Source organism: Coregonus clupeaformis, chromosome 34 (genome assembly GCF_020615455.1).
Source record: "Coregonus clupeaformis isolate EN_2021a chromosome 34, ASM2061545v1, whole genome shotgun sequence".
NCBI lineage: Eukaryota > Metazoa > Chordata > Actinopteri > Salmoniformes > Salmonidae > Coregonus > Coregonus clupeaformis.
This window is the reverse complement of record NC_059225.1, coordinates 30181911-30253714: the sequence shown is the minus strand read 5'-3', so window position 1 is coordinate 30253714 and position 71804 is coordinate 30181911. Positions and strand designations below refer to the sequence as shown.

Here is a 71804-nt window from a genome sequence, read left to right as displayed (position 1 = left end):
TGGGGGGGAGGGTAGCCTAGCAATTAAGTGCGTTGGGCCAATAACCTAAAGGTCACTGATTCGAATCCCCGAGCAAACTAGGTGAAACATCTGCCGATGTGCCCTTGAGCAAGGCACTGAACCTTAATTGCTCATGTAAATTGCTCTGGATAAGAGCATCTGCTAAAGGGTGTGGTCAGAGGCTACTGTCACAGTAATTCATCTCAGTCTCCTAAAAATGTGCATTCATTGAACAGGAAGTATGCATACTATTATTGAGGTGATGTACAAAATAGAACACATTGTCCAAAATACGAGCCATATGGCTCTGTGGCTCATTTACATCAAGCATAGAATAACATCATCTAATTACCAACTGCTTTACTCCTGAATGGGAATTTCCATTCTAGTGATTCTCTATGCTTATTATTACACTTTAACAGGAGAGGGAATGTCTAAATTGCATCCTTTTACAGTGAGGGAAAAAGTATTTGATCCCCTGCTGATTTTATACGTTTGCCCACTGACAAAGAAATGATCAGTCTATAATTTTAATGGTAGGTTTATTTGAACAGTGAGAGACAGAATAACAACAAAAAAATCCAGAAAAACGTCAAAAATGTTATAAATTGATTTGCATTTTAATGAGGGAAATAAGTATTTGACCCCCTCTCAATCAGAAAGATTTCTGGCTCCCAGGTGTATTTTATACAGGTAACGAGCTGAGATTAGGAGCACCCTCTTAGTTGTCTTTTTCATCATAATTTGTCATCTCTACCAAGCCCACACTATTGGTCACGGGTACTTAATTGGCTCTGGGTGATGCATTAATTCCAGAAGGAAAGCAAATGTCTGACACAGATTTAGCGTGAAAGTCACACGCCATCTGAAGTGAGAGATGGAGGGTAAACAAGAATTTGAAAACACACAGCTCATTAGTCACGGCCCTTAATTATTCAACCGTGCATGTAGGAGTCAAACAGGACACTGGCTAAGGCTTAACTCTGTCCCAATGATCCACTCTCCTGGAAAGAGAGAAAGAGAGAGTGACAGACAGCTATAATTTCACCCTACATTGCTATCAAAAGTCTGATGGCACTATGGTGTGATAAGAGTGTCTGTAAACTATATGTAATGTAAAAAAGTATATGTAAAAATGAACAAATGCTGAGTATTACTCTAATTAGCTCCACCCTGAAACAAGGCCAATGACAATACCCAGTGTGTTTCACATATACATTTAAATATTGGTCATTTAGCAGACACTCTTATTCAAAGTGACACTGCATTCAACTAAAGTAGAGAAACAACAACATATCACAGTCATAGCAAGTAAGACGTTTCTGTAACCGTTACTGAGAATGTTTTTGCTATTTTAAAATACAAAATACGCGTATTTTAATGAAATACAATACTTTGAAAAATTATTGCATATTTTATTTTGATACATTGGTCTATAGGGTATTTTGTAATTTGTAATTTATGCCCACTGCTGGCTGTAGCCATGGAAATAATGCAAACTTATTAGGGGCCAGATGGATTTGGCAGGAATACTGGAAATGTTTCAGAAGTACCTATGGAATTAATTCATATAAAATCAAATGCCGCTAGCCATCATTATTAATAGTCATATAGTCATAATACACTGAAAAAAATAAAAGTATAAAATGGTTCTTCCTCAGCTCTTAAAGGTCATGAACAGTCAAAATCATGTTTTTCACAAAACTGGAGCAGGTTTTCATCAAGGATCTGTCTGTACTTTGCTCCGTTCATCTTTGCCTCGATCCTGACTAGTCTGAAAAACATCCCAACAGCATGATGCTGCCACAACCATGCTTCACCGTAGGGATGGTGTCAGGTTTCCTCCAGACGTGACGCTTGGCATTCAGGCATCTTGGTTTCATCAGACCAGAGAATCTTGTTTCTCATGGTCTGAGAGTCTTTAGGTGCCTTTTGACAAACTCCAAGCGGGCTGTCATGTGTATTTTACTGAGGAGTGGCTTCCGCCTGGCCACTCTACCATAAAGGCCTGATTGGTGGAGTGCTGCAGAGATGGTTGTCCTTCTGGAAGTTTCTCCCATTTCCACAGAGGAACTCTAGAGCTCTGTCAGAGTGACCATTGAGTTCTTGGTCACCTCCCTGACCAAGGCCCTTCTCCCCCGATTGCTCAGTTTGGCCAGGCGGCCAGCTCTAGGAAGAGTCTTGGTGGTTCCAAACTTCTTCCATTTAGAAATGATGGAGGCCACTGTGGTCTTGGGGACTTTCAATGCTGCAGACATTTTTTGGTACCCTTCCACAGATCTCTGCCTCGACACAATCCTGTCTCGGAGCGCTACGGACAATTCCTTCGACCTCGTGGCTTGATTTTTGCTCTGACATGCACTGTCAACTGTGGGACTGTTATGATGATTTGTGATACAAGATTCATTCATGTATGTAGAAATCATAAGCTGTATGTGGAAAGAGGACAAGGACACGCCATGTGGTATTGGTGTCACGGGTTAGGGACAGAAGGTCAGTGTGCCAAGATAGTTTGGGGGCCACTTGGGCTAATCTTAGGAGGGGTGCGTGATGGAATGGCCTGGCTAGGGTGACACTATACCTTGTAGGGTGATGCTATTGTGGTAGATGAGTGACACTCAATGATGGTTAGTAACTGTGTGGGGCAGAAGTAGATTGGGAGAGCATTATATAAACTGAGAGATTTTGTATGGAAGTCATTCATATGGCAGGAGGCTATGGCCACACCTCCTGTCATTGAATCCAATATTGTAACCATTAAATAATGACTGAATCAAATCTCCATCTGTGTAACATACTCTCTTGCATCCTGAACTTCTCAATACCAGAAACTCATCATAACAGGGACCTTATATAGACAGGTGTGTGCCTTTCCAAATCATGTCCAATCAATTGAATTTACCACAGGTGAACTCCAATCAAGTTGTAGAAACATCTCAAGGATGATCAATGGAAACAGGATGCACCTGAGCTCAATTTCGAGTCTCATAGTAAAGGGTCTGAATACTTATGTAAATTAGGTATTTCTGTTTGTTTATTTTTAATAAATTAGCAAACATTTCTAAAAAACAATTTTCACTTTGTCATTATGGGGTATTGTGTGTATTGCTGAGGATTATTTAATCCATTTTAGAATAAGGCAATAACGTAACAAAATGTCGAAAATGTCAAGTGGTCTGAATACTTTCCGAAGGCACTGTATATGTTTCCCCTTTCATATGTGTCTTGTGTTAGCTAGTTACTGGCTAGCTAGGTCTTCAAAACTCTGAAGCAGTTGTCATGTCAACACATCCCGTGTCTCGTGTAGCTCAGTTGGTAGAGCATGGCGTTTGCAACGCCAGAGTTGTGGGTTCGTTTCCCACGGGGGACCAGTATGAAAAAAAGATTATGCACTCACTAACTGTAAGTCGCTCTGGATAAGAGTGTCTGCTAAATGATTAAAATGTAAATGTAATCCATCAGTGCGGCTGTGAATCACATCACAAGTGACATGCCAAACTGGACATAATTGAAACGTTGTTTGAGTTGCTTTGTGTATCACCAAATTAGCTTGGGCTGATTTTACTGCAACACTGCTCAATGCGTCCTAGTTTCTTGACATAGGCCTTTTAAAGAGCTGTCATTTAAGTCAAACGTTTTGTGTTTCTATCCAAACCAAATATTATGGGTGCTATTTTAGTCACTCAAAAGGCTATTTTACATGGGAATCAGCATGACTGTTCGGGACCTTTAAGGTTCCTTGGAGAACAATTACCCGATAAAGAACCTTTGAGAACATGGCGTCTACGGTTCTTCAGTATTCTAAAAGGTTCTTGATATGGACACCTGCAGATTTGTCCCTTTTCATAGCACACAGCAAATTGGCCAGTGTTACCTAGTGTTGATTTTTCAGTGCAACATTTCTAATGTTGATTCAAGAGATAAATTAACACTGTAAATAGTTAAATTAACACTCAGTGGTGTAAAATAACCCCAGTGTTGATGTTAATAATCAGAGTTGAATCAAAACCATGCCCATTATTATCATCTTTCCCAGCATGCTCTAATGCAGGTTTATTTTTTTATTTAATTTTTTATATCTACATGTTTGCATGATTAATTAATCTAATGCTACTCAAATATAAATAACATACATTTTTCTAAACTATTCCAATCTGTTACTTGGACTTATTGCAACCATTACTGAAATGGATGTTCCATTTTAGATGTTTAAGGCAGTTTCATGTCTTAGTTTTCCAAACCCTGGCACTAGCAGACATTCTGAATGCAGTGAATAAATATTTCAAATGTTGGATATCCCTGCTCTGGCTGGATTCCAATAGGAATTACACATCACTTTGCAATCCAGTGTAATGTGACGTGCAGCCCATTGTATTGGGGTAAAGCTAGGCCATCGAAAGAAGGCTTATGAAATGTGAATTGTATTGTCTTGGAGAATTTAATTTTAATGATGACATACTCACTTAGGATCTAACTTGGTGAAGGCCATAGGACTGAAAATGAATTAATGCAACAACCATGTTTTTGTCACTAGCAAACACCCTGGGAAATATGCAAATAAGGCTTAAAACCCTACAGCAGAGCTATTCAATTCCGGTCCTGCAGGGCTGAAACATTTATGTTTTTTTATTTGTGTATGATATTTCAAAGAACCATCCCATTTACAGTTCCTCAGATACCCTAAAATTGTCCCCTAAGGCATCACTCTCAAGAACCTTATTTGGTTCCAACTTGCACCTTTATTTTTAAGAGTGTAGTTGTGTAGTTGACTGAACACTGTAAGGCATTATTGTAGCCATTGCGGAAACTATTCTTCATAGATTCTGTCTGCCATGTTCAGACTGCTGTTTCACAACAGAGTAGTGTTTAATCTAGCATTTCATGGTGCAGGTTTTAAGGATTGTGATATTATTTAAATAACTATACATGCTGTCCATTATAGGACAGCCTCTGTCTCAACAAGTCCTGCTGAAATTGAGGCTTTCTTAATATGGACACTATACAAATATACAAATAAGATTTGACGGTCTCTGTCAATAAAACCTACAGTCTTAGATTGTGCAGATATGTTGGTTAACGATTTCCATGACTTCAGTGGAATTTGCCTTCGATAACTTATAGCCATAGTTAATAGTGCTTGAATCACAGATCAGTCCAAGTGACGGATAGTCGTGTATAGTGATAGAGTTGTTGTGAGCAGTATCCATCATCATAAGGATGATGAAAGATGGCGTGTATGCAATAGGGCTGTATTCAAACCTTATTGTCAAAGTATCGCGGAAGATCCGCCGCATTAAAGGTTTTTTCTGCTGCGCCGCAGTCTGTAGCATTCTCAGAACTCCCCTAAAGATTCATTAAATGTAATACATCTCTGCACATAGCAAAAGATACAGGTGAAATCAGTTATTGGCACAGGCATGGTAGCATAGCAGGAAGCCCAGAATCCCGTGACCCATGATGTTGTGACTTCAAATCTCTGCTGAGGGACATCTTGAATAATCATTAATTCCTGTGTAAATAAACATACACAATGTAATAATGTGTGTCAAATATGTAAGTTCCGGGGACAGCCTAACGACTAATTCTTGTTTACAGGGCATCATCTGTGAAATCTCATGAGAAAAATATCCACGTGAAACTTTATGTGAAATATCATCACATATGAAGTGTTCCAAAACCACATGATTTCACATGTGAAATCATGTGATTTTCCCATAAGGTAGATTTACAGTTTTTTTCAATTGTTTACACGCGATTTTGAAAACAGAGTTCTTTTTGTCAAAATATAATCACAATTATCCAAACACCACAATCAATTAGCAAAATTCCTAGATTGTTTGCAAAATGACACACTTCAGTCAAAACATACACACTTCAGTCAAAACATATACACATATTTGTGAAAATGCTATTTGTTTTCATTTAACCAACACAGTCATCAATGATCATACACTATTGCAGCCAGTTTCACACTGCTGTGATAAATAAAAAACACATTTGTAAAAAAAAAAAAAATATATAGATTTTTGGCCAGACATTCTTACTGTATGTTAGAGATAATTTAGGTGACAAAAAATAGTGAGAAACTCACAACATTATTCATGATTTGTTTTGAGATATAAGGAGAATGTAGACAAATACTGTAGGCCTACTATAACCTTACCAAGCACTGCACAACACTTGATGCTGCAGACTGAATATTTCAAGTATTTATTTCAATACTTACAGTATTTCTTACCATAATCAGTTACAGTAATCAACCAACAATGATATCAATTACTGTAAACAAATAAAATCCGTAGACAAAAAAAAATTACTGCATGAATTACAGTACATACACTTTGACTCTGAAGAAAAGTAAAGTAAAAGTAAACAGAAATGAAAGAAAACTACTGTAAAAGCAACAAGAATACTGTAACTATCCGTCTCTCCGTCTGGCTGGATCAGGCCATAACATTTCATCCACATCACAGGCTATGTCTTCATTGGCAAGGCACCGTTGGAAGAATCGCCTTGTGTGACGAATCCACCCCTGCACTGAAGCTGCTTCAATAAGATCACATGCCTGTTCCATGGCCTGAATGAGGGGCAAACGGTCATAAGGCCGCAGGTCATATACCTTCCACCGCCACGCTGAAAAAAAGTATTCTATAGGATTCAGGAAGGGGGAGTATGGGGGAAGGTATAAAACTTCAAAATCAGGGTGATCATGAAACCAGTTCTGGACTAGAGCAGCCCGATGAAATGAGACATTGTCCCAAACGACAATGTACCGCATCTGGTCCACTTGGTGTAATGCTGTGACAATCTCATGCAATCGGTCAAGAAATGCAAGTATCAGATTTGCATTATAGGGTCCCAGATTTGCATGGTGGTGGAGGACCCCATTTTGTGTGATAGCAGCGCAAAGGGTGATGTTACCCCCTCGCTGCCCTGGCACATTGGTGATTGCCCTGTGCCCAATTACATTTCTCCCTCTTCTTCTTGTTTTTGCAAGGTTAAATCCAGCCTCATCCACATATATAAATTCATGTTGAATTTCAGCAGCATCCATTTGCAAGACTCTCTGAAACACATTAAAGAAAATAGGATGCTATTCAATATCTATAGCACAGTATTTTTTTTGTGACAGAACATTATGAGCAGTGCATGGTACCACACCATAGTCAGATGAACAATGCATACCTCCACATACTCATTGCGCAGATGTTTCACTCTCTCTGAATTTCTGTCAAATGGTACCCGATACAGTTGCTTCATGTATATTTGATTTTTCTTTAGGATTCGACCTAATGTTGACAGAGAGACTCGTTGGATGTTATTGAAAATATTGTCATCATTGATGATATTGGCTTGGATTTCTCGTAGCCTGATACAATTATTGGCCAAAACCATGTTCACAATGGCGGCCTCTTGTGCACGACTAAACATAGGGCCCCTTCCACCTTGGTGTCCTCGACCCTCAATCCTATGTAAAAACAAAATAAGATAAAAATAAATATATATATGCAGCCTACTGTCAAATGTCACAGTAAACAATATTGATTATACAAGCTTCAGTTTCAATGTATACTGTGTGGTTAGCTTACCTGTTTTCTCGATGAAATGTCCGAATTACTGACGCAACAGTATTTCTGCTGAGATTTGGTTGAACTCTTTGTCCAGCTTCCATCAGTGTCAGTCCATGGTTGATAACATGGTCAATAAGTGTTGCACGGATTTCTCGAGTCAAATTTGGTCCTCGTCTTCTTTGTTCAGGTTCTATCAACTCTTCAAGTCCTTCTCTACCTCTTCCTCTACCTAGGTGTCTTCCTCTACCTCCTTCTCTTCCTCTACCTTCTTCTCCTCTACCTATGCCTCTTCCTCTACCTCCTTCTCCTCTTCCTCTACCGCCTTCATCTCCTCTTTGAGCTCCCCCTCTCATTCTCACTCTTCTTCTTCTTCTAACTCCTTCCATTTTTGTTGAAGACAGGTGAACTCACCTGCTGCCTTTTATAGCACACCTGAGTGCTGCGTTTTCAAATTAGCACATGTGTGCTTCCACACCTGGTAGATGTGTTTATCCAATTCGTTCATTAGTGTGGTAATTGGCAATCCGGTGCTTTGTAATTACAAGGAAGTAACCTCACGATCCTTATCTGTGTCTAAGGTGTGAAAATGTGTGTAGAGTTTTACAAATCACTGTGTGTAATGTTTTGCAAAAAGGGTGAGGCGGACATTGTGTGTAATGTTGTGCAAATCTGTGGAGGTGTTTTGCTCATTGGAGTACAATTTTGCTAATTGTGTGGAAATTTTAATTTTAGTGTGTAAACAATCGTAAAAAACGGTAAAAGACAAATAGCCTCCAGTCTGCTTGGAAAAGTCCTCAAGATTGTTAAGAGCAAACAAGGGCCCAGTTGACACTTCAGTGTACTTTGACCTATGGAATTTTAAAGGACCATTCTAGGGCCAGGTGTTAATGGAAAATGGTAATGTCCTTGAAGAATCCATATTGTTCTGATTAGCATGGCTTCCCATCCTCTCCCTCCTGGTATCATAGGCCAGTAGCTTTAATGAGTGTGTGTGTGTATGTGTGTGTGTGTGTGTGTGTGTGTGTGTGTGTGTGTATGTGTGTGTGTGTGTGTGTGTGTGTGTGTGTGTGTGTGTGTGTGTGTGTGTGTGTGTGTGTGTGTGTGTGTGTGTGTGTGTGTGTGTGTGTGTGTGTGTGTGTGTGTATGTGTTTGTGTGTATGTGTGTGTGTGTGTGTGTGTGTGTGTGTGTGTGTGTGTGTGTGTGTGTGTGTGTGTGTGTGTGTATGTGTGTGTGTGTGTGTGTGTGTGTGTGTGTGTGTGTGTGTGTGTGTGTGTGTGTGTGTGTGTGTGTGTGTGTGTGTGTGTGTGTGTGTGTGTGTGTGTGTGTGTGTGTGTGTGTGTGTGTGTGTGTGTGTGTGTGTGTGTGTGTGTGTGTGTGTGTGTGTGTGTGTGTGTGTGTGTGTGTGTGTGTGTGTGTGTGTGTGTGTGTATGTGTGTGTGTGTGTGTGTGTGTGTGTGTGTGTGTGTGTGTGTGTGTGTGTGTGTGTGTGTGTGTGTGTGTGTGTGTGTGTGTGTGTGTGTGTGTGTGTGTGTGTGTGTGTGTGTGTGTGTGTGTGTGTGTGTGTGTGTGTGTGTGTGTGTGTGTGTGTGTGTGTGTGTGTGTGTGTGTGTGTGTGTGTGTATGTGTGTATGTGTGTATGTGTGTGTGTGTATGTGTGTAGGTGTGTGTGTGTGTGTGTGTGTGTGTGTGTGTGTGTGTGTGTGTGTGTGTGTGTGTGTGTTTGTGTGTGTATGTGTGTATGTGTGTATGTGTGTAGGTGTGTGTGTGTGTGTGTGTGTGTGTGTGTGTGTGTGTGTGTGTGTGTGTGTGTGTGTGTGTGTGTGTGTGTGTGTGTGTGTGTGTGTGTGTGTGTGCGCCTGCCTGGCTAGTATCATGCATTCCTGCGTGCGTGTGTGAGAGCTCATAAGTGCTTAATTAATTATACAGAGCGTTTGAAGCGCCCTACACCACGGGGCAACATCTGGCGCAGGAGGCTCTCTGGGTCGAGGGCTCTGTCGGGAGGTGGAACACCAACCAAGCGGTGCCACGGTGCCCGCCTCCTCACCCTTCATCTTTCATCCCCAGAGCAGAAATAAAAGGATAAAATGGCTAACAAGACACTAGTCTTTATTACCCTTCAGTTCACTGAAAAAAATGATGGTTCTTAAATGGTTCTTCCTCAGCTCTTAAGGTTCCTTAGAGAACTCTTTCCCAATAAAGAACCTTTGAGTTAAGTGTGGGTTTCTTGACGTGGCATCTACGGTTCTTCAGAATTCTAAAAGTTTCTTGAAATGTATGGAAGCCTGCAGATGTGTCCCTTTCATAGCACACAGCATATTGGCCAGTGTTAACTAGTGTTGATTTTTCAGTGTAGCATTTCTAGTATTGATTCAAGAGTTCATTTAACACTGTAAACAGTTCAATTAAGACTCAGTGGTGTAAAACAACTCCAGTGTTGGTGTTAAAAACCAGAGTTGAATGAAAACCACGCCCGTCATTATTATATACTGAACCAAAAAATATAAACACAACATGTAAAGTGTTGGTCCCATGTTTCATGAGCTAAAATAAAATATCCCAGAAATGTTCCATACACACAGAAAGCTTCTCTCTCAAATTGCTAAGCAGCTAATTTCGAAGCAGTGTGCTGATGCGTGTATCATTTTATCAGAAGTATGTCATCAATGATGTCCGAAGCTTTGTTTGATCACGTGCTTTTTCAAACCGAGTTGTTGGTTCAGGTTGCTTTCTTCATATTCCAATCTGCTTTCAAACACCAACCTCTACTGGACACCATACTTACAAATATAATTAGGAATTTGTACAAAGGGTTTCACCTGATTGGTAGCTTAGCAGGTAGAGTAGGGAACTATGGAACATACAGGGATGTGAGGGTATGAGGTAAAATTGTGTTAAACAGCATACTTTTTATTTTTATGTGAAACCAGACTTTCTGCACTGTTGTTCAAATAATTATTTTTATTTATAATAGCATAAGCTTCTGTCTTAGGCATCCTAAATAATACCATAGATTCTTTTTTTGAAAAATAGTAAACATGATCTAAGATGCAAACCTGGTATTCCAACTGATTGTAGGCTACTAAAGCCAACGACTTACCACTGCGCCACAGTTTTGATGAAAAACATATTTCTGATAATGACGCGCTGCTATTTATTACTGACCAGCAGATGTCACTAATGTGCATTGTGAACAGGTAATGAAGCTCAGAGTAATTAACTGATTTTCAGTACAATTTGGTGAAAGCGTTCAGAAAGCCTCAGTTTCCCATCAGAAGGTCTGATGTGGCCTGTAAATTATTTGTTTCAGGACACTGTATTAGGGTAAAACTAGACCCTCAAAAGAAGGCCTCATGAAATATGTATTGTCTTAAAGAATTGAATTTTAATGACAACCTATTCACTTGGTGAAGGCCACAGGACTGAACATGAATGAACACAACAACAATGTATGTCACTAGGAAACACAGTCCAGTACTGGTTACTCAAAAATTCCCTCGAAAGGCACTCTGGGAAATATGCAAATAAGGCTTAAAACCCTACAGCAGGGCTATTCAATTCTGGTTCTGCAGGGCCAAAACATTTCTTCAAAGAACCATCCAATTTATGGTTCTTCAGAGACCCTAAAATGGTTCCCCTATGGCATCGCTCTCAAGAACTTTATTTGTCTCCAACTTGCACCTTTTATTTTAAAGAGTGTACACAATGTATTAACTCTACGGTGCCCATATTAGGAGCGCCCCAGCAGTGGAGAGTCACTTTTACTCTGCTGGTCCTTCAGTCAGTTCATTAGAAAACATTATGCCTGAGATGCAAAAATAAACGTTGCCCAGTTATTGCCAGTGTTGCCATTGGATAAAAGCGTCTGCTAAATGGCATATTATTATTATTATTATATTATATTATGTAAACAGGAATTGAGCTTCAGGCGATGCTGTCTGGCGGAAAAAATGAACTGATTGCAGAAGGAAGAATGCAGAAATTCCTTTGGTAATACTAAATGCACGGTATGCATACTGGCGTAATATAATGCAATGGTGACACTGTGTGGTATAAGGCTGTATGTCACATGCTGTTACAGCATGGCTATAAAAAATAGAGCAGATCTGACACCTTGTGGCCCCATGGAATACATCATCCTGTTAGATTGTTAAGATATCTGAGTGAGATACAGGCTTTTCTTTGATTCAGGGACATAACATTGAGGTGATCTATGCCACTAGACAACATAAGGGAGTTTGTTTTGTTCCACAATGTTCCTAAGCCGTGGCCTATTCAATGTTGGGTAAGGGTTGACATTACAACAATGACACGACTTGTTCCCAACACAATGACGCGGATTGTCCTTCGATTATGACTTAATGTGGGCTTATGAATGGAGATAGAGGAGGAGTCTCTGCTACGTCCACCCATATCTTTCTCCGTCCATGGGCAGATCTATTTATGATCTGTGGAGATAGCGCCAATAGCAGCAAGACCATCCTGAATATTGTGAACCCTAATGCGTGCTGCGTCCACCTACTCTCCTGTGTGGGAGCAACTGGGAACAATCTGTTGATGACTTTTTCCACAGAATATCCTAGAAGGTCTGTCCTAGAAGGGATTAACAGTGTTTCAGAACCACCATCGTAAGGTAAGCTATTCTATTTCACATACTGTTCATCAGTCTTATTACAGAATAATTTATGAACAATTCACTTCATTGTATTAGGCACAATACATGCATTGTTGTACTGTAACAATGTTAAATAGGGCCATCTGAGAAACATTGTGGACCTAAAACTACCTAATGTGTTGCAACGGGGTAGAACACAGAAATCTAATGTTTTTGACATAGTGAAAAGAGGGTGTAACTGATTATAATGACGTGTGACTTCGGACTGAAATTACTACTGAAATGACTGTACTGAAATTAGTTTTGTACTTCTATCCTTAGATCTTGAACATGGGAGAGTGCATTTCAGTCCGTGTTTTTCTGATGTTTCTGGCCCTAATAAGCTATCTTATTGCGCTGACATTCAACATATTGGCTCTATTTGGGCCCTGGACAGGTGAATTATTACAGCCCACTTTAAGTCAATGACATCTGTTTGAAATATCTAAAAACAAATTGCATCCGAAGGAATGTTTTGTAACCTGTGTGTTTGAACATGCAGGTGCTTTCATGCAAACCACACAGTATGTGCTGAGCAAGTCCACAACGCACCTAACCCCGGATAGATGGGTACTCTTTCTATGGGATGTCCTTAACATCTGGTTGATCGGCATGTTCATCTATCTGATACACAATCTCCGTAGAAGGTACGATACTTTCCAATAAAGTTAAACTCTCGATGACACTACAACAATCATGTAAACATTGGTCCTTCAGATAATTTGGTTATTTCTCAACCCAAACCCTGGCTGGAATTAAATCAGCTTTGCACTGGACATTAGCCTGGTCCCAGATCTGTTCCTGCTATCTTGCCAAATCCATGCCAAACATGACAATTCCATAAGGAGGCATCCAGGCTAATTGGCCTCTATTTATTCACCTAGGTGAGACAAAAAAAAAAAAAGGTGCAGAAAGTGTGATTTTTACTGTCCTGGCTAGGGGTGCAGAATTCCAGTAACTTTCCCAAAATTCCCAGGCCTAGTTCTGGCCCAGATGTTGATGATGATGATGATGTTGTTGTTGATTTTCATGATGGTGATGATGATGATGATGATGATGATGATGATGATGATGATGATGATGATGTTCCTGTTCCTGTTCCTTAGGGAAGCCTATACATGGATGTACACCACTCCTGCTGTCCTGCCCTATGGATTCTACTTGTCCTGGATCGTAAATAGCGTTTTGAATATGGCATGGTTATTTCTGTACGACAAAGAGTAAGTGATCATATTATGTGTATTTACTGTACAATTATATACAACTCTTTAAATGTTTTGAGTTGTTTTGAGTTTCTACATTGAATTCATGGCAAGGAAATCATTTGTACAGCTGTATTTCTCAAGACAAATTACGTTTTCTAGTTTCTGTGTTTGTCATAGAAAGATGGTGCCAACACTCCTGATCACAGCATTACAGGCCATCTCAAACTGCGTGATTATCATGTTCTCCTGCTACGGACTGGTCGTCTATGGAGCGTGGCTCCACAAATATCACAACAATGATCTCTGGCTCATTCGAATACTGGTACAACAACTGTTTTTTCTATGATTCTCCAAGAACATTGCATTGCGTAACACAAACCTTCCACAAGTGTGACTTTTTGGTACAGAAATGTGCTACCTGTTTATGGTGTCCATATTGTGAAGCCTCAGTTTCAGCAGGACTGAAGCTGTCCTAATACGGACACCGTATTTGTTAACTCTTTTACAGGTGCAAAACGGAGTGGCTTTGTATGCAACATGGTGGGCTGTGGCTACCTTTTTACACTTGACTGTTGTTTTAGACCATCAAACCCCAATACCCAAGACAGATGCTGCCATAATGGTCCTAGTTCTGCTCCAATTGGGACTCATAGGATGGTGAGAGTTTGATCCTACATTTTATCTAACCTCTCAATTCAGTGGTGTTGAATCAATAAACCATACATTTGAGCTTTACCATTAGATTTTCCATTGAACAGTGGATTTACTTAATATACATAAACTATGAGAAGATAATGATACAAAGTGGCAAAGTAGCTTTTAAAATAGTGTGACAGCTCGTGCACACAAAGCAAGTACCTGCATTGTGTGCAGCTGTCACTACATTTTAAAAGCTAATTTGCCCCTTAGGGCCACCATACAATCACCAGAAACCTTTCCTTCTCTTACCTTTTTTGAAGCATGGGACTTGATGCATTATTGATTTCTATTTTCTTCCTCCTTATAACTCTCTCAGGTTTGTCATAGAGAACTGGTACTTGGATAAGCACGTGCGTTACATCCTCACAGTGTATCCTGTGGTGATCCTGGTGTTGGCAGCGAGTGTGGCCAATCCAGCCACGCCCGGTACCCACATAGACATCATGTCTGGTAGGCCCTATGTCTTGACTGACTCCTAAACTGACACCTAGAGGAAGATAACATGTGTAAGGTGTCCATATTTGGACAGCCTGTCCTAATATGGACACCGTACGTATGCATTATTAGTAGATTACCATCGGTAATCTTGTAAAAGTGTTTCATCCTTAACTGCAAATGATACGATTAGATAATGTTATATTTACTGTATGTAAGTATGTAAATATAATGAGAACTGAGTATACTTAAATGCTATTGGCAATGTTTACACTATCTTCACTACTAGACTAGTGTCAATGTTATTCTTGTATCACTGTCTGTAGTCACTGAACTGACTTTCCCATGGCTCTTATGGCTAACATACCTGATGCCTCATCTCTTTTTCAGCTGTCATCTTGGCCATAACCAGTGTCATATTCATTGTACGCATTGTCATGGTGTTATGGAAGCACAAGAACAAACCGTTTTACGGCGAAGAGGAGCTCATGTCTCCAGTGGACATCGCCAGAACACAGAAGCTCATCTTTATGTAGGAAGAAGAGAGCTGCTGCGGATATTCATGTCCCCCTTGTTTGGATGTTGTTTTCCTAAACATTTAATGGCTGAGACGTGATCAAACTCTCCCTGTGTTGGATTCCTAAGGCTTTGCTTCAGCAAGACATGTAGGTGAAGATTTAGGCTAATAGTGCCTTTGTACTGTACAGATTGAGCTCATAACCATTGGCCATGCTAATGTCTTTCGAGATCATATCAATTACTGTGTGTGATATAAAACTATGAACCGGAATTCTCTCATGACCGCAATGCTAATTCAATGACATTAATGTGAATTTTAGATTTTTCTGTATTAATCTTGAACTACCACCATATTGTTTTATACCATGATATGATCTACCTTTGTGTTTTGACGTTTTCCTTTAGATGCATTTATGTATGAATGGAGCAATAGAAATAAAGTGTATTATTATACATATTAATGTACTTATCTGTAAATGTTATTGTGATTTAACGATAGTAAATACGACAGTGTACAACTGTGCAATTGTAGGAGCACCCATTCGTTAGACACCTTGGGGAAAAATAACCAAACACACACACAAATTATGTACACACACACACACACACACTAACCCTATTATGCGACAGTAAACCATGATACACTGACTGAAACAGTGCCATTAGCCAAAGTCCAATGCAACCGATCCCAGACAGTGTGTGTATAAAAGTGTGTGAGGCGAGCTGTCTACAGTTGATAGCTCGACAGGGAGCATGTACCGCTCCCATGTGTCTCTGAATACCCAGGGCCAGGGCAGTATGGAGGGACGTCTTCACCATGTGGTCCTGCACGGTGTGTGTATCACTCTGGCCATGGTTAGCCAGGTGTTCTCCGAGACCTTCCATGTTCTAGCATCAGGGACCAACTCTGGTGGTGAGTGAAATCTACCAGAATGCTGGTCCAGCTCTGTACTACAGTGCACTACTGTGAAGGCAACAGGGACTGTGGGTTAGCAGACAATCTGGATAAACAAGTACAGTGGCTAGTGGATGTATCCTGAATGCAATGATATGATTATAATGCCACCATTTGCAGAGTCAAGTTTATAGAGTTAAAGGCTTGATGTGGTCATTGCGTGCCAGGAACATGGGACCAAATACTAAACTTTTGACTACTTTTTTAATACACATTTTTAGGGGTGACAATCATTTTGACCTCTACCTTTTTGAGGGGGAAAATTATTACTTATTAAACAAAATCTATTTCTCTGAGCTATTGTATTAGTATAAAATAATATAATTTCCCAATTATTTTAGCATACAATATAGCTCAGTATTTGAATTATTTCTTTTATACAGTCATTATTGCTCATCTTTATCAAGGGTGTCAATAATTTCGGACCCTACTGTATAAATGATAACTTTGTCACTTTGTCATATTTAATGACTATTTTACCTAATATGACCTGTAAGTGATATCTCCTGCAGGGATGTTTCAAATGCATATACAGTATGTCACCAAAAGGATCCCTTTGAGAAGATAAGTTGTTATAACAACTTGTTTCACATCAATGTATCCACAGTGGATTGACTTTATGTAACGATAGACCTTTGGTCTGCCACGCATTCCAAATGTCACATTTTTACAGCCCAGCAATGAAGAGAAGCCAGTGATTGTATGTTTAACTCACCAACTACATTACATAAGCAGATGAGTTGATAAAAGCACTTTCCAGAAACTTATGAAAGGAAACTTTGATGACTGGAGGTAACGCTACCACTGAGTTTTCAAACCCAGAGACACAACATCGTGATACTACCGGGAATGTGTTGCGAAGGAGACTCGACAGACCAGACTGGGGTTTGGGGTTTGGCAAGTCAATGGGAGAAGTGAAAAATTCATCCTTAGTTGTTAATTTTCTCCAATTCTAAAGGCAAAACCTGTATTTAGCCAATGTCTTAAGTAGCTGAACCTGTCATTACTACAACGTTGTGAAAGTGAAAAACGTTTCATTTTTGTCAAAAACAACTTTGTATCGAAGGAGTGCCTCTCATTTGACGGCCTGCACATGCGCAGTTCTACGCAACACAACCGTTAGACCTGGTGACGTGTTTCTGTGCATGAGCTATTCTAGCTAACACCACCATGACATCACCTATAACTGTGATCAGGGATTTCTATTGGAGAAGCAGTTTCTGCACATCTTCATACTGTACTGTCTTTGATGTTACTGCTCATACTGATGTATTCTTCATCTCGCTGGTTTACGGTGTCCATATTAGGACACCATACTCGTGAATGCTGTGGATCTGTACCTATGCTAGGTGGCAACCACTAAAGTATTTCCATTGCCAATAGGATAGGCTGGCTTGTTATTCACAATACAGCTTCATCTTCACATAGCCTATACTGGTATTACATTGCAACACTATACTTACTGTTAGACACAGTAAATGTATGGTGTCCATATTAGGACAGCCTCATTATGGATTATAGAGCTCGCTAGTTTGTAGTCCTAAAAAACAGAAATGAGTTACCTCTGGTTCGTTTAGCCATTCCTATGGGGGAAATTAATGAAGAAACTATGGGGTTTTGGGATAAACGCCGGAAATAAGATCTGAGGTTAACACAGGCTTAGGAGATCTTATATGTTTTGTTCTATGAGATAATATCAGTGTCACGAATGTCTGTGGAATGCGGTAGGCCAGAGTCAAGCGCAGGACACAGAATGAAATGAAGATCCACTTTACTGAATAGTAAAGAAATACAAGCAAAACCTCCACACACAGGGAGGAGCAAACCCGCTCACAAATGACACTCGCACAAGCAACAAACACGCACACCACACAGTGGACGTGAACAGGTTAAATAGGGAAGACCAAATAACATAATAGGGAACAGGTGTGCAACAACAGACAACAACCAGGTGAACATAGAAACATAGAACATAGATCGGCAGCAGCTAGTATTCCGGTGACGACGAACGCCGAAGCCTGCCCGAACCAGAAGGAAGGGCAGTCTCGGCAGAATCCATGACAATCAGTCAGTTAACATGACCTTTATGAATTCTGAAGCCTTTATATGCTTGTTTTTTTTTAAAAAAAATTCAAAATTCACACAAAAAAAAAGACGTTAGCTGATGAAGATTATCTCAAAGAACAAAACACATAGGATCTCCTAAGCCTGTGTTTACCATAGACCTTATTTTCGGCATTTATCCCAAAACTCAACAACAAAAAAAACATTGGAGGCCATGGAGGAGTCAATGCCTACAAAAAGACGCCATTACTATTGCTCTCTATAGAGTCCCTTTACCAAACATGCAATGGCTTTATTCCCTAGGTCTGTTTAGGACCACAATGGATAATGTCTCGGAGTCCTTTCCTCTGGAGGTGACCATGGACTGCTGGGCAGACAACACCTGGATCATGCTCCGGATATGGAGCAGTGCTTGGCTCATACACTCTCTCTTTACTGTGTTCCAGAGGTATCACACACACACACACTCTCTCGCTCTCTCTTGCTCTCGCTCTTGCTTTCTTTCTCTCTCGCTCTCTCTCTTTCTCTCTTTCTCTCTCTCTCACTCTCTCTCTCTCTCTCCTGTCCTCTCTCTCTCTCCTCTCTCTTTCTCTCTCTCTCTCTCTCTCTCTCTCTCTCTCTCTCTCTCTCTCTCTCTCTCACCCCCCACTCTTCCAAAGGTTACCTGAATGCCTAAGTGATGAAAATTAAATGATGAGGAAGTACAGCATGTGTGATTTATATCATTCAGTTGTGATTGATGTTCTCTGCATGAAAGGAATGTGTTTGGACCAGTCTCCTGCAACCCTGAGATTCACCCTCCGTCATTCTATCTGATCTGGACTGTGATCAACGTAGCAAAGATCACTTGGCTGTTTCTCTGGGACAGGCAGTAAGTGGTTTGGCACTTTTTACATTTAAATGGGAAGTTTTAAAAACGTACTGTTAGATGGTTCCTCATCCTGAAAGTAGTCTATGGGCCAGGATAAACTCTAATCCATGGCTTAATTTATTTAAACAGCCACTACAAACTTCAGCTAACTTTGGTAGTTGCTGTTTAAAGACAACCTAACCGTGGATTACAGTTTCTCCTGGCCGATAGACTACTTTCAGGGTGAGGAACCATCTAACGTTCAATTTTAAAGGCCCAGTGCAGCCAAAACGTGATTTTCCTGTGTTTTATATATATTTCCACACTATGAGGTTTGAATGATACTGTGAAATTGTTTAAATGATGATAATACCCTTTTAGTTTAAGAGCTGTTTGAAAAGACCACCTGAAACTTCTGACTGTTTAGGTGGGATGGAGTTGTGGAATGCCTGGTGACATCACCAAGCGGTAAATTAGAAAACAGACCAATAAGAAAGAGAGATCCAAACGTCTCTGCCAATAACAGCTATTTTTCAGTTTCCCCTCCTCACTCAGACCACTCCCAGACAGTCTTATCAACATTTTTGCTTGAGAAATTGCTCTCTTTTTTGACCATTTTAATTGAAAACAATCAAAGTAAGGTACTTAATTGTTGCCCAGAAATTATTAGATATTGAGAGGAAAACGGCTGCATTGGAACTTTCAAATACTAAACTTCCCCATTAAGATACACATTTTTGGATTTTACAATATGACAAAAGAAATACAGTGAGCCTATTTGCAGAACCAAGTAAGACAATGCTAAAATATGGAACATCCTTTGTGTTTTTACAGTGACCTTCTACCATCCCTGTTTTTTAAATGGGTTATGCCAGTTCACAGCTTCCAAATGCTGTATGTGTCCTACCGAAACCTGCACAATCACAGAGCCTGGCTGGCCATCAATAACCCTAAAGAACCCTGGTGGACCCGCTATCTGGTGAATTCAAGATCTTATCTACATATTGATGTCAAGATGTAGCACAGTTGCTTGTTTTTATCATGCTGCTGTTAGTCAATGAGCTTCAGGGCAAAATGACCTTATGTAACCAAGTTGAATTGGTTAAACTTATTCTTTAGCATGATGTCAATTCAACGTCGATTCCATGTTGGTTTAACGTAATTTCATTGAAATTTCATTGAAATGATGTGGAAACAACGATGATTCAAACAGTGTGTGCCCAGTGGGATGTGGAGTGTATTCAGAAAGTATTCAAACCCCTTGACTTTTTTCACCTTTTGTTACGTTACAACCTTATTCTAAAATGGATTTCAAAAACTATATCGTCATCAATCTGCAAACAATAGCACATAATGACAAAGCAAAAACATGTTTTTGAAATGTTTGCACATTTATTAAAAACAAAAACTGAAATATGACATTTACATAAGTATTCAGACACTTTACTCAGTACTTTGTTGAAGCACCTTTGGCAGGGATTAAAGCCTTGAGTCTTCTTGGGTATGACGTTACAAGCTTGGCACACCTGTTTTTGGGGAGTTTCTCCCATTCTTCTCTACAGATCCTCTCAAGCTCAGTTAGGTTGGATGGGGAGTGTCGCTGAAAAGCTATTTTCAGGTCTCTCCAGAGATGTTCGATTGGGTTCAAGTCTGGGCTCTGGCTGGGCCACTCAAGGACATTCAAAGATGTCCCAAAGCCTGTTGGAAGGTGAATCTTCGCCCCAGTCTGATGTCCTGAGCTCTCTGGAGCAGGTTTTCATCAAGGATCTCTCTGTACTTTGCTCCGTTCATCTTTCCCTTAATCCTAACTAGTCTCCCAGTCCCTGACGCTGAAAAATATTGCCACAGCATGATGCTGCCTCCACCATGCTTCACCGCAGGGATGGTGCCAGGTTTCCTCCAGACGTGACGCTTGGCATTCAGGCCAAAGAGTTCAATCTTGGTTTCATCAGACCAGAGTATCTTGTTTCTGATGGTCAGGGTCCTTTAGGTGCCTTTTGGCAAACTCCAAGCGGGCTGTCATGTGCCTTTTACTGAGGAATGGCTTCCGTCTGGCCACTCTACCATAAAGGCTCATTGGTGGAGTCCTGCAGAGATGGGTTTTTTTCTTCTGGAAGGTTCTCCCATCTCCAACAGAGGAACTCTGGAGCTCTGTCAGAGTGACCATTGGGTTCTTGGTCATCTCCCTGACCAAGGCCCTTCTCCCTGATTGCTCAGTTTGGCTGGGCAGACAGCTCTAGGAAGAGTCTTGGTGGTTCCAAACTTCTTCCATTTAAGAATGATGTAGGCCACTGTGTTCTTGGGGACCTTCAATCCTGCAATAATTTTTTGGTAACCTTCCCCAGATCTGTGCCTCGACACAATCCCGTCTCAGAGGTCTGCGGACAATTCCTTCAACCTCATGGCTTGGTTTTTGCTCTGACATGCACTGTCAACTGTGGGACCTTATATAAACAGGTGTGTGCCTTTCCAAATCATGTCGAATCAATTCAATTTACCACTGGTGGACTCCAATCAAGTTGTAGAAATATCTCAAGGATGATCAATGGAAACAGGATGCACCTGAGCTCAATTTCGAATCTCATAGCAAAGGGTCTGAATACTTATGCAAATAAGGTATTTCTGTTTTTTATTTGTAATACATTTGCTAAAATCCCAAAAAATCTGTTTCCTCTTTTGTCATTATGGGGTATTGTGTGTAGATTGATGAGGGAGAAATTTTATTTAATCAATTTTAGAATAATGCTGTAACCTAACTAAATCTGGAAAAGGGGAAGGGGTCTGAATACTTTCCGAATGCACTGTATGTTTGTAGCTGCCAATCTGGTTTAAAGAGGTAAGGTCCTCTGGTAAATAACTACACTGAACAAAAATATAAACGCAACATGGAACAACTTCAAACATTTTACTTAGTTACAGTTCATATAAGGAAATCAATCAATTGAATTACATTAATTACGCCCTAATCTATGGATTTCACATGACTGGGAATAAGATATGCATCTGTTGGTCACAGATACCTTACAAAAAAAGGTAGAGGCGTGGATCAGAAAACCAGTCAGTATCTGGTGCGACCACCATTTGCCTCATACAGCGCGACATCTCCTTCGCATAGAGTTGATCAGGCTGGTGATTGTGGTCTGTGGAATGTTGTCCTACTCCTCTTCAATGGCTGTGCGAAGTTGATAGATATTGGTGGGAAGTGGAAGACGCTGTCGTACACATTGATCCAGAGCATCCCAAACCATAACCCCACCTCCACCATGGGGCACTCTGTTCACAACGTTGACCAAATCAAACCACTCGCCCACACGACGCCATACACATTGTCTGCCATCAGCCTGGTACAGTTGAAACCGGGATTCATCGGTAAAGAGCGTACTTCTCCAATGTGTCAGTGGCTATCGAAAGTAAGCATTTGCCCACTGAAGTCGGTTACCATGCCGAACTACAGTCAGGTCATGATCCTGGTGAGGACGACGAGCATGCAGATAAGCTTCCCTGAGACCGTCTGATAGAATTTAACATTCAATTCTCTGGCAACAGCTCTGGTGGACATTCCTGCAGTCAGCATGCCAATGGCACGCTCCCTCAAAACATGAGACATCTGAGGCATTGTGTTGTGTGACAAAACTGCACATTTTAGAGTGGCCTTTTATTGTCCCTAGCACAAGGTGCAGCTGTGTAATGATAATGCTGTTTAATAATGTTATTGATATGCCACACCTGTCAGGTGGAAGGATTATCTTTTTAAATATATTTTCCTTTATTATTTCCCCTAACCCTACCTCCCCTCCCCTAATTGGAGTAAACTAATGGGCAACAACACTTAGGCCTCTACTTCCAGCTTATAAATGCTATATACATTTTACGGACACAGTTTATTTCACAATAGTTATGTTTTGGTTGTTTTTAGTCCTATCCTTCAACTACCCTACAGCAGTGCTGGGAAGGTTGTATCCCCATATATACAGTGGGGGAAAAAGTATTTAGTCAGCCACCAATTGTGCAAGTTCTCCCACTTAAAAAGATGAGAGGCCTGTAATTGTCATCATAGGTACACGTCAACTATGACAGACAAATTGAGAGAAAAAAATTCCAGAAAATCACATTGTAGGATTTTTTATGAATTTATTGGCAGATTATGGTTGAAAATAAGTATTTGGTCACCTACAAACAAGCAAGATTTCTGGCTCTCACAGACCTGTAACTTCTTCTTTAAGAGGCTCCTCTTTCCTCCACTCGTTACCTGTATTAATGGCACCTGTTTGAACTTGTTATCAGTATAAAAGACACCTGTCCACAACCTCAAACAGTCACACTCCAAACTCCACTATGGCCAAGACCAAAGAGCTGTCAAAGGACACCAGAAACAAAATTGTAGACCTGCACCAGGCTGGGAAGATTGAATCTGCAATAGGTAAGCATCTTGGTTTGAAGAAATCAACTGTGGGAGCAATTATTAGGAAATGGAAGACATACAAGACCACTGATAATCTCCCTCGATCTGGGGCTCCACGCAAGATCTCACCCCGTGGGGTCAAAATGATCACAAGAACGGTGAGCAAAAATCCCAGAACCACACGGGGGGACCTAGTGAATGACCTGCAGAGAGCTGGGACCAAAGTAACAAAGCCTACCATCAGTAACACACTACGCCGCCAGGGACTCAAATCCTGCAGTGCCAGACGTGTCCCCCTGCTTAAGTCAGTACACGTCCAGGCCCGTCTGAAGTTTGCTAGAGTGCATTTGGATGATCCAGAAGAGGATTGGGAGAATGTGATATGGTCAGATGAAACCAAAATAGAACCTTTTGGTAAAAACTCAACTCGTCGTGTTTGGAGGACAAAGAATGCTGAGTTGCATCCAAAGAACACCATACCTACTGTGAAGCATGGGGGTGGAAACATCATGCTTTGGGGCTGTTGTTCTGCAAAGGTACCAGGACGGCTGATCCGTGTAAAGGAAAGAATGAATGGGGCCATGTATCGTGAGATTTTGAGTGAAAACCTCCTTCCATCAGCAAGGGCATTGAAGATGAAACGTGGCTGGGTCTTTCAGCATGACAATGATCCCAAACACACCACCCGGGCAATGAAGGAGTGGCTTCGTAAGAAGCATTTCAAGGTCCTGGAGTGGCCTAGCCAGTCTCCAGATCTCAACCCCATAGAAAATATTTGGAGGTAGTTGAAAGTCCGTGTTGCCCAGCGACAGCCCCAAAACATAACTGCTCTAGAGGAGATCTGCATGGAGGAATGGGCCAAAATACCAGCAACAGTGTGTGAAAACCTTGTGAAGACTTACAGAAAACGTTTGACCTGTGTCATTGCCAACAAAGGGTATATAACAAAGTATTGAGAAACTTTTGTTATTGACCAAATACTTATTTTCCACCATAATTTGCCAATAAATTCATTAAAAATCCTACAATGTAATTTCCTGGATTTTTTTTCTCTCATTTTGTCTGTCATAGTTGACGTGTACCTATGATGAAAATTACAGGGTCTCTCATCTTTTTAAGTGGGAGAACTTGCACAATTGGTGGCTGACAAAATACTTTTTTCCCCCACTGTATATCATTGTGTTGGTTGCAAGAATTTTGTATAATGATTTAAATTGAAAAACTCAGAATCCAGCGTCGTTTTGTGTATCAGTTCATAAACCATCGAAAATCTCTTCCCAACTATTTTGCAATTTATATGGCACAGCTGTCAATTTGTCGGTACTTAAATGAAACTGGTATACTTTTTTATTTATCCGAATGTTGTTTAAACAATTTTGGTCTTTAATGCATGTTCCTTACTTTCTCCACCTTCGACTTGCCTCTTCCATTTTTGCGGTAATGCTGCAATTAGTTGGTTGTAATTTTGAGTAGAGCAGACATTTCAATATATTTTTGTTAGCTGCATGTGTGACAACTCCACCAGTCCCATTCATGATATTGTTTTTTAATATATATTTTTATCAATTGGATTATCTTTAGAATTGCTCACTAATAGGGATGTAAACAAATATAGTACCAGTCAAAAGTTTGGACACACCTACTCATTCAAGGGTTTTCCTTTATTTATTTTTCTATTTTCTACATTGTAAAATAATAGTGAAGACATCAAAGCTATGAAATAACACATATTGAATTATGTAGTAACCAAAAAAGTGTTAAACAAATCAAAGTATATTTTATATTTGAGATTCTTCAAATAGCCACCCTTTGCCTTGATGACAGCCTTGCACACTCTTGGCATTCTCTCAACCAGCTTCACCTGGAATACTTTTCCAACAGTCTTGAAGGAGTTCCCACATATGCTGAGCACTTGTTGGCTGCTTTTCCTTCACTCTGCAGTCCGACTTTTCCCAAACCATCTCAATTGGGTTGATGTCGGGGGATTGTGGAGGCCAGGTCATCTGATGCAGCACTCCATCACTCTCTTTCTTGGTAAAATAGCCGTTACACAGCCTGGAGGTGTGTTGAGTCATTGTCCTGTTGAAAAACAAATGATAGTCCCACTAAGCCCAAACCAGATGGGATGGCGTATCGCTGTAGAATGCTGTGGTAGCCATGCTGGTGATGTGTGGCTTGAATTCTAAAGAAATCACAGACAGTGTCACCAGCAAAGCACCCCCACACCATAACACCTCCTCCTCCTCCATGCTTCACGGTGGGAAATACACATGCAGAGATCATCCGTTCACCCACACCGCGTCTCACAAAGGCACGGCGGTTGGAACCAAAAATCTCCAATTTGGACTCCAGACCAAAGGACACATTTCCACTGGTCTAATGTCCTTTGCTCATGTTTCTTGGCCCACCAAGTCTCTTCTTCTTATTGGTGTCATTTAGTAGTAGTTTCTTTGCAGCAATTCGACCATGAAGGCCTGATTCACACAGTCTCCTCTGAACAGTTGATGTTGAGATGTCTCTGTTACTTGAACTCTGTGAAGCATTTATTTGAGCTGCAATTTCTGAGGCTGGTAACTCTAATGAACTTATCCTCTGTAGCAGAGTTAACTCTGGGTCTTCCTTTCCTGTGCCGGTCCTCATGAGAGCCAGTTTCATCATAGTGCTTGATGGTTTTTGCGACTGCACTTGAAGAAACTTCAAAGTTCTTGAAATGTTCTGTATTGACTGATCTGCATGTCTTAAAGTAATGATGGACTGTCATTTTCCTTTGCTTATTTGAGCTTTTCTTGCCATAATATGGACTTGGTCTTTTACCAAATAGGGCTATCTTCTGTATATCACCCCTACCTTGTCACAACACAACTGATTGGCTCAAACGCATTAAGAAGGAACATAATTCCACAAATTAACAAGGCACACCTGTTAATTGAAATGCATTCCCGCTGACTACCTCATGAAGCTGGTTGAGAAGAATGCCAAGAGTGTGCAAAGCTGTCATCAAGACAAAGGGTGGCTATTTGAAGAATCTCAAATATAAAATATATATTTGATTTGTTTAACACTTTTATTGGTTACTACATGATTCCATATGTGATTTGATGTGATTTTATTTTATTTGATGTGTTATTTCATAGTTATGATGTCTTCACTATTATTCTACAATGAAAGAAAAACCCTTGAATGAGTAGGTGTGTCCAAACTTTTGATTGGTACTGAATGTGCACCAAATTTGTGAGAAATGTGCTTTTATTACATAGGGAACACTTCTGGGATCTTCAGCTCATGAAAGATGGGATCACCACTTTACATTTGGTGTTCATATTTTTTGTTCAGTATAAATACGACTAAATAATAACTGGTTCTTATACATCAGCGGTAGAGCATGGGAGTAAAACCAAAGATAAGGTGCAACAACAATCCTTTATTTCCTGCTTTTTGTAGTTCACAAATGCACAATAATCAGTTTCAATTAGAGCTCAAATGTTGTACTACAGACAGTGATTGCGTTTCTAGTTGTTGACAATATAAATGTGTTTCAATCAAAACAAGACAGTGTTGCAACACTTACAGGAAGACATGGCCAGGGAGAAGGAGAACGGTTCTAGGTGGACTAAGGGCAGTGCCATAACACACATTTTACAATTGATTATACTTACTTTTGAATAAAAACCACCACCACTCCCATCCTTCCAGAGCATGCCAATCATCTGACAGCCAACCATTTATACTAGACGCCACGCCGTTAATAAACAATAAGGAACACCTGTGCTAACAGGCCATGAGGCTTCATTCAAGAGCTCATGCCTGTTACATATTTACCCCCCAAAGTTTTTAGTTGTTTCCTCACATTTCAAGACACAAATACAAAAAAGAAGACAAGGCAAATAAAGAATATAAAGGTCAAAAAAACATGCAGAATATCATCTAAATAAAGAATAAATGTATTGACCAAATAGGCCTAATGAAAAAGCACACTTTGAAAAGCAAAATACTGCAAACCAATACTTAAATAAAATAAATACTGGAGGACCATGCGGTCGTAGAAGGGGACTGAGTCATATTTTCTTCGACATTTCAGACCGCCTCATCACACCATTGCCAGTATGTTCGCTAAGGGGACTGTCATAATGCTCCAAAACACCATTTTGCAACACATGAACTTGGACACACATACTGGCAATGGTGTGCGAGATACAGAGGTGGTTGGTTTCACGGGACTGCTTACACACTACAGCATAACCGCACGGCAGAAATACTGAACTCGGCCCCTCTACGCGCAACGACGTAGGCAGCCATGACACTCGGTGCCAGAATGCCCTCTTATGCCGCATTCAAAACAACTGGGAACTCAGAAAACAACGAGCTCCAACTGGAAAAATAGTTTTGAGCGGTCATCCAACTTGGAATTCCAACTTCGAGAACTCCGATTTACGAGAGCTCCGCCTTTCAGACCTGAAGATTACTGACATCATGATTTGACCTTGTATTTTTCAGAGTTCCCAGTTGTATTGAACACACCATAAGTATCACCTCCGACTTCCCTTAAGGAAGTGGCACCATTCACAAAATCTCACACACTCGCATCCAGCCGCTAAGCCGCGCAATGGGACGGCAGTGGAAAACCCAGCCATTATGGCCACCCAGTGCCCCTCCTCAGCGCACCTCCGTCCCCCATACCCATATTCACATGGCACACAAGGCATTAGAGCCTCCACTAAAAACAAGGCCAACCAGGGCCACATCACAAATCTAAATGCACCAATACACATTCTAAAAACAGATCCCTTACCAATGAATACTATGTCTTGTTTCATATGTCTTTATCATGGTCCCTCTGATCTAACTGTGTTGATGTGTTGATGTTGTGTGGGGCAGACCCAGAACGGACTGGCTGTATTTGGCTGGTGGACACTCCTGGAGGCCCTGGTCAGTCTGGGAGTTGTGCTGAGGTACCAGGCTGGGCTACCTGATCCTCTGGTCAGCTCAATGGTGCTCACCCTACTTCTCCTGGGGATGCTCATCTGGTAATGACTGACAATAAAATAATGATGGGCCCATGCATATAGATCCTAATCATTGATTGAATGGAAAGATTATAATTGTGGTGTCCATATTAGACAGTCTCTCCTGCTGAGACTGAGGCTGTCCTAATATGGACACCGTACTGACTAAATGGGTACACTATACTGGGAAGTTGGGGTTTAATTCAGTCTTGAAAACAATGCTATTTCCTAACAGGTTTGTCTTTGAGAGCTTCATATTCTCCAAGTACATCCGCTACACGTTTACTGTCTACCCTGTGTTGATTGTGGGCCTGGGAGCCATGTTCACCAGAGGCTATCGTGTCCATGACCTCGCACCTAACACAGTATACTGTGGTAAGAACATAGAGTTGGATAGAGGGCACACTTGGCCCAAAGCCTGTTTTATCATGTGCAGTGCCATTGAGGGCTTTCACCATTTTGAAGTAGTCAACTAGGTGGGACTTGCTATGGGTTAAGGTAGATCACATAATTCAATCCAGGTCAGCAGGAATTATACTCCTGAGAAAACATTCCCTAAGTCGCTCTGGATAAGAGCGCCTGCTAAATTTCTAAAATGTAACTGTAAAATCAGGTGGCAGTAAATCACCAACCTTGGCTTTAAACCTGTTCAGACTATGCACATTGCAAAGATAGGATATGAGCTCTCTAGTACATCTCTATGGAATGAACACATACTGGAGTAATACCAACCACTCACACCCACATTCTGTAACAGATCGATTTTAATGTAGGCAGATGCTGGCCAATGATAACATGATTTTAGAGGCACATTACATATGCTGTAATTGGAACAGTGCTAAGCTGACGCTGCAGGCCAGTCATAATTGAATACCAGAAAAACCTTGTAGACAATTGTGTATAATCTGATGAATAACAGTTACGTAACACTTACATTACACTTGATTTTGTATTTCTTGTCCCAACCACACAGGGTTCCTTATGCTGGCGGCAACGGTCCTGAACTGTGTCCGTTTGATTACTACATGCTTTTACCCAGATGACACATCCAAGTATTTGACCAAGGAGCCCAACCATAAACCTGACTTCTGCAAGACTGTATGCCAACCAATGGGAAAGGACAGCACAATGGCTTCACAAACTGGCTTCGTGAATCCTGTCTTCTGTAATAACTTAGACAATTAGCAGAGGGTACGGTGTCCATATTAGAACAGAAACAACTCCTGTTGAGGCTGAGGCTGTCCTAATATGAACACTGTACTACTGATTTACCCAAAGTGAATTGTTTTGCATGTTAATAGTTTTGCTACTGATTAATGGTATTTTCTGTAAAAATGGACATTGTGCTCTTGGTGATGAGTAGCTACAGCCTGAGTTAACTCTAAGCTTAGAGTGTTGACATGCCTCCACATTCATCAGTAACAAATTGATTCCTGAATACCGAACAGTCCCTTCACAATTCAGAATGTTGAATAAACTTTATTTGAACTTACTTTACCGGTTTCCACTGAGTTCGTCCTTATGTCATTGGAAATGTGATCATCTGCAACAGTTTACTAACCACTGTGCTTCCAGTAATGCACTGTAAATTCTAGAAATACAGCATGATGCTGTAGTCAGGTGTTACAGTAATATGCTGTAAATTTGTGTTTCAGTAAAGGTCCTGTAAATCTACAGTCATTTAGTGGCTTCTATGCTGCCAGTATTTTACTGTAAATTGACAGCAACCTACTGGCTACTGTGCTGCCAGTAATTAACTTAAAAAAGTACAGGATTTTTTTTACAGTGTATCATATTGGAGTAGTACAATGCATACATTTGCTTTGGCAGTACAATGGTGAATACGTGCTGTAACTTTAGCTTTGTTGCTCATTAAACTGAGCCTGTCGTCCATGCCTCCTTCTCGCACGTCCTCGTTGCAACCACATCCCCCATCATGCATTTCTGTAAGGAGAGGACAGGTGTAGTAGGAGAGGAGAGAGTGTGTTAGGTCAGAGTTATTTCAAGAATACACATCCCAGCATATATTTTAGGTTAGAGAGCGATAAAACACTTGTTCAGTCAAAAATGCACAAAGTGCCACATGTAAAATGGTTGAGCCTAATATCAAGTGTGTCTAAACTTTCCCAATAAGTTTTATTGACAACATTTTAACTTTATGGGGGGAAAGGTTTAGGAAAATCACTTTTCTAATATTATAAAATATTTTACAATAATCTGTCGAGTTCAGAAGTTTTTAACAAATAAACAAACACTACAAAACAAGCCATTTCACAACTTGTAAGGTATTAGTTATTTACATTTTTTTTTTTTTTTATGATTCCTTACAACTATCAACTTTCCATCACTAGTCACCTCTCTCTCTAATGTTGTCTATTTGCCGTCCTAGTTCTGTTTTTGCACAATTCTCAAAGTAAAAACGATCTGAAGATTAAAGGACAAAATGTTAGTTATTTCCAATGACTCATTCATCCAAGTCAACTGACCTTCACACACAGATTTTTATCCCAACCAACCATTGTTTTTCTGTTGTCAGCGGTTGTTTCCTCGAAAGTGTCATTGAGTTTGAATTTCATCTCAATAATTTTGAAAGTGCTCTGGGATTTTTTCAAAGATCATTCGAAGACTGGGCTTGATGGGGTTTCCCACCTGTCGGGTCGCGAAGCCAACACCTGCACAATAGAGAACAAACTGTCAAGAGGGATCTATTGGCAGTATGGTGTGGTGCAACCAAAAGCATTGTCCATGTGTAATAACTATAGATATAAATGATTAGCCTAATGAGATCATAAGATGGTATCAGAAATATATATACAAAATATAAAAAATGCATAATTACATCCATTCCTATCATTATATTTGACAAATATGTCATAACAGAACTTTTATGTACTCAAAGTCAAAGTTCTCGCTGGAAATCAATTTCCAGGTCCCCACAAACTTGTCAGCCATCTTTCAAGTTAACTTTAATATCTGCTAAATGACTAAAATGTAAATGTAAATATCCCCAACAGTGGGATCAACAAGAATTATTACTTTATCCTAGCCCAGGTATTCCTTAAAGGTGGTGAGTGACTCCGCTGTCCTGGCGTCGTGAGGCAGCTTGTTCCACCATTGGGGTGCCAGAGCAGCGAACAGTTTTGACTGGGCTGAGCGGGAACTGTGCTTCCGCAGAGGTAGGGGGACCAGCAGGCCAGAGGTGGATGAACGCAATGCCCTCGTTTGGGTGTAGGGACTGATCAGAGCCTGAAGGTACGGAGGTGCCGTTTCCCTCACAGCTCCGTAGGCAAGCACCATGGTCTTGTAGCAGATGCGAGCTTCAACTGGAAGCCAGTGGAGTGTGTGGAGTAGCGGGGTGACGTGAGAGAACTTGGGAAGGTTGAACACCAGACAGGCTGCGGCATTCTGGATGAGTTGTAGGGGTTTAATGGCACAGGCAGGGAGCCCAGCCAACAGCGAGTTGCAGTAATCCAGACGGGAGATGACAAGTGCCTGGATTAGGACCTGTGCCGCTTCCTGTGTAAGGCAGGGTCGTACTCTCCGAATGTTGTAGAGCATGAACCTACAGGATCGGGTCACCACCTTGATGTTAGCGGAGAACGACAGGGTGTTGTCCAGGGTCACGCCAAGGCTCTTTGCACTCTGGGAGGAGGACACAATGGAGTTGTCAACCGTGATGGCGAGATCATGGAACGGGCAGTCCTTCCCCGGGAGGAAGAGCAGCTCCGTCTTGCCAAGGTTCAGCTTGAGGTGGTGATCCGTCATCCACACTGATATGTCTGCCAGACATGCAGAGATGCGATTCAGAAGGGGGAAAGGAGAAGATTAGTTGTGTGTCGTCTGCGTAGCAATGATAGGAGAGGCCATGTGAGGATATGACAGAGCCAAGAGACTTGTTGTATAGCGAGAATAGGAGAGGGCCTAGAACTGAGCCCTGGGGGACACCAGTGGTGAGAGCACATGGTGCGGAGACAGCTTCTCGCCACGCCACTTGGTAGGAGCGACCGGTCAGGTAGGACGCAATCCAAGAGTGAGCCGCGCTGGAGATACCCAGCTCGGAGAGGGTGGAGAGGAGGATCTGATGGTTCACAGTATCAAAGGCAGCAGACAGGTCTAGAAGGACAAGAGCAGAGGAGAGAGAGTTAGCTTTATCAATGCGGAGAGCCTCCGTGACACAGAGAAGAGCAGTCTCAGTTGAATGACCAGTCTTGAAACCTGACTGGTTTGGATCAAAAAGGTCATTCTGAGAGAGATAGCAAGAGAGTTGGCTAAAGATGGCACGCTCAAGAGTTTTGGAGAGAAAAGAAAGAAGGGATACTGGTCTGTAGTTGTTGACATCAGAGGGATCGAGTGTTGGTTTTTTGAGAAGGGGTGCAACTCTCGCTCTCTTGAAGACGGAAGGGATATAGCCAGCGGTCAAGGATGAGTTGATGAGCGAGGTGAGGTAAGGGAGAAGGTCACCGGAGATGGTCTGGAGAAGAGAGGAGGGGATAGGGTCAAGCGGGCAGGTTGTGGGGCGGCCGGCCGTCACAAGTCGCAAGATTTTATCTGGAGAGAGAGGGGAGAAAGAAGTCAAAGCATAGAGTCCCAGTGTGAGCAGGACCAGCAGTGTCATTTGACTTAACAAACGAGGATCGGATGTCGTCAACCTTCTTTTCAAAATGGTTGACGAAGTCATCCACAGAGAGTGAGGAGGGGGGGAGGGGGAGGAGGATTCAGCAGGGAGGAGAAGGTGGCAAAGAGCTTCCTAAGGTTTGAGGCAGATGCTTGGAATTTAGAGTGGTAGAAAGTGGCTTTAGCAGCAGAAACAGATGAAGAAAATGTAGAGAGGAGGGAGTGAAAAGATGCCAGGTCCGCAGGGAGTCTAGTTTTCCTTTATTTCCGCTTGGCTGCCTGGAGCCCTGTTCTGTGAGCTCCGGATGAGTCATCAAGCCACGGAGCTGGAGGGGAGGACCGAGCCGGCCGGGAGGATAGGGGACATAGAGAGTCAAAGGATGCAGAAAGGGAGGAGAGGAGGGTTGAGGAGGCAGAATCAGGAGATTGGATGGAGAAGGATTGAGCAGAGGGAAGAGATGATAGGATGGAAGAGGAGAGAGTAGCGGGAGAGAGAGAGCGAAGGTTGCGACGGCGCATTACCATCTGAGTAGGGGCAGAGTGAGTAGTGTTGGAGGAGAGTGAGAGAGAAAAGGATACAAAGTAGTGGTCGGAGACATGGAGGGGAGTTGCAGTGAGATTAGTAGAAGAACAGTATCTAGTAAAGATGAGGTCAAGCGTATTGCCTGCCTTGTGAGTAGGGGGGGACGGTGAGAGGGTGAGGTCAAAAGAGGAGAGGAGTGGAAAGGAGGCAGAGAGAAATGAGTCAAAGGTAGACGTAGGGAGGTTGAAGTCCCCCAGAACTGTGAGGGGTGAGCCATCCTCAGGAAAGGAACTTATCAAGGCGTCAAGCTCATTGGTGAACTCTCCAAGGGAACCTGGAGGGCGATAAATGACAAGGATGTTAAGCTTAAATGGGATAGTGACTGTGACAGCATGGAATTCAAATGAGGAGATTGACAGATGGGTCAGGGGAAAAATAGAGAATGTCCACTTGGGAGAGATGAGGATTCCTGTGCCACCGCCCCGCTGACCAGATGCTCTCGGGGTATGCGAGAACACATGGTCAGACGAGGAGAGAGCAGTAGGAGTAGCAGTGTTTTCAGTGGTAATCCATGTTTCCGTCAGCGGCAATAAGTCGAGGGACTGGAGGGTAGCATAGGCTGAGATGAACTCTGCCTTGTTGGCAGCAGAACGGCAGTTCCAGAGGCTGCCGGAGACCTTGAACTCCACGTGGGTGGTGCGTGCAGGGACCACCAGGTTAGAGAGGCAGCAGCCACGCGGTGTGAGTCGTTTGTACGGCCTGTGCGGAGAGGAGAGAACAGGGATAGACAGAGGCATAGTTGACAGGCTACAGAAAATGGCTACAATAATGCAAAGGAGATCGGAATGAAATTAACTAAACATCTGGGAAAGGAGAGAGCAGGGCCTCCCTCACCACAACACCCAAATATAACTCTCCCAACTTCCACCTCAGAAACTATAATTGTTGTAAACTACAGCGGTTCAATGTTTTCTAGGAATAGACTAACTTAGTTTATTCAGCTAGCTAACTTGGTACAGTATTCTTCCGTGAAAATCGTCCAGGGCGCCTAGTCATTAGACGCCATAGCCAGCTAGCATGCCGGACTCCAACAACACGGTTTAGCACCAATACTTGGCCACAACAAACCACCAGTGTGTCAACACGCCAAGCAGATTATTCGTGTCCGTGTCTAACGTTGTGGGTTAGTCCCGACAGCTTGAGCGAGTCCGTCGTCAACTTATTCAGCCAGTTAGTTAGCTAGAATAGTTAGCATACTAGCTAGCCATTGCTTTCAGACGAAGAAGAAACCCCTCCTTTCAAAAGTAGATGTGCACACAATGCAACTGCAAACCATTCAGTAGAGGGAAAAAGCTGGAGGCGGTCGGCATGTTGAAAACATATACTTAATTGTTTGAAACCTGGACGTTTTACTTAATATTATGAGGCAGGTAGCTTAGCCTGAGGCGACTAGGTGAAAAATCTGTCAATGTACCCTTGAGCAAAGCACTTAACCCTAATTGCTCCTGTAAATTGCTTTGTATAAGAGCGTCTGCTAAATGACAAAAAAATTAAAATGTTACCTTGCTTCAAAGTAGCCTAGCCAAAATCAGATAGAAACTGATATTTTATGAGGCCAGCATTTCTCTCATGTTCTATTGGTTTTCATATCAACTTTTTTTCGTTGTCCAGAAGCCAAAGGCACAATAGCCATCCTATTTGTTCCATATTATGATATCACTCTTTCTACGTTTCGAAAGGAGATGTCACATCTTTGTCACATGAAACCTCTCAAATCAGGTGTGCCTTTTAGAACAGTGTTTTCTCGCAAATTGCATTTTGGCAAATGTTTGAAAATGATGTTTGACATTGGCTGCTTCAATAATTATCACATTTTTTAAGCTCCCTTCCTGGTAGGGCTACGCATGCATAGTATTTTCTGTTGGTCATGTCATTTTACTGTTTGGAACTAATTTAATTGTTTGGTAGATGGTTATTGTGGGACGGTTAGTCAGCAACAAAATTGACAGAAATTGTGCGTCCCCTATAACATTTTGTTGGGAATCATTGATGGACAGCAATATTCTAACCTTGTCTTTAGATTTTCAAGCAGATTTAAATCAAATCAAAAAAAATTGCCACATGCGCCGAATACAACAGGTGTAGACATTACCGTGAAATGCTTACTTACAGCCATTAACCAACAATTCATTAATTTTTTTATAAAAAGGTTAAATAAAACAACAACAAAAAAGTGTTGAGAAAGAAAGAGCAGAAGTAAAATAAAATAACAGTAGGGAGGCTATATACAGGGGGGTACCGGTGCAGAGTCAATGTGCGGGGGCACTGGCTAGTTGAGGTAGTTGAGGTAATATGTACATGTGGGTAGAGTTAAAGTGACTATGCATAAATAATTAACAGAGTAGGAGCAGTGTAAAAAGATGGGGTGGGGGTGGGGGTGGGGGGGCAGTGCAAATAGTCCGGGTAGCCATGATTAGTTGTTCAGGAGTCTTGTGGCTTGGGGGTAGAAGCTGTTGAGAAGCCTTTTGGACGTAGACTTGGCGCTCCGGTACCGCTTGCCGTGCGGTAGCAGAGAGAACAGTCTATGACTAGGGTGGCTGGAGTCTTTGACAATTTTGAGGGCCTTCCTCTGACACCGCCTGGTATAGAGGTCCTGGATGGCAGGAAGCTTGGCCCCAGTGATGTACTGGGCCGTACGCACTACCCTCTGTAGTGCCTTGCGGTCGGAGGCCGAGCAGTTGCCACACCAGGCAGTGATGCAACCAGTCAGGATGCTCTCGATGGTGCAGCTGTATACATTTTTTGAGGATCTGAGGACCCATGCCAAATCTTTTCAGTCTCCTGAGGGGGAATAGACTTTGTCGTGCCCTCTTCACGACTGTCTTGGTGTGTTTGGACCATGATAGTTCATTGGTGATGTGGACACCAAGGAACTTGAAGCTCTCAACCTGCTCCACTACAGCCCCGTCAATGATAATGGGGGCTTGCTCAGTCCTCTTTTTTTTCCTGTAGTCCACAACCATCTCCTTTGTCTTGGTCACGTTGAGGGAGAGGTTGTTATCCTGGCACCACATGGCCAGGTCTCTGACCTCCTCCCTATAGGCTGTCTCATCGTTGTCGGTGATCAGGCCTACCACTGTTGTGTCGTCAGCAAACTTAATGATGGTGATGGAGTCATGCCTGGCCATGCAGTCATGGTTGAACAGGGAGTACAGGAGGGGACTGAGCACGCACCCCTGAGGGGCCCCCGTGTTGAGGATCAGCGTGGCAGATGTGTTGTTACCTACCCTTACCATTTGGGGGAGGCCCGTCAGGAAGTCCAGGATCCAGTTTCAGAGGGAGGTGTTTAGTCCCAGGATCCTTAGCTTAGTGATGAGCTTTGAGGGCACTATGGTGTTGAACACTGAGCTGTAGTCAATGAATAGCATTCTCACGTAGGTGTTCCTCTTGTCCAGGTGGGATAGGGCAGTGTGGAGTGCAATAGAGATTGCATCATCTGTGGATCTGTTGGGGCAGTATGCAAATTGGAGTGGGTCTAGGGTTTCTGGGATAATGGTGTTGATGTGAGCCATGACCAGCCTTTCAAAGCACGTCATGGCTACAGACGTCAGTGCTACGGTTTGGTAGTCATTTAGGCAGGTTATATTAGTGTCCTTGGGCACGGGGACTATGGTGGTCTGCTTGAAACATGTTGGTATTACAGACTCAGTCAGGGACACATTGAAAATGTCAGTGAAGACACTTGCCAGTTGGTCAGCACATACTCGGAGTACACGTCCTGGTAATCCGTCTGGCCCTGCGGTCTTGTGAATGTTGACCTGCTTAAAAGTCTTACTCACATCGGCTACAGAGATCGTGATCACATAGTCATCCGGAACAGCTGGTGCTCTCATGCATGCTTCAGTGTTGCTTGCTCGAAGCGAGCATAGAAGTGGTTTAGCTCATCTGGTAGGCTTGTGTCACTGGGCAGCTCGCGGCTGTGCTTCCCTTTGTAGTCTGTAATAGTTTTCAAGCCCTGCCACATCCGACGAGCGTCAGGGCTGGTGTAGTACGATTCAATCTTAGTCCTGTATTGACTCTTTGCCTGTTTGATGGTTCGTCGGAGGGGATAGCGGGATTTCTTATAAGCGTCTGGGTTGGAGTCCCGCTCCTTGAAAGCGGCAGCTCTCCCCTTTAGCTCAGTGCGGATGTTGCCTGTAATCCATGGCTTCTGGTTGGGGTATGTACGTACGGTCACTGTGGGGACGACATCATCAATGCACTTATTGATGAAGCCAGTGACTGATGTGATATACTCCTCAATGCTATCTGAAGAATCCCCGAACATGTTCCAGTCTGTGCTAGCAAAACAGTGCTGTAGCTTAGCATTTTCGTCATCTGACCACTTTTTTATTAACCAAGTCACTGGTGCTTTCTGCTTTAGATTTTGCTCATAAGCAGGAATCAGGAGGATAGAGTTATGGTCAGATTTGCCAAATGGAGGGTGAGGGAGAGCTTTGTATGCATCTCTGTGTGTGGAGTAAAGGTGTTTTTTCCTCTGGTTGCACATTTAACATGCTGGTAGAAATTAGGTAGAACGGATTTAAGTTTCCCTGCATTAAAGTCCCCGGCCACTAGGAGCTCTGGATGAGCGTTTTCCTGTTTACTTCTGGCCTTATACAGCTCATGGAGTGCAATCTTAATGCCAGCTTTGTTTGTGGTAGTAAATAGACAGCTATGAAAAATAGAGATGGAGACTCTCTTGGTAAATAGTGTGGTCTACAGCTTATCATGAGATACTCTACCTCAGGCGAGCAAAACCTTGAGACTTCCTTAGTATTTGATGTTGTGCACCAGCTGTTGTTTACAAATATACACAGACTGCCACCCCTTGTCTTACCGGAGTCAGCCATTCTATCCTGCCGATGTAGCGTATATCCCGTCAGCTGTATGTTGTCCATGTCGTCGTTCAGCCACAATTCTGTGAAACATAAGATATTACAGTTTTTAATGTCCCTTTGGTAGGATAACCGTAATCTTAGGTCATCTAATTTATATTCAAATGATTGAACATTGGCTAATAGGATTGAGGCAGTTTACTCACTCGCCGTCGGATCCTTACAAGGCACCCCGACCTACGTCCACGATATCTCAGTCTCTTTCTCATGCGAATGACGGGGATTTGGGCCTTGTTGGGTGTCTGTAGGATATCCTTCGCGTCCGACTCGTTGAAGAAAAAATCTTCGTCCAGTACGAGGTGAGTAATCGCTGTCCTGATATCCAGAAGCTATTTTTGGTTATAAGAGACGGTGGCAGAAACATTATGTACAGAATAAATTACAAATAACACGAAAAACAAACATAATAGTACAATTGGTTAGAGGGCTGTAAAATGGCAGCCATCTTCTCCGGCGCCATGATTCATTATGGACTGAGACTTGACCATTCAGGAACACTCAACACCTCTTGGAAATCCATTCTCGTGTGTCTTTGGATTAACATTTGTGTAATTGTTCCAAAAATAATACTATATCTCAGGGTTATGTATTCACTGTAACTTCCTCTAAAAGCTATAGGAAAACCTGCCTGTCGTCTAAAAACCCTGGGATAAAGTTTTATTTTGCAGCAGAAGGCCTACACAAACGTTTATGCCAAAGACGCACCAGGTTTAGCCTGGGTGCCAGTCTGTTTCTGCTCTCTTGCCAACTCCTTAAGGAATTGTCATGCAATGTAATTTAGCATGACACAGAGTACATGGCAGGGTTGGGGTTAATTCCACAAATTCAAGCCTAATTCAATTCCATCTCCCTGTAAATTCCATTAAATCCAATTCAAATTCCAGGTCAGTCTTTCAATTCCTCTCAATTCCAATGTTAGGTAAATTCCAAGAAATCAATTTCCAATCAATATAGCAACAATTCCACAAATTCAAATTCAATTCCTTCAGGTTTTCAGGCTGATCATCAAATCAAATCAAATTGAATTTATTTATAAAGCCCTTTTTACATCAGCAGATGTCACAAAGTGCTATACAGAAACCCAGCCTAAAACCTCAAACAGCAAGCAATGCAAACGTAGAAGCACGGTGGCCAGGAAAAACTCCCTAGAAAGGCAGGAACCTAGGAAGAAACCTAGAGAGGAACCAGGCTCTGAGGGGTGGCCAGTCCAGAGGGAGCATAGTTAAATTCACACAGGACACCAGATAAGACAGGAAAATTACACCAGATATAACAGACTGACCCTAGCCCCCCGGCACATAGACTATTGCCGCATAGATACTGGAGGCTGAGACAGGGGGGGTCGGGAGACACTGTGGCCCCGTCTGACGATACCCCCGACAGGGCCAACCAGGCAGGATATAACCCCACCCACTTTGCCAAAGCACAGCCCCCACACCACTTGGGGGATATCAACAGACCACCAACCTACTACCCTGAGACAAGGCTGAGTATAGCCCACAAAGATCTCCACCGCACGAGCCTGGGCGCAAAACCGGACAGGAAGATCACATCAGTGACAAAACCCATAATAGACTCAGCCCCCATAATAGGGTCGGAGGCAGAGAATCTCCAGTGGAGAGAGAGGAGCCGGTCAGGCAGAGACAGCAAGGGCGGTTTGTCAATCCAGTGTCTTGCTGTTCACCTTCGCACCCCTGGGCCAGACTACACGCAATCATAGGACCTACTGAAGAGATGAGTCTTCAGTAAAGACTTAAAGGTCGAGACCGAGTCTGCGTCTCTCACATGGATAGGCAGACCATTCCATAAAAATGGAGCTCTATAGGAGAAAGCCCTGCCTCCAGCTGTTTGCATAGAAATTCTAGGGACAATAAGGAGGCCTGCGTATTGTGACCGTAGCGTACGTGTAGGTATGTACGGCAGGACCAAATCGGAGAGATAGCTAGGAGCAAGTCAGACTGTCACGATCGTCAGGGAGAGACCAATGCGCAGCGTTGAAGGTGAACATATTTCTATTTATTAGGGTATGATCACACGATCAAAATAACAGACGAAAACGTGATGTCTACGGTTTAACACAAACCAAATAAGAACAAGAAACCACAAACACAAAGTGAAAGACAGACAGTTAAATATGGCTCCCAATCAGAGACAACCAGCTGACACTCGTTGCCTCTGATTGGGAGTCACTCAGGCCAACATAGAAATACAAACATAGAATTACACACCCTGGCTCAACATAACAGTGTCCCCAGAGCCAGGGCGTGACACAGACAGCCTAGCTATACTGGAAATATAGAAATACAAGTTTAAATTCTTTTGAAAAAATCCTGCAGTGAATTTTTTGCATTAATTCTATTAACTGGGAAATGTACAAATATTGAAAAATATATATATATACAGTACAGGTCAAAAGTTTGGACACAACTACTCATTCAAGGGTTTTTCTTTATTTTTAGTATTTTCTACATTGTACAATAATAGTGAAGACATCAAAACTATGAAATAACACATATGGAATCATGAAGTAACCAATTTGAGATTCTTCAAAGTAGCCACCCTTTGCCTTGATGACAGCTTTGCAACTCTTGGCATTCTCTCAACCAGCTTCATGAGGTAGTCAGCTGGAATGCTTTTCAATTAACAGGTGTGGAATTATGTTCCTTCTTATTGCGTTTGAGCCAATCAGTTGTGTTATGACAAGGTAGGGGTGGTATACAGAAGATAGCCCTATTTGGTAAAAGACCAAGTCCATATTATGGCAAGAACAGCTCAAATAAGCAAAGAAAAATTACAGTCCATCATTACATTCAGATATGCAGATCAGTCAATACAGAACATTTCAAGAACTTTGAATGTTTCTTCAAGTGCAGTCGCAAAAACCATCAAGCACTATGATGAAACTGGCTCTCATGAGGACCGGCACAGGAAAGGAAGACCCAGAGTTAACTCTGCTACAGAAGATACGTTCATTAGAGTTACCAGCCTCAGAAATTGCAGCTCAAATTAATGCTTCACAGAGTTCAAGTAACAGACACATCTCAACATCAACTGTTCAGAGGCGACTGTGTGAATCAGGCCTTCATGGTCGAATTGCTGCAAAGAAACTACTACTAAATGACACCAATAAGAAGAAGAGACTTGCTTGGGCCAAGAAACACGAGCAATGGACATTAGACCGGTGGAAATCTATCCTTTGGTCTGATGAGTCCAAATTTGAGATTTTTGGATCCAAACGCTGTTTCTTTGTGTGACGCAGAGTAGGTGAACGGATGATCTCTGCATGTGTGGTTCCCACCATGAAGCATGGAGGAGGAGGTGTGATGGTGTGGGGGTGCTTTGCTTGTGACACTGTCCGTGATTTATTTAGAATTCAAGGCACACTTAACCAGCATGGCTACCACAGCATTCTGCAGCGATATGCCATCCCATCTGGTTTGTGCTTAGTGGGACTATCATTTGTTTTTCAACAGGACAATGACCCAACACACCACCAGGCTGTGTAAGGGCTATTTTACCAAGAAGGAGAGTGATGGAGTGCTGCATCAGATAACCTGGCCTCCACAATCACCAATTGAGATGGTTTGGGATGAGTTGGACCGCAGAGTGAAGGAAAAGCAGGTGAAGCTGATTGAGAGAATGCCACAAGTGTGCAAAGCTGTCATCAAGCCAAAGGGTGGCTACTTTAACACTTGGTTACTACTTGATTCCATATGTGTTATTTCATAGTTTTGATGTCTTCACTATTATTCTACAATGTAGAAAATAATAAAACATATTTAAAAAACTTGAATGAGTAGGTGTGTCCAAACTTTTGACTGGTACTGTATATATATATATATGTACTGTAATTGCAATTCAAACAGTCTAAACTGTCTAATTTAAATTCCAATTCCATACATTGGAGATTGTTGAAATTCAAATTGAAATCAACAGAAATTATCCACTTCATGAGTGAATTCAAGAATTTTATTGGAATTTCAAATTAAATTGGAATCGACCCCAACCCTGGTGCATGAAGTGGAATGTTAGCAAACACGGTTCTGGATTTTAGGCTTTCAGGGGTCATGAGAGGAAACTTTCCAAACACTTGTATTGCTTTGTTTCAGACTGTGGTAGGAGCACTGTCTGATGCATAAGGCTACAGCCTGAGGATCATACATTTTTTATGCACCTCATAGTCCTCACCAGCAGAGAGCAGCATCTCCATGACATTGTTCAGCTGGAAAATAAAGGGTGAAGTCGAAGTCCGCTTTTCCAGAAGGGGGAGGAGTGAACTCATTACAATGCTGAGCATTCAGTTGTTCCACTCTTCCATAGAGATCCTTTATCTCCTTCAAACTCAACTCTGGACCTTTTTTCATTGTTCCCCTCTAATCAGGCACTGATTTAGACCTGGGACGTCAGGTGGGTGCAATTAATTGTCAATTAGAACAGAAAAGCAGCAGGCTCCGGACCTCATATGGTAAGAGTTCAACACCCCTGTTCTATGTCATTCTATGCATTCTCCCTTCTGCGTTATGATTAGGAAGGGATGGACGTAGTCAAAGCATTAACCAATCACGCTTAACTGTTCCAGTACATTGTTTATGTCCCCAAAGGCAAGTCTGATCAAACCAATGCATCTTCAGAAGCCCAGGGAAATAGAGAGAGAACATGTAAGCTTTTTCTGGGCACATTTACATAAATGAAAGATGGAAATAAATGGAAGCAAGACAGGTGACTCCTGTAGCAATTAATCTCCATTTAATGTATGTTTGATATGTTTTCTACTACTTGGGTCAATGAGATGAACGTAAATGAAATCCCCTTGCTCGTTGTGTCTTTTGTCTTTGATACTTAAAAATAGATATTTTAATTGTAATATTATGTAAAACGTTGAGGTTATTTGTGTGAATATGACCCTATGCTGAATGTGCTCTGAATAAATACATGTACAATGAGCTTTCTGCCTCTGTTGTCAGACAGAGCAGAGTATTGAAATAAATGAAGATCACAATATTTCAGTTGATTATTTTCAACACAATAATGTTATACTAGTCTATAAATCCAGGTAGAGAGATAACACTTATTTGTTTGATCAGATGTTAAGATTGGTGTCAATGTTGTCACATCATTAGTAACATATGTACAATGATATTGCAAGTGTGTGCACACAGCCAAGACAGCTTTATGGTCCTTTACGTATCTACTTCCGGCTCTTATTTTTTTATTGATTTGACATTCACTTTATATAAAATGTGCGATTCACGTTTCACCTCGAGAAGATTCTAAAATCATTTCACCAACAACTTTATTGTAAAACAACCACAGTGCTTGGCCAATTTATAAATGTCAGTTGAAATGAAGTATTTTATTGCTGGGAGATAGCGCGTCCTAAATGGGTGGGCTCTAAATCTTGTTGGAAGTGTGCGCCTCAAGCACTCGGCTGTTCTCTCATCTGTCTAGTTACCACACTGGCATGGCCAAATCCCAGCTGATGGGAAACACTGGGGAATATGTTCCAATTGAAAGAAGAAACAAAGGCTTTTTACCGACAAAGGACTTGTAATTGTTTTTATTCTCCCAAGACTTTAGCCTGAGAGAAACAAAGCCAGATATGTGAATTTGCATTCTCAATTAAAATAATAAAAAATAATTATACAGAGAAAATAGATTTGGAAGAAAAATGTCTAATGTCAAGTTGTCCTTCCACTCCTGTACTCGTATTCTTGAGGGTACGGCTAAATTATCTTGTCTGATTGACACGGCTTCATTTTTAACATGTTAATGAATTGCCTTCAACCTTGACTAAAACATGAAAAGTTAATTGGGGCATGTTCTTAGAACTAGGCCTCGCCCCCAACAAAAGATTTGGGTAGTTTTAAGAGTGTTTTCATATCTATAAAGGCCTGTTTCTCATTGCAACAAATATGTATTTTCCTCCTACACCCCAACCCGAGTAAGATGTTCTCACCACCTCAAACTAAAGTGGTTTTGATTTCTAGGAAATCAGACAAACTTTTTTGTGTCTTTAGAAGTCTATAGGTGGCAAATCGCATCTCTGCATGTCTGGCAGACATATCAGTGTAGATGTCGGATCACCACCTCAAGCTGAACCTCGGCAAGACGGAGCTGCTCTTCCTCCCGGGTAAGGACTGCCCCCTCCATGATCTCACCATCACGGTTGACAACTCCATTGTGTCCTCCTCCCAGAGTGCAAAGAACCTTGGTGTGACCCTGGACAACACCCTGTCGTTCTCCGTTAACATCAAAGCGGTGACCCGATCCTGCAGGTTCATGCTCTACAACATTCGCAGAGTACGACCCTACCTTACACAGAAAGCGGCACAGGTCCTAATCCAGGCACTTGTCATCTCCCGTCTGGATTACTGCAACTCGCTGTTGGCTGGGCTCCCTGCCTGTGCCATTAAACCCCTACAACTTACCAGAACGCTGCAGCCCGTCTGGTGTTCGACCTTCCCAAGTTCTCTCATGTCACCCCGCTCCTCCGCACACTCCACTGGCATCCAGTTGAGGCTCACATCTACTACAAGACCATGGTGCTGGCCTACGGTGCTGTGAGGGGAACGGCACCTCCGTACCTTCAGGCTCTGATCAGACCCTACACCCAAACGAGGGCACTGCGTTCATCCACCTCTGGCCTGCTAGCTCCCCTACCTCTACGGAAGCACAGTTCCCGCTCAGCCCAGTCAAAGCTATTTGCTGCTCTGGCACCCCAATGGTGGAACAAGCTCACAACGCCAGGACAGCAGAGTCACTGACCACCTTCCGGAGACACTTGAAACCCTACCTCATTAAGGAATACCTGGAATAGTATAAAGTAATCCTTCTACCACCCCCCACCCCCCATTCAATAAAATAAAATAAAAAAAGTGGTTGTCCCACTGGCTATCATAAGTTGAATGCACCAATTTGTAAGTCGCTCTGGATAAGAGCGTCTGCTAAATGATGTAAATGTAAATGTAAATATAGATATCACAGAGAGGTTAACTGAATTATTTGTTAAAGATTTGAATTTATTCCCTTAATCTTGTGTTTTCATTCAACTGTTTACCACAAATATAGTACACTCATTCAACATGGAAAATATTATTTAATATCACAACACTGAGACTAATACAAAAGTCCAGAAGATGGAGGGGACTGAGCACGCACCCCTGAGGGGCCCCCATGTATGGTATTGAACCATTGTGAGCTTGGCACAGCAGCCGAAGATTCAGGGTAGGTAACAACACATCTGCCACGCTGATCCTCAACACAGGGGCCCCTCAGGGGTGCGTGCTCAGTCCCCTCCTGTACTCCCAGTTCACCTATGACTGCATGGCCAGAGAGAGAGAGAGAGAGAGAGAGAGAGAGAGAGAGAGAGAGAGAGAGAGAGAGAGAGAGAGAGAGAGAGAGAGAGAGAGAGAGAGAGAGAGAGAGAGAGAGAGAGAGAGAGAGAGAGAGAGAGAGAGAGAGGAGAGAGAGAGAGAGAGAGAGAGAGAGAGAGAGAGAGAGAGAGAGAGAGAGAGAGAGAGAGAGAGAGAGAGAGAGAGAGAGAGAGAGAGAGAGAGAGAACGAAGGCGGGGGGGGAGATTGTGATTTAGTGCTCTGGTGGGTGAAACAACCCCCCACTAACGAAGAGGAAAGCAATAGAAGAAAAGACCAAAAGGACAAAGCCAAACGGAGTTTTGGTCATCTGTTTCTTCAACAATGAGCTCAGAAAAGGGGCCTTCAGTCTGTTGTTGTAAAGCCTGATGTCCTAACATACAGGGGAGGAGACTACAATACATAAACATTCTGAAACACCATGTCTCGTTCAGATGAGGTCAACAAGATGACAGAAAACGTGTATAAGGGGATTCTGGACCAGTTCAACCCCAGTCTGAAGAACTTTGTGACCATGGGGAAACACTATGAGAAAGCCCTGACAGGAGACACGTTATTCCAGATGGCCGAGGTGCACAGGCAGATTCAGGTTCAACTGGAGGACGTGTTGAAGCTGTTCCATTCTGAGCTGCTGTCCCAGTTGGAACAAAAGCTGGAGTTGGATATTAAATATCTTACTGCCACGTTGAAGAAATATCAGAGTGAGCGCAAGTCGAAGTCAGAATCTATCGAGCGCTGCCAATCACAGCTCAAGAAGCTGCGCAGGAAGAGCCAGGGCAGTCGCCATCCCAACAAGTACGGAGATAGGGAGATGCAGTATGTGGAGCTGATGAGTCGTCGTCAGGCTGAGCTGGACACGCTGGTTGCCGTGGGTTACCGCTCGGCGCTGACGGAGGAGAGGAGACGATACTGCTTCCTGGTGGACCGCCAGTGTTCCGTCACCAAGCTGCTCATCAACTACCACTGCAAGGTGAGAGAGCTCCTGTCACAGAAGCTGTCCTCATGGCAACAGTCATGCTCCCAGCCAACCAGACTACCTGAACGGGCACTAAACCTGCTGCGTCACACCGCCCCCCAGGGCTCTGGGGCATCTGGGATAGCTGAGCTCCTCCGACACGCCAAACTGGGCGCTGCACAGCCAGAACAGAGGCTGTCAGTACAGGAGGTCCCACCCCTGTTGAATGGTGGCTCCCAGCAGCAGAGGCCCATCCGCTCTTCTTCCCAGAGTGACACCCCCCCCTCCCCAAAACTCCCCCGGACCCCAGACATTCCGCTCCCTCGCTGCCACTGGAGGGGCCATTGGAGGTAGTGGGGCAGGCTCCACCCAGCAGACCAGCACGCCTATTAGTGCCTCAGCTATCCCCAATGCTAACAACAACACAAGCGCTAATGCTATCACTACTGCTAACACTCCCACTACTTCATCCACCTCCTCCATGGTTGGCTCCAGCCAAGCCCAGCAGTCCTCTCTCCTCCTGGCCACCAGCACCTCCAGCCTCTCCCCAAGTCTCATCCCCTCCACTGTGCTTTCTCTCAGCCAGGGCTCCCCATCCTACTCCTCCCTACAGGGCCTGGCCCTGCCGCTGTCCCTCAGTGCCCCTCACAGTCCTCCACTACCCCACAGTGCACCTCTCTCCAGAGCCATAACCCCCTCGCTGCATCACCAGGGGGCTAGGAGGAGGGAACACACCATTGCTGTCCCATAATCCCATGCTGATGAAGGCAGCGGAGATGTATGGAACGTCTACACTGCCGTTGCCTAGGAGACCGGTCAGCGAGGCCCGGGTGGGAGTGTTTATGGGTTCCACTCTGCCCAGAGACAGAGTTCTCCCTCTCTCCAGCCCGTCTCGTGTGGAAGCCATATTTGCCCACGCTCCTGGGGGGTCAGAGGGCAGTGGAGGGGGCGGGGCCTGCTTACTTCACTTTCTGCCAGGTGATGCTCTCAGCCTCCTCATCTCTGAGCCCAGAGACGGGTGGCACTATGGCCAGAATGAACGGACTGGACGGAAAGGCTGGTTCCCTTTCTCCTACACTCAGCCCTACCCCAACACCTTGGATCCCCTCCACAGCAGCTCCCCGCTCCTCTCTAAGGTCAACAGCACCAGTACGGGTCAGTTAGACAAGCTGGTCTCCCCTGGCCTGCCTGCCCTGACCCCTGAGTCTGAGGAGGAGTGCTCGTTCCCCCCTCAGAGGGTCAGCACCTTCCGCCCGCGCCCCTACAGCATGGCCGACTCCAACCAGGTCAGCCTGAGGCCGAAGGTCAGAGGTGAAGGGGTAGAGTGGGCAGGGCCCTCTAACCGACCGGCTCTGTCAATGCTGATGCAAGAGCTCTCATCAGACTTCGCCTCTCCTCCACCAACCTGGACCAACCCATTTGCCCATATCCGACTCAGAAAGACGGTGACCAACGATCGCTCTGCACCAATCATCGAATAGGACATGGTCTCCTTGATCAGGCAACCAATGGAGAGGTGTTAATAAGGAAACGTTCATGTGTTTTGAATTTGTTCTCAGAGGCCAGTAACTGTGTTGGTTGAGTTCTCAACTGTTGAGCCTTAAGAGAAAGCCTTACGTTAACCTTTCTGTTCATGTTGGTTATTTACAAGGGCTGATTAGATGTGTATTAATCAGGCCTAATTCAAAATACAGACACTTATGTGGTGTTATTTTGATGATAGAAGAATCAAAGCCGAAATTTCAGTGACATTACAGTGATTGTCAAAGACCCTTTGGACAAAATGAGATGTAGCTTTCAGCTGGTGAATCAGATCTTCAATAAAAAAAAATCCACCTTAGTATTTGAGAATTATAGCGGGAGTTGGAATATAGAGCACTGCGATGTTAGTAAAAACACAAACAGAGGAAGGCCATTTTGTCGGCATGTCCAACAGCCCTGGGCATTACTGACTATAAGATCATTTTATCATTTTATGTTTATTTTCATTTCACAACACTTTTCTAGAAGTAACCTTGGTAGAAAATGTTTTATGTTATTTTGTCTGTACCCGTTCAGGGACTGGTTCCTGGTAGCAGGCTATAGTTAGGTAATAGTTTTAATGAATTATAGCATACTTTACTTTTACCATTAGGAATTGTCTTAAAGGACAGATTTTTGAGAAGAGAGTTTTTGCGGAGAGGTGTGTGATCCAGGAAATCGAAACATGTTGAAGACTTGTCATGTTTTTTTTCCATTGTTGGGATTCAATACGAGTATTTTTAAGCACATTGTTAGCTAGGCAGATTTATTTTCACAATAGATGCAGACCTACCAATCACTCAATCCTGAGTGGCGCAGTGGTCTAAGGCACTGCATCGCAGTGCTAACTGTGCCACTAGATCCTGGTTCGAATCCAGGCTCTGTCGCAGCCGGCCGCGACCGGGAGACTCATGGGCGGCGCACAATTGGCCCAGCGTCGTCCAGTGTAGGGGAGGGAATGGCCGGTAGGGATGTAGCTCAATTGATAGAGCATGGCGTTTGCAATGCCAGGGTTGTGGGTTCGATTCCCACGGGGGGCCAGTATAAAAATAAAATAAAAAATATGTATTCACTAACTGTAAGTCGCTCTGGATAAGAGCGTCTGCTAAATGACTTAAAATGTAAAATGTAAAATGACTCCATGGCCAGGCCGACGACACAACAGTGGTAGGCCTGATCACTGACAATGATGAAACAGCCTATAGGGTGGAGGTCAGAGACCTGGCCGTGTGGTGCCAGGATAACAACCTCTCCCTCAACGTGATCAAGATAAAGGAGATGATTGTGGACTACAGGAAAAAGAGGACAGAGCACGCCACCAATTATCATCGACGGGGCTGTAGTGGAGCAGGTTGAGAGCATCAACTTCCTTGGTGTCCACATCACCAACAAACTATCATGGTCCAAACACACCAAGACAGTCGTGAAGAGGGCACGACAAAGCCTATTCCCCCTAAGGAGATTGAAAAGATTTGGCATTGGTCCTAGATCCTCAAAAAGTTATACGGCTGCACCATCGAGAGCATCCTGACTGGTTGCATCACTGCCTGGTATTGCAACTGCTCGGCTTCCGACCGCAAGGAACTACAGAGGGTAGTGCGTACGGCCCAGTACATCACTGGGGCCAAGCTTCCTGCCATCCAGGACCTCTATACCGGGCGGTGTCAGAGGAAAGCCCTAAAAATTGTCAAAGACTCCAGCCACCCTAGTCATAGACTGTTCTCTCTGCTACCGCACGGAAAGCGGTACCGGAGCACCAAGTCTAGATCCAAAAGGCTTCTTAACAGCTTCTACCCCCAAGCCATAAGACTCCTGAACAGCTAATCAAATGGCTACTCTGACTATTTGCATTGCCTCCCACCCCCTCTTTTACGCTGCTGCTACTCTCTGTTTATTATCTATGCATAGTCACTTTAACTCTACCTACAAGTACATATTACCTCAATATTTTTTACTTATCTATTTTATACTTAACAATTATTTTTGTTAAAACTGCATTGTTGGTTAAAGGCTTGTAAGTAAGCATTTCACTGTAAGGTCTACAGTTGTTGTATTCGGGCCATATGACAAATAAAATGTTATTTGATTTGAATGTCAAATGACAATAGGAATAAATGTGCTTTCCTTGGCCTCAGTTTGAGAGCAGTTTTTGTGAACTGAGATGCCTACTGTCTTCTAAGTTTGTGAGCTCTCAGGATGTTGGAGACTCTAAGGAAAATATCTACTATATTTGCTTTAGATTTTTTACACAAGTTTGTGTATGATGGCCAATCTTTTTTGTGTAAATTAAATCATTTTCTTCTGCCAACATTTCTATGGAATTTTACCAGGAATAGAGAGCATCTAAAGGAAACCTATTTATTTTGAAATTGAAAACATTGAATTTGGCGCTTGACTCTATACTCCACCATTTTGGATTTGTGATCAAATGTTTCATATGAGGCGACAGCTCAGAATGTCGTCTTTTGTTTGAGGGAATTTTCATACATACAGTATATTTTTTACTGTTTAGAAATGAAAGCACTTTATGTATCTAGTCCCCCCATTTGAAGGTGTCATTAGTATTTTGACAAATTCACTTATAGGGTTTTAAAGTAGTCAAGAGTTTAGTATTTGGTCCCATATTTCTAGCACGCAATGACTGCATCAAGCTTGTGACTCTACAAACTTGTTGGATGCATTTGCAGTTTGTTTTGGTTGCGTTTCTGATTATGTTGTGCCCAATAGAAATTAATGGTAAATAATGTATTGTGTCATTTTGGAGTCACTTTTATTGAAAATAAGAATACAATATTTTTCTAAACACTTCTACATTAATGTGGAAGCTACCATGATACGGATAATCATGAATTAATTGTGAATAACTATGATTGAGAAAGTTACAGAGGCGCAAATATCATACCCCCAAAAAATGCTAACCTGGGGGTATGATCTTTGTGCATACTAAACTTTTGACTACTTTAGTACACTATAAGTGAATTTGTCCAAATACTTATGACACATTCAAATGGGGGGACTAGATGCAGCACATAAAGTGTTTTCATTTCTAAACAGTAAAAAAGAAACAGTATGTATGAAATACCCTCAAATAAAAGGTGACATTCTGTACTGTCGCCTCATATGAAACATTTAATCTAAAATACAAAATTGCTGGAGTATAGAGCCACATTTAAAGTTTTAGCTTCACTGTCCAAATAAATACGTAGGGGAGTGTATATGGGGTGTATGGTGTCCTCAGCCTTAACAGGCTGTCATAATATGGATACCATAGGGTAATCTATACTCTCTTGACCTTGACTGATCATTCTCTAGAGCGACAAAAGAGATCAGGCCTTGGGCACATGAGATATAGGAGTGATGAGAGAACATAAAAACACATTAAACTTTAGCAGTGGCCCACTGGGGTCAAAAATATCTGCTGGATCCCATGGATACAAGGCAAAGCTCCCCTTGCAGTCTATTTGGAATCTCAAATTGTATTTTTAATTAGGCTAGGAAATAATAATCTCTCAGATGCATGTGTCTATACATTACATATCAGATATACAGTAGAACATCATTACTGAATCAGTAAAAACCCTTTATCCTAGCAGGCCTTTCTCACAGGACAGAAGAATCCACCACCATTATGTATAGCACATTTGCAAATGTTTGAATTAATTAATCCCATGGCACTCAGTAATTAGCGTATAATCCCAGAATCCTTGGATTCCACTGTATTTAATACAAACCTACAGTCCATATGTGATGTGGGGGCATATGCCAACAGAGAGAGAGAGGGAAAACGGTAGGGTAATTAAAAATATAAATTAGTCATTTTTTACAATTATGGTTAATTAGAAGAACTTGCCTTCATACTCAGCACACTTGGAGTGTTGACATAGCTAATCTACCAGGACCTCAGCAAACCAAGAAGGAACTAGTTGTGTTTAATCAAAAGGGGAGATTTCTTATTCTAATTATCACATCTAATTAACATAAGGTAATAATTGATAATTATTACGTATTATTATGAATGCAAACTACTCTAGTGTACTGTGAGTCTAGGCTACTGAGAGAATAGGGGAAAACGAATTAGGCATATCATGGACAAAACAAACAGTTATGAATATGAATTGGCTACTAGGTGCTACCTAAACAACAGATGGGGGGTAGATATTGCCTGAATCGGCTTTGATTTGTTCTGCAAAAGTGAGAATTGTCATAGACAGAACATTCTAATGCCAAGGCCAGCTTCGGTGCTTGATTAAGCTGTAATTTTGAAATCTTGGCCCTACTGGGGTTGGCATTTTTACTTTCTTCCGGGGGGTTGCACCTGCACACTGTATACTGCAAACTCCACAGTATGCTATTATCACACCATCTTCCACATCTTCTAAGACACTGAAATTGAAAAGATTTTCACAGATGGTTTGAAATGACTTTCTGACAGAAGAGTCAATAGCTACAGAGCATACGGAATGTGTTCAGACCCCTTGACTTTTTCCACATTTTGTTACGTTACAGCCTTATTCTAAAATGGATTAAATCATTTTTTCCCCTCATCAATCCTCACACCATACGAAATGAAATTAGTCAGAGTAGCCATTCGATTAGATGTTCAGGAGCCTTATGGCTTGGGGGTAGAAGCTGTTTAGACTAGACTTGGTGCTCCGGTACTGCTTGCCGTGCGGTAGCAGAGAGAACAGTCTATGACTAAGGTGGCTGGAGTCTTTGACAATTTGTAGGTCCTTCCTCTGACACCACCCGGTATAGAGGTCCTGGATGGCAGGAAGCTTGGCCCCAGTGATGTACTGGGCCGTACGCACTACCCTCTGTAGTACCTTGCGGTCGGAGGCCGAGCAATTGCCATACCGGGCAGTGATGCAACCAGTCAGGATGCTCTTGATGGCACAGCTGTAGAACCTTTTGAGGATCTGAGGACCCATGCCAAATCTTTTCAGTCTTCTTAGGGGGAATAGGTTTTGTCGTGCCCTCTTCACGACTGTCTTGGTGTGCTTAGTTTGTTGGTGATGTGGACACCAAGGAAGTTGAAGCTCTCAAACTGTGCTCGGTCCTCTTCTTTTTCCTGTAGTCCACAATCAACTCCTTTGTCTTGATCACGTTAAGGGAGAGGTTGTTGTCCTGGCACCACACGGCCAGGTCTCTGACCTCCTCCCTATAGGCTGTCTCGTCGTTGTCGGTGATCAGGCCTACCACTGTTGTGTCAAACTTAATGATGGTGTTGGAGTCGTGCCTGGCCATGCAGTCATGAGCGAACAGGGAGTACAGGAGGGGACTGAGCACGCTCCCCTGAGGGGCCCCCGTGTTGACAATCAGCGTGGTGGATGTGTTGTTACCTACCCTTACCACCTGGGGGCGGCCCATCAGGAAGTCCAGGATCCAGTTAGAGAGGGAGGTGTTTAGACCCAGGGTATTGAGCTTAGTGATGAGCTTTGAGGGCACTATGGTGTTGAACGCTGAGCTGTAGTCAATGAATAGCACTCTCACATAGGTGTTCCTTTTGTCCAGGTGTGAAAGGGCAGTGTGGAGCGCAATAGAGATTGCATCATCTGTGGATCTGTTGGGGCGGTATGCAAATTGGAGTGGGTGTAGGGTTTCTGGGATAATGGTGTTGATGTGAGCCATGATTTCATGGCTACAGACGTGAGTGCTACGGGTCGGTAGTCATTTAGGCAGGTTACCTTAGTGGGCACAGGGACTATGGTGGTCTGCTTGAAACATGTTGGTATTACAGACTCAGACAGGGAGAGGTTGAAAATGTCAGTGAAGACACGTGCCAGTTGGTCAGCGCATGCTCAGAGTAATCCGTCTGGCCCTGCGGCCTTGTGAATTTTTATTTTTTTATTTTTTTATTTCACCTTTATTTAACCAGGTAAGCCGGTTGAGAACAAGTTCTCATTTACAACTGCGACCTGGCCAAGATAAAGCAAAGCAGTGCGATAAAAACAACAACACAGAGTTACATATGGGGTAAAACAAAACATAAAGTCAAAAATACAAGATAAAATATATATACAGTGTGTGCAAATGTAGCAAGTTATGGAGGTAAGGCAATAAATAGGCTATAGTGCAAAATAATTACAATTAGTATTAACACTGGAATGATAGATGTGCAAGAGATGATGTGCAAATAGAGATACTGGGGTGCAAATGAGCAAAATAAATAACAATATATGGATGAGTTAGTTGGGCGGGCTAATTTCAGATGGGCTGTGTACAGGTGCAGTGATCGGTAAGGTGCTCTGACAACTGATGCTTAAAGTTAGTGAGGGAGATAAGTGTCTCCAGCTTCAGAGATTTTTGCAATTTGTTCCAGTCATTGGCAGCAGAGAACTGGAAGGAATGACGGCCAAAGGAGGTGTTGGCTTTGGGGATGACCAGTGAGATATACCTGCTGGAGCGCATAGTACGGGTGGGTGTTGCTATGGTGACCAATGAGCTAAGATAAGGTGGGGATTTGCCTAGAAGTGATTTATAGATGGCCCGGAGCCAGTGGGTTTGGCGACGAATATGTAGTGAGGACCAGCCAACAAGAGCGTACAGGTCACAGTGGTGGGTAGTATATGGGGCTTTGGAGACAAAACGGATGGCACTGTGATAGACTACATCCAATTTGCTGAGTAGAGTGTTGGAGGCTATTTTGTAAATGACATCGCCGAAGTCAAGGATCGGTACGATAGTCAGTTTTACGAGGGCATGTTTGGCAGCATGAGTGAAGGAGGCTTTGTTGCGAAATAGGAAACCGATTCTAGATTTAACTTTGGATTGGAGATTCTTAATGTGAGTCTGGAAGGAGAGTTTACAGTCTAACCAGACACCTAGGTATTTGTAGTTGTCCACATACTCTAGATCAGACCCGTCGAGAGTAGTGATTCTAGTCGGGTGGGCGGGTGCCAGCAGCGTTCGATTGAAGAGCATGCATTTAGTTTTACTAGTGTTTAAGAGCAGTTGGAGGCTACTGAAGGAGTGTTGTATGGCATTGAAGCTTGTTTGGAGGTTTGTTAACACAGTGTCCAATGAAGGGCCAGATGTATACAAAATGGTGTCGCTCTGCGAGAGGTGGATCTGAGAGTCACCAGCAGCAAGAGCGACATCATTGATATACACGGAGAAAAGAGTCGGCCCAAGAATTGAACCCTGTGGCACCCCCATAGAGACTGCCATAGGTCCAGACAACAGGCCCTCCGATTTGACACATTGAACTCTATCTGAGAAGTAGTTGGTGAACCAGGCGAGGCAGTCATTTGAGAAACCAAGGCTATTTAGTCTGCCAATAAGAATGAGGTGGTTGACAGAGTCGAAAGCCTTGGCCAGGTCGATGAAGACGGCTGCACAGTACTGTCTATTATCGATCGCAGTTATAATATCGTTTAGGACCTTGAGCGTGGCTGAAATGCACCCATGACCAGCTCGGAAACCGGATTGCATAGCGGAGAAGGTACGGTGGGATTCGAAATGGTCGGTGATCTGTTTGTTAACTTGGCTTTCAAAAACGTTTGAAAGGCAGGGCAGGATGGATATAGGTCTGTAACAGTTTCGATCTAGAGTGTCACCCCCTTTGAAGAGGGGGGATGACCGCGGCAGCTTTCCAATCTCTGGGGATCTCAGACGTTACGAAAGAGAGGTTGAACAGGCTAGTAATAGGGGTTGCGACAATTTTGGCGGCTAGTTTTAGAAAGAAAGGGTCCAGATTGTCTAGCCCAGATGATTTGTAGGAGTCCAGATTTTGCAGCTCTATGAGAACATCAGCTGTCTGGATTTGTGTGAAGGAGAAGCGGGGGCATGGGCAAGTTGCAGCGGAGGGTGCAGAGCTGGTGGCCGGGGTAGTGGTAGCCAGGTGGAAAGCATGGCCAGCCGTAGCAAAATGCTTGTTGAAATTCTCGATTATTGTAGATTTATCGGGTGGTGATAGTGTTTCCTAGCCTCAGTGCAGTGGGCAGCTGGGAGGAAGTGCTCTTATTCTCCATGGACTTTACAGTGTCCCAAAACTTTTTGGAGTTAGTGCTACAGGATGCAAATTTCTGTTTGAAAAAGTTAGCCTTTTTGCTTTCCTAACTGCTTGTGTATATTGGTTCCTAACTTCCCTGAAAAGTTGCATATCGCGGGGGCTATTTGATGCTAATGCAGTACGCCACAGGATGTTTTTGCGCTGGTCAAGGGCAGTCAAGTCTGAGGAGAACCAGGGGCTATATCTGTTCTTAGTTCTGTATTTTTTGAATGGGGCATGTTTATTTAAGATTGAGAGGAAATTACTTTTAAAGAACAACCAGGCATCCTCTACTGACGGAATGAGATCTATATCCATCCAGGATACCTGGGCCAGGTCAATTAGGAAGGCCTGCTCGCTGAAGTGTTTTAGGGAGCGTTTGACAGTGATGAGGGGTGGTCGTTTGACCGCGGACCCGTTACGGACGCAGTCAATAAGGCAGTGATCGCTGAGATCCTGGTTGAAGACAGCGGAGGTGTATTTAGAGGGTAAGTTAGTCAGGATGATATCTATGAGGGTACCCATGTTTACGGATTTAGGGTTGTACCTGGTAGGTTCGTTGATAATTTGTGTGAGATTGAGGGCATCTAGTTTAGATTGTAGGATGGCCGGGGTGTTAAGCATATCCCAATTTAGGTCACCAAGCAGTACGAACTCTGAGGATAAATGGGGGGCAATCAATTCACATATGGTGTCCAGGGCACAGCTGGGGGCTGAGGGGGGGTCTGTAGCAAGCGGCAACAGTGAGAGACTTATTTCTGGAAAGATGGATTTTTAGAAGTAGAAGCTCAAACTGTTTGGGCACAGACCTGGATAGTATGATAGAGCTCTGCAGGCTATCTCTACAGTAGATTGCAACTCCACCCCCTTTGGCAGTTCTATCTAGATGGAAAATGTTATAGTTGGGGATGGAAATTTCAGAATTTTTGGTGGCATTCCTAAGCCAGGATTCAGACACTGCTAGAACATCAGGGTTGGCGGAGTGTGCTATTGCAGTGAATAACTCAAACTTAGGAAGGAGGCTTCTGATATTTACGTGCAGAAAACCAAGGCTTTTACGGTTACAGAAGTCAACAAATGATAGCTCCTGGGGAGTAGGAGTGATATTGGGGGCTGCAGGGCCTGGGTTAGCCTCTACATCACCAGAGGAATAGAGGAGGAGTAGAATAAGGATATGACTAAAGGCTTTAAGAACTGGTCTTCTAGTGCGTTGGGTACAGAGAATAAAGGGGGCAGATTTCCGGGCGTTGTAGAAAAGATTCAGGGCATTATGTACAGAAAAGGATATGGAAGGATATGAGTACAGTTGAGGTAAACCTAAGCGTTGGGTAACAATGAAAGAGATAGCATCACTGGAGGCACCCGATTGAGCCGGTCTCGGCGTGTATGGGGGCTGGAACAAAGGAACTATTTGAGGCAGTTTGAGAGGGACTTGGGGTTCTACAGTGAAATTGTATAATAAGAACTAACCCAAACAGCAATAGGCAAGGCATATTGACATGGGAGAGAGGCATAAAGCAATCACAGGTGTTATTAGAGAGAGCTAAGACAACAACTGGTAATAGCGATAAAGTTTGGGCTGAGGCTAAACAGAATAAACAGGACAGGGTACCGTGTAAAGGAACAGTCCAGCAGGCATCAGCTGTGCAGCTGAGTGATCATAAGGTCCAGTGAACAGCAATATGTGAGTCCGAGAGCAGTTCAAATTGGTGCTTCAGCACAGCTAGCAGGAAGCACAGTTGTAGTTTGCGTGTGCTAGCGGGCCGGGGCTAGCAGATGGATCTTCGTGGTCGTCGCAACGGGAAGCCTGTTGAAACCACATCAGACGATTTCATCGGCAAACCAGTCGTGTTGGATCGGCGGGGCTCAGTGTCAACACTAGGAGGTCCCGTCCGGTTGACAGAGAGGTAGATAGCTGGGAGATGGGCCTGAGGCTAGCTCAAGGCTAACTGGTGCTTGCTATGGGGCAATGGTAATTAGCCAACAACAGGTTGCAGCTAGCTGGTTGCGATGATCCGGCGCTAGGGTCCAGTGATTCCGGCAGAAAGTCTGATATGCTCTGGGTCGATAGCACGCTGTGCAGACTGGCCGACGAATTGTCCAGGCTAGAGCTAGAGCTGGCTGGTGGATAGTGTAGGCCACGGACAATGGTGAAGACGCTAACGGTGGCTAATAGCAAGTAGCCATTCAGTTGCAGCTAGACTAGTTTCAGCTTAAGGTTCTTGATGAAAGTTATAAAGAAATAATAGAATCCTTTCCACGTTGGGTGAGGCGGGTTGCAGGAAAGTATATTTAGTTAAAGAATGAAAAGTAAAATTGAGAAATATATACAAAATAGACCAAAAAAAAAGAAACTGGCTATTTACACTAGGACACAGAAAAAAACCACGAACGCACTGCTACGCCATCTTGGATAAAATGTTGAAAGTTTACCTGTTTAAAGGTCTTACTCACATCGGCTACGGAGAGAGTGATCACTCAGTTGTCCGGAACAGCTGATGCTCTCATGCATGTTTCAGTGTTACTTGCCTCGAAGCGAGCATAGAAGTAATTTAGCTCGTCTGGTAGGCTCGTGTCACTGGGCAGCTCGCGGCTGTGCTTCCCTTTGTAGTCTGTAATAGTTTGCAAGCCCTGCCACATCCGACGCACGTCGGAGCAAGGTGTAGTATGATTTGATCTTAGTCCTGTATTGATGCTTTGCCTGTTTGATAGTTCGTAGGAGGGCATAGCGGTATTTTTTTTGTTTTGGGGGGTTGGATCAGCTTAATATCGCAGATAGATTGTATCTTCTATAAATGTAATTGTCTGCATCACTTCCAATCCCCCATGTTTATTATATATATACTCCCCTTTATTACTTTTCAACCCCGCCATCCTTTCCCTACTTGGAGTAAATTAGTGAACAACAATGCCCAGGCCTCTACTTCCAGTCTATACATACTATCGACACGTTATGGACAGAGTTAATTTTACAATAATTCTATTATATATATATTATTTTATTTTTTTGCTCCTGAACTTCTTCTACTCTCAACCTCTCCGATCATTTTCATGATGTCCATCCGGTTTGCTTCTATATGCCATATCTTTCTAACTGTGCTCTTTCCCAAAAGCTCCCAACATACAACCTATATACTTATTATGGACACAGTATGCTTACATTATTAGCTATATTTGTTTTTATTTGTTGTTATTTGTTATTAATCCCATCCTTCAGCACTATTCAATACCTCCCATCTACCTCTTAACACCATCCATATAGGATTTCTATTTGCCATATACAGTGGGGAGAACAAGTATTTGATACACTGCAGATTTTGCAGGTTTTCCTACTTACAAAGCATGTAGAGGTCTGTAATTTTTATCATAGGCACACTTCAACTGTGATTTTTAAGTAATTCATTTGCATTTTATTGCATGACATAAGTATTTGATCACCTACCAACCAGTAAGAATTACGGCTCTCACAGATCTGTTAGTTTTTCTTTAAGAATCCCTCCTGTTCTCCACTCATTACCTGTATTAACTGAACCTGTTTGAACTCGTTACCTGTATAAAAGACACCTGTCCACACACTCAATCAAACAGACTCCAACCTCTCCACAATGGCCAAGACCAGAGAGCTGTGTAAGGACATCAGGGATAAAATTATAGACCTCACAAGGCTGGGATGGGCTACAGGACAATAGGCAAGCAGCTTGGTGAGAAGGCAACAACTGTTGGCGCAATTATTAGAAAATGGAAGAAGTTCAAGATGACGGTCAATCACCCTCGGTCTGGGGCTCCATGCAAGATCTCACCTCGTGGGGCATCAATGATCATGAAGAAGGTGAGGGATCAGCCCAGAACTACACGGCAGGACCTGGTCAATGACCTGAAGAGAGATAGGACCACAGTCTCAATGAAAACCATTAGTAACACACTACGCCGTCATGGATTAAATTCCTGCAGCGCATGCAAGGTCCCCCTGCTCAAGCCAGCGCATGTCCAGGCCCGTCTGAAGTTTGCCAATGACCATCTGGATGATCCAGAGGAGGAATGGGAGAAGGTCATGTGGTCTGATGAGACAAAGATTTAGCTTTTTGGTCTAAGCTCCACTCGCCGTGTTTGGAGGAAGAAGAAGGATGAGTACAACCCCAAGAACACCATCCCAACCGTGAAGCATGGAGGTGGAAACATCATTCTTTGGGGATGCTTTTCTGCAAAGGGGACAGGACGACTGCACCGTATTGAGGGGAGGATGGATGGGGCCATGTATCGCGAGATCTTGGCCAACAACCTCCTTCCCTCAGTAAGAGCATTGAAGATGGGTCGTGGCTGGGTCTTCCAGCATGACAACGACCCGAAACACACAGCCAGGGCAACTAAGGAGTGGCTCCGTAAGAAGCATCTCAAGGTCCTGGAGTGGCCTAGCCAGTCAATAAACCTGAACCCAATAGAAAATCTTTGGAGGGAGCTGAAAGTCCGTATTGCCCAGCGAAAGCCCCGAAACCTGAAGTATCTGGAGAAGGTCTGTATGGAGGAGTGGGCCAAAATCCCTGCTGCAGTGTGTGCAAACCTGGTCAAGACCTACAGGAAACATATGATCTCTGTAACTGCAAACAAAGGTTTCTGTACCAAATATTAAGTTCTGCTTTTCTGATGTATCAAATACTTATGTCATGCAATAAAATGCAAATTAATTACTTAAAAATCATACAATGTGATTTTCTAGATTTTTGTTTTAGATTCTGTCTCTCACAGTTGAAGTGTACCTATGATAAAAATTACAGACCTCTGCATGCTTTGTAAGTAGGAAAAATCGGCAGTGTATCAAATACTTGTTCTCCCCACTGTATATTTCAACCGTACTGTGATGTTTTACAAAAGTTCTGAACCTTTCTATTCTCATTGCTTCTACAGATTGTGAATTAAAAATAAACATTTTTGCTAAAAGTATTATTATATTATTGATTGATTTACTATGACTTTTCAGATCACCCAGTAATGCTATCTGCAAGGTTAGCTCCAGGTAAATATTGCAATCCTTTAGCCATTCCTGGACCTGTGTCCAAAAACAAGCTACAAATGGACAGAACCAAAACAAATGATCTAATGATTCTGTCTCTTCACAGCAAAATCTGCAGAGCTGGGAAGATTGTATCCCCCATATAAATAACATTCTATTGGTATTGAGAATTTTATATAATAATTTCAATTGAAAGATTCTAATTTTTGAATCTGGTGTCGTTTTGCGTGTCAGTTCATACTATGCCATGGGATCGGTACGTCAAAGATCTCTTCCCAACTATTTTGCAATGTATATGGGACGACTGTCAATCCTTTGGTCCTTAAGTGAAACTGATATTTTTTTATTTATCACAGTTTTCCTTAACCAATTATGTTCTTTAATGCAAGGCCGACAGACAAGTTCCTTACTTTCTCCCCCTTCCACTTTCCTCTTCCACTTTTATGTAAGGCTGCAATTATTTGGTTGTAATTTTGGGTAGAGCAGACATTTCCATATGTTTTTGTTAGCTGCATGTGCGACATAACTCCACCAGTCCTACCGATGATATCATTTACGAAGATTATACCTTTTTTAAACATTCTGTCAAAAAATAAAGGTTTTTTGTCAATTGGTATATTTGAATTTAACCACAATATTTGTTGCATTATTTGTTCTGTCGTTTCTGGAGGATTAAATTGAAATTGCAACCAACTTTCTATGGCTTGTTTTAGAAATAGTGATATTTGGGAGATGATTTCCTTTTCAAATAACTGCAAATGATCTGAATAAAGGGAAAAAGCCCTTTCTTGAACATTGGGTGAGACAATCTTACTAATTTGCTTGAGAACCAGTTCGGATTTAAGTATAACTTTTGTATGACTGAAGCTTTTAGTGATAGGTCTAATGCTTTAATATTTAATAATTTCTGTCCTCCGAATTCATATTCATTATATAAATATGCCCTTTTAATTTTGTCTGGCTTGCCGTTCCAAATAAAATTGATTTTTTTATCATATAATTTAAAAAACTGTTCGCTAGGCGTAGGCAAGACCATAAGCAAATAGGTAAACTGGGATAATACTAAAGAGTTAATCAGGGTGATTTTTCCACAAATTGACAGGTATTTTCCTTTCCATGGAAGTAAGATCTTATCTATTTTTGCTAACTTTCTATTAAAATGTATTGAAGTGAGATCATTTATTTCCTTTGGGATATGTATTCCGAGTATATCCACATCACCATCAGACCATTTTATTGGTGAACTACATGGTAATGTAAAAATTGTATTTTTTTGTGATCCAATACGTAATATAGTACATTTGTCATAATTTGGTTGTAATCCAGAGAGGTTAGAAAATGTATCTAGATCCTCTATGAGGCTGTGGAGGGATTCTAGTTGTGGATTTAAAAGAAAACATGAATCATCAGCATACAATGACACCTTTGTTTTTAAGCCCTGTATTTCTAATCCTCTGATATTATTATTGGATCTGATTTTAATAGCTAACATCTCGATGGCCACAATAAATACATATGCCGATAGTGGAAAACCTTGTTTCACTCCTCTTGACAGTTTAGCGGGATTTCTTATAAGCTTCCGGGTTAGAGTCCCGCTCCTTGAAAGCGGCAGCTCTACCCTTCCGGCCAAAGAGTTCAATCTTGGTTTCATCAGACCAGAGAATCTTGTTTCTCATGGTCTGAGAGTCTTTAGGTGCCTTTTGGAAAACTCCAAGCGGGCTGTCATGTGCCTTTTACTGAGAAGTGGCTTCCGTCTGGCCACTCTACCATAAAGGCCTGATTGGTGGAGTGCTATAGAGATGGTTGTCCATCTGGAAGGTTCTCCCATCTCCACAGAGGAACCCTGGAGCTCTGTCAGAGTGACCATCAGGTTCTTGGTCACCTCCCTGACCAAGGCCCTTCTCCCCCGATTGCTCAGTTTGGCCGGGCGGCCAGCTCTAGGGAGAGTCTTGGTGGTTCCAAACTTCTTCCATTTAAGAATGATGGAGGCCACTGTGTTCTTGGGGACCTTCAATGCTGCAGACATTTTTTGGTACCCTTCCCCAGATCTGTGCATCGACACAATCCCGTCTCGGTGCTCTACGGACAATTCCTTCGACCTCATGGCTTGGTTTTTGCTCTGACATGCACGGTCAACTGTGGGACCTTATATAGACAGGTGTGTGCCTTTCCAAATCATGTCCAATCAATCGAATATACCACAGGTGGACTCCAATGAAGTTGTAGAAACATCTCAAGGATGATCAATGGAAACAGGATGCACCTGAGGTCAATTTCGAGTCTCATAGCAAAGGGGCTGAATACTTGTGTAAATAAGCTATTTCTGTTTTTATTTTTGTATAAATTTGCAAACATTTCTAAAAACCTGTTTTCGCTTTGTCATTATGGGGTATTGTGTGTAAATTGATGAGGGGAAACATTTATTTAATCCATTTTAGAATAAGGTTGTAACGTAACAAAATGTGGAAAAAGGGAATGGGTCTGAATACTTTCCGAATGCACTGTAGATCCCTTTTCCCCCCGCTATTAATTCAATTCAATTTACATTTGATATTTTTGTCATTTTCAGATGCTCTTATTCAGAGCGACTTACAGTTAGTGCATCCATTCATCTTAATGCGGCAATCACCAGCTAAAACAATAACAAAGAGATTGTCAGTCCACCCTGCCCCTGTTTCAGTTAAAAGCTGAGGGATGGTGCTGGAGAAATGTAACCACTCTCAAATTCATAGACAGAAAATATGGATGCAAGGACTGACAATCCATGATATCGAAATTATAGTTTTAACCTATTCAATCCCTATCGCGGAAGTTTAGCGCTAAAGCCCAATTGAAATTCGAAGGCAATGTTCCCGTGTTGACAAAGACTACATTCATGGTAAACGCTGCACATGTCGGCTCAACCAGAAATTCAATTTCTATCGCGCAATCATTAATGTTTCAGCGATACAGATTGAATAGAGCCCCATGTTTTGAGGTGATAATATGTTTGTTTACTTTACTTTGTTTACAAACATTGGAGTAAATCAAGCTTATATTTTGGGTTCAGGGGCCTGTTGCACAAAACTAGGATAAGGGATTAAGCCAGGATATCTTGGTGATCCTGGCTCAATTGATCCGTAATCCGGTTGCACTAAAGATGGATAGGGGGCAGGAGGATATGTTATGGTATAAATTACCATGGAGATTTATTCTGTGGAGCTAGCCTGCTCCAGACCAGGCTAAATTCCAGGATCTATTTAATCTCATCCCTAATGTCAGTCAGCAGTCACCACAAATGGAAACCAATAGTTATTTCACTGCTCACTATACATTGTTATCACATATAACTAGACCCACTGTCATTATTTAAACGTTTGTGATCATTAATTTCAATGATTTTGGATAAAAAATGATTTTTAGATGATGTTGCTATCATTAGATAATTTACAGTTTCCCATAGACTATAAGGCTATATATAAAATGATAGAATATTAGGGCCACAGAGGGGAAAAAAACACAAGTCATAATATTGTAACCAGTTGTTTTAAAGGAGGACAGTTGTTAAAATGACAGATGTGGGGCATTTCGTGAAATTGTACTTCAGTATGGTTTCATAAACAAAGACATGCTGATGTGCCAGAATATTAAGTATCACATTGTCATAAGTATCAAAACTGTAAAAACAATATGTAGCTTTTCTGCAGAAAGAACCAGCCTCATAAATTTATGACTTTATCCTTTTTCTTCAGTGTGGCCCTAGTACTCTGTCATATAAACAAATACACATTCCATATGAATATAAAAACACAATGTGTAACATTATGTTCCTTTATTGAATAAGGACAAAACAAAGCAGGTAAACCATCAGCTCCTTTCGAAACTGAAGTCACAGTGACTCTACAAGATGGAAAGCACAGAATCCAAGCATATTATACAAAATGATACATACACATTCAAAGGTCTGTATATAACACACCCTGCATGTCTGCACACTAAAATAAATGCAGGACAAATCCATACACATCAACTGAACAGACAAATGAATGGATGCAGTAGCCTCCCTGCAGCCTTGTATTACACACAGTATACCGCACAAACATCATAAGAGGCCAAATTCGTAAAAAACGAACCCAAAAAAACCCAAATTCCTCTGCCACCGCAGGATATATTTAACCAAAATTGAAAGCACACATACTAACTAAAATAATTCAACACATATTGGTCCCTCAGCAGCCGACCACTGTCGTCATCAGGGAAGATTGCCGGATTGTCCCAGTCCATGGCTGGTGGCACTCTGGGGGCCCTCTCCTTCCTCAGGCAGGCCACATTGTGGAGGACAGCACAAGCCACAGTAATATCACATGCCCTAACAGGGGCTGACCCTTAATTTGTGAAGGCAGTGAAAGCATGCCTTCAGGAGGCCAAAGGTCATTTCAACTCTGGCCCTGGTCCTGGCATGGGCATGGTTGTAGGCCTGCTGTGCTTCCTGGGGGTCTGTGAAAGGTGTCAGGAGAAAAGGCTGGCAGCCATACCCCCTGTCTCCCAGCAACACACCAGAGAATTCACCTGTCAACACAAAATCTCATCATTACTACCTCATAAACACAGTGATATTCTTGACACAGCCATGATGGTTATAAATAGGGGTTGTGTGGCTTACCTTGTGATAGGCACTGATAGATTTCAGAGGCCCGAAAGATTCTGGAGTCATGGACTGAGCCAGGCCATTTTGCCACAACATTGCTGATCACACAGTCAGCATTGCAGACCATCTGAAATCATAAGATGAGGAATATTACACCAATCAATGCACATCACTGGCAATGCAGAGTGTTCGTCAATGGACAATATCAAAAAGTTATGTTCACCTGAACATTAATGCTGTGAAAGGATTTCCTATTCACAAAATCGGCCTCATGGGCACCTGAGGGGGCTTTTTATCCTTATGTGTGTGCAGTCCACTGCACCAATGACATTGGGGAAACCTGTCACACAAAGTAATGAGTATCCTACTATGTGTTAACAGTTGTCCTGTAATTTGTAGATCCTCTTACCTGCAATCCTATAGAACTCCTCTTTGATGTCACAGAGTCTTCTGTGGCCAGGGAAGGAGATGAAGACATCTGCTAATGCTTTGATAGCCAGACACACACTCCTTATTGTGCGGCAAATTGTGGCCTTGTTCAGCTGTTCTGCATCCCCCACTGAGTACAGGAAGGCTCCACTAGCAAAAAAGCGCAAGGCCACACAACCCATTTGCTCCACACTCAGTGCATGGCTCCGTGCAGTGCGGTGCTTAATCCTGGGACCCAGTAGTCTGCATAGATACCTGATGCCATCTGCAGAAAACCTGTATCTTTCATATAGATGGTCATCAGGGAAGGCCAGTGGGTCCAACCGGTCCCTGAAGACCCTTTCTCGCCTGAAGGCTCTCCTCAGCACAAGTGCTTCTTCATCCACCACATCTCGCACGAATGGGCATGCCATTGTCAGAGCAGAAAGGAACACACAATTTTGGGCCTTCATATAGGCTAGTGGCCACACCTGGTGCTGGGGGTGGGCAAAGAGGGCGATGCCTTATAACGATGACTTGGTTGTACTGATTGCTGGGAAAATAAAAAAAACCTTAGAAAGATGCCACCGTCCTGTGTGCTCACAATAAGAGCTCATATGTCATGGCTCACTTGACTTTACGAGAATATACCTAATTTTTATTTTGAGCTGTGTCATCTTCTTGGAGCTGGGGGAGGAAAGAAAAATAATGATTAATACATTTGTGTTACAGTTAGCATACAGTGTACATTGAAGGCATATCTCACCTCCCTCTCAAGTTTTTTTATTTCAAGGTCCAGTTTCCTAATTGTCCTCTTTTTTATTTCGGACTCCAGTGCAAGATTTTCCATCTTTTTCTTCTTGTACTGAATGTCTATGTCTGCCAGTTCTATTTGGCGCCGGAGGTGGTTGCCATACAACTTTCTGATAGCTTGTGAGCTCTGTGAACACAATACAATTAGCGCAGCTGGAATTTGGCAGGATGTGGTGTCCTTTTATTAATACGCACTATGTTGCCAGGCTGGTTTTCCCACTGTATAGCATCTGGGTCCTGTAAAATAAATTAGATTTTTTGATTTTGATGAGGACTCCTCACCATTGTAGAGTAAATAGTACTTTCACAGTCTTAACATGATACCTCATGCCTTCTGGAATCCAGAGAGATGGTCTCCTCCTCATCATCGTCTCCATCATGTGCTGTTGCTGCTGCACTGGGGCCTTCACCCTATCACATTTAATCGGATTCATATTGAAGCTAGTAGACAAGACATGCCAGGCCTACAGTATGCCTTTGATGGAGTACTCACTGGATCAGCATCGTCTGGTGCTTGTGCTGGTGGCTCTAACAGGAACACAGTGCTGCCAGACACTGCAAGGCAATAGGTAAACCAAAGTCAGACAGTCCAAATTGATTCAATATGAATGTGGTTGTATCCCATGTAGAGATGGAAGGACATACCTTGAATGAAGCGGGTGGCATCTTGGGAGGAACCTATGCTCGTCTCTTTCCCCCAGGGATCCCCTCTAAGACGGGCCTGCCTTTATTTAGCTCCAAGGCCATGTCCTCTGCTGGGGTAAGGTCAGCCTTTGGTGACCCACCACCCGTGCCTTGTCTGTGGGTATTCTTTTCACTGCTAAAACAGTACAGACAATGTGTGAGCAGGCACCTTCTGGGTACAATATATGCTTGTGCTTTGTTAAATATTAGTCAGGGACCATACCATTCTGCAGAATGTTCTTGTATTTGATTTTGACCTGCTGCCATGTCCGTTTTGGCCCGTTCATGTTTAATCTACACACACACACACACACACACACACACATTTAATGGAGTCACACTGCAAAAAATTACTTGGGTATTTTTGTCTTGTTTTCAGTAAAAATATCAAAAAATGTATCATAGCTTTATACAGTGTGATGGAGTTACTTTACACAATTTCACTCATATCTGCAGTGCATTTCAATTAAAAATTTAACCGTTTCATAATTACAGTACAACTGCATTTTTGGAGATGTGAATTAAATATTTGAATTGTAATTGTGATGTTTCAGCGGAGCGGTGAGTGTGTAATTGTGCACTACTTACGCATTCAGGCGGTCTGCAATACTTTGCCACGCTTTTTCTCTTTGCTTTATCACTGTGGCGGTGTTGCCTTTCTTCTTAATTATATATTTTACCTCCTCGTATGCCTCCATGAGGATTTGTGCTTCCGACGGGGAAAAGTACGCGGCTCTAGTTGCCATGGTAAATCAGTTAATCTGTGATCTGTGGCGGGGTCTATTTGAGTGAGCCGTGAGCGCGCACCTATCCAGGATTGGTTTCACCTGGCTTAATGAATCCGTGTCTGCTCATCCTGGCTTGGTCTTTGTGCAACCAATTAAGCCTGGACGCACATGTTTTGGCTTCATTGAGCTCAGCTGAGTCATTTATCCCGGATGTCTTAATTCTACTTTTGTGCAACAGGCCCCTGATTGGGTTCTACGGTTGAACTAAGCTCATGGGAGCATTTATAAGTTATATTAGTCAAGAATCAATGAATTTATAAATCCAAAAATGGATGTAGCAACTGCAGATTGCCTCTTTAAGGTAGTGTTATGATGGGTTTCTCTGTTATCAAGGAATTCAATATGCAGGAAGATATTTAACACTTACATGGAGAGTTGATAAAATTATTTAAAAGATACGGTACTGGATTCAACATAGCAAACGGCACGTGGGTTGCCCCTTGCTATCCGAATGAGAGACAAAGAGATCTCTCAGTTTATGTACTTCAAGATAAACAAGTTTTAACCAATCTGGCAACCTCAACTGGAGGACCCTCCCAACTGAGATGGTACCATCCTGTACCCCAGGCAGGATATTCCATCTATCAATCATTCTAAGATAAACAGACACAATCAGTCTACTACCGGAGAATATTAACACCAAACACAAACACATTGGTTCACCGTTCCACGGGAGCGGACAGTACACAGCATACCATAATGTTCTGAATAATGGCCAACTCTACCTCGCTCCTTATTCTACTGAACCGCTTAGGTGCAACAAACACAAGTCCAACATTTATCGGAAACTGTTAAACTACCTGTTCACTACCCTCCTGCTCTCCGGGGATGTGCAACTCAATCCTGGGCCCAACATCACCGAGCCAGCGATACGCACCGGAGTGGAGGGTGGTGGATGGCCTCGTCCACTGATCGTCGCCGCTGTGGAGGTGGGTGAGTGCTATGGTCCTGTGGTTTCTCTCGACTCACCCGGCTCCAGGATGGATTTTGACTCTTCAAACATACCAAAGTCGCTATATGCGATCCCTGACTCTGCTTCTGGTATGCAAGCTGTTTTAATTAGTTTCCCGCATCCAGTGCAGGCGGGAGGGATTGTTAATTGCGCTACCGAACTGCCCCTAATCAAAACGAAACAAAACGGCCTAAACCCAGCCGTCAGAAAACACAGAAAATTTAACTTTTTTCAATGTGTCAATCACTCTCGAGTCATCTGGGACCCACGAGCTAAGCCCAAGGGACTACTAGGGGGCACGTGAACATTCGTAGTGTCATTCCAAAAAGTGATCAAATTCAACATCTACTCACAGACTCCAACCTTGACTTTCTCTGCCTCTCAGAGACATGGCTCCATAGAAACTCTCCATCTGCTGCTTTGATTGTGCCTGGCTACAATGTTTTCAGGAGAGACAGGACTGAAGGAAGAGGAGGGGGTGTGATGATTTATATTAAAGAACATATCCGATGTAAACAAATTGAGTGGTCAGGTGATAATGAACTAGAATGTATTGGCCTGAACATTACACTGTCTCCCCAAATGTCTTTTACCCTCATTGGAATGTATAGGCCACCTTCCACCAAAAGTGTGTTTTTTGATCAGTTTAATAACATGCTTAGGGAATGTGATTTTGGGAAAGAGGTCATCTTAATGGGAGATTTTAACATTAATTATGAAGACAAGTGTTGTAGGAAAACCCTCAAACGGATCACTAATACCTTTGACCTTACACAGCTAGTTAAAGGGCCAACCAGGGTGACTTGTTGCTCTAAAACACAGATTGATTTGGTGTTCAGTAATAAACCAGAGAGAGTGACTAAATCATTCAATATGGTTACTGGGCTATCTGATCATAATCTGACACTTTTAGCCAGAAAGCTGACTAAGAGCAGGTTTAACCTCTCTACTGTTAGAAAGCCTGATCAACTAAGAATACCTAAGAGTGAATTAAGCTATTTTGAAAATGCAATTAAGGGAATTAAACTGGAATGATCTCTTGTCCTATGCAGACGTGGAAGCTGATAGTCAAGTTTTTCTATCCACAATCCAGACTACATTAAATGGTTTCCTAAAGAAAATCAAATCCAAACCTGGCCAAAAGAACACTCTTCCTTGGCTAAATGGAGAAATCTGGAAATTGATGAAAGAACGAGATTATTATCTAAAAATAGCCCTAAGATCCAAATTAGAGCATGACAGACGTAGGTTTACCATGTTGAGAAATAAGGTGATGAAAGAAATCAGACAGGCCAAGGCAAACTTTTTTATTAACATAATTGGTGAAGCAAAGGGAAATTCTAAACTGATCTGGGAGAATCTAAAAAAGTTAACAGGGAAAGACCATAGTAACACTGCAAAAAGACTAGAAATCATGGTGAATAACAATCTAACACAGGATGCAGTCGAAATAGCAATAGCCTTCAATTCCTACTTTATTGACTCTGTCAGGGTACTGACACAGAACCCCTCCACTGGTTTCTTGGGCTCAGTGCTAGTAAATGATGCTCAACCTGTCTTCATCATAAGGGAGGTTTCTGAGTCAAAGGTAGACAAGGTGATTAGCTCACTAAAGAACTCTAAAGCCAAAGATGTGTTTGGGATGGACTCTACCTTTCTTAAAAACTACAAAGAGTCACTCATTGGCCCCATTACTAAGGTCACCAACACATCTATTGGTCTCGGGGTGTTTCCAAGGGTATGGAAGTCGGCCATAATAACGGCCATCTTTAAATCAGGCGACCCTGCTGACGTGAGTAACTACAGGCCCATTAGTATACTACCTGTGGTGTCAAAGGTTGTTGAAAAGTGTGTAGCAGAACAACTGATTGCCCACCTCAACAACAGCCCCTTCACATTACATTGCATGCAGTTTGGCTTCAGAGCGAAACACTCCACAGAAATGGCCAACTGCTTTTTTCTGGAAAATGTGAAGTCCAAGATGGACAAAGGGGGCGTTGTTGGGGCTGTGTTTCTGGACCTAAGGAAGGCTTTTGATACTGTTAACCATGAGATTCTCATCACAAAATTGTCCAAGTTCAACTTTTCCCCCGATGCCTTGAGATGGATGAAATCATACCTTGAAGGCAGAACTCAGTGTGTCAGAGTGAGCAATGAGCTGTCGCCCACTCTTAGCTATGATGTGGGTGTGCCCCAAGGGTCAATACTGGGGCCCCTCCTGTTCAGCCTGTACATTAATGATCTGCCTTCTGTCTGTA

At 42.6% G+C, this 71804-nt stretch overlaps 3 protein-coding genes and 1 long non-coding RNA gene across 5 annotated transcripts; 3 read left to right on the top strand and 1 right to left on the bottom strand.

Moving 5' to 3' along the window:
• Positions 1 to 6721: 6721 nt before the first annotated feature.
• Positions 6722 to 7840, bottom strand: LOC123482477. Its single transcript, XR_006657746.1, has 3 exons — positions 7590 to 7840; positions 7186 to 7468; positions 6722 to 7066 (listed from the first exon to the last, which is right to left on the bottom strand). It is a non-coding gene; the product is annotated as an uncharacterized LOC123482477 (long non-coding RNA).
• A 4190-nt stretch (positions 7841 to 12030) lies between these two features.
• LOC121549537 lies at positions 12031 to 15542 on the top strand. 2 transcript variants are annotated; one of them, XM_041861336.2, is made up of 8 exons: positions 12031 to 12202; positions 12506 to 12620; positions 12726 to 12870; positions 13330 to 13443; positions 13606 to 13750; positions 13937 to 14085; positions 14444 to 14577; positions 14953 to 15542. In XM_041861336.2, exons 2-8 carry the CDS (start codon positions 12515 to 12517, stop codon positions 15096 to 15098), a joined length of 939 nt encoding a protein of 312 aa, XP_041717270.1. In that variant the 5' UTR covers positions 12031 to 12202; positions 12506 to 12514; the 3' UTR covers positions 15099 to 15542. The 2 variants fall into 2 exon arrangements, with proteins under 2 accessions (XP_041717270.1, XP_041717269.1); XM_041861335.2 differs by having other exon boundaries at positions 13588 to 13750.
• A 277-nt stretch (positions 15543 to 15819) lies between these two features.
• Positions 15820 to 29847, top strand: LOC121549608. The gene is made up of 7 exons (XM_041861395.1): positions 15820 to 15994; positions 18404 to 18548; positions 18858 to 18971; positions 19785 to 19929; positions 28228 to 28376; positions 28591 to 28730; positions 29329 to 29847. Exons 1-7 carry the CDS (start codon positions 15835 to 15837, stop codon positions 29538 to 29540), a joined length of 1065 nt encoding a protein of 354 aa, XP_041717329.1. The 5' UTR covers positions 15820 to 15834; the 3' UTR covers positions 29541 to 29847.
• Positions 29848 to 45952: 16105 nt separating this feature from the next.
• LOC121566370 (brain-specific angiogenesis inhibitor 1-associated protein 2-like) lies at positions 45953 to 49152 on the top strand. Its single transcript, XM_045210356.1, has 3 exons — positions 45953 to 47105; positions 47251 to 47385; positions 47468 to 49152. The coding sequence occupies exons 1-3, from the start codon at positions 46222 to 46224 to the stop codon at positions 48234 to 48236; spliced, it is 1788 nt and encodes a 595-aa protein (XP_045066291.1). The 5' UTR covers positions 45953 to 46221; the 3' UTR covers positions 48237 to 49152.
• The last annotated feature ends 22652 nt before the right edge of the window (positions 49153 to 71804 follow it).

What these genes read in the sequence shown, in the direction of transcription:
- LOC121566370 (XM_045210356.1), top strand. Translation starts at nt 46,222, where the DNA reads ATGTCTCGTTCAGATGAGGTCAACAAGATGACAGAAAACGTGTATAAG. An exon ending in CACTGGAGGGGCCATTGGAG is followed by an intron (nt 47,106 to 47,250) that starts GTAGTGGGGCAG and finishes GGTTGGCTCCAG; the next exon opens with CCAAGCCCAGCAGTCCTCTC. An exon ending in CAGGGCCTGGCCCTGCCGCT is followed by an intron (nt 47,386 to 47,467) that starts GTCCCTCAGTGC and finishes CTGCATCACCAG; the next exon opens with GGGGCTAGGAGGAGGGAACA.
- LOC121549608 (XM_041861395.1), top strand. Translation starts at nt 15,835, where the DNA reads ATGTACCGCTCCCATGTGTCTCTGAATACCCAGGGCCAGGGCAGTATG. An exon ending in CCTGGTGGACCCGCTATCTG is followed by an intron (nt 19,930 to 28,227) that starts GTGAATTCAAGA and finishes TGTGTGGGGCAG; the next exon opens with ACCCAGAACGGACTGGCTGT. An exon ending in CTCCTGGGGATGCTCATCTG is followed by an intron (nt 28,377 to 28,590) that starts GTAATGACTGAC and finishes ATTTCCTAACAG; the next exon opens with GTTTGTCTTTGAGAGCTTCA.
- LOC121549537 (XM_041861335.2), top strand. Translation starts at nt 12,515, where the DNA reads ATGGGAGAGTGCATTTCAGTCCGTGTTTTTCTGATGTTTCTGGCCCTA. An exon ending in ATACACAATCTCCGTAGAAG is followed by an intron (nt 12,871 to 13,329) that starts GTACGATACTTT and finishes CCTGTTCCTTAG; the next exon opens with GGAAGCCTATACATGGATGT. An exon ending in CCACATAGACATCATGTCTG is followed by an intron (nt 14,578 to 14,952) that starts GTAGGCCCTATG and finishes TCTCTTTTTCAG; the next exon opens with CTGTCATCTTGGCCATAACC.